The sequence below is a fragment of the Arachis hypogaea genome, chromosome 2, assembly GCF_003086295.3.
Source record: "Arachis hypogaea cultivar Tifrunner chromosome 2, arahy.Tifrunner.gnm2.J5K5, whole genome shotgun sequence".
NCBI classification, from domain to species: Eukaryota; Viridiplantae; Streptophyta; class Magnoliopsida; order Fabales; family Fabaceae; genus Arachis; species Arachis hypogaea.
Window position 1 is genome coordinate 46,444,159 of NC_092037.1, and position 72,089 is coordinate 46,516,247.

At 37.2% G+C, this 72,089-nt stretch overlaps 1 long non-coding RNA gene and 1 pseudogene across 1 annotated transcript; one reads left to right on the forward strand and one right to left on the reverse strand.

Moving 5' to 3' along the window:
• The first annotated feature begins 3,758 nt into the window (after positions 1-3,758).
• On the forward strand, positions 3,759-43,686 carry LOC112724757 (WD-40 repeat-containing protein MSI4-like; annotated as a pseudogene).
• Positions 43,687-59,069: 15,383 nt separating this feature from the next.
• Positions 59,070-60,227, reverse strand: LOC140177872 (uncharacterized). The gene is made up of 3 exons (XR_011869414.1): positions 60,092-60,227; positions 59,944-60,008; positions 59,070-59,570 (listed from the first exon to the last, which is right to left on the reverse strand). It is a non-coding gene; the product is annotated as an uncharacterized lncRNA (long non-coding RNA).
• Between the last annotated feature and the right edge of the window lie 11,862 nt (positions 60,228-72,089).

Here is a 72,089-nt window from a genome sequence, read left to right on the forward strand (position 1 = left end):
GAAAGTAGACATCTTGGGCTTTCCAGCAATATATGATAGTCCATACTTTGCCCAAGATTTGATGGCCCAAACTGGCGTTCAAAGTCACCCTCAGAATTCCCAGCGTTAAACGCCGGAACTGGCACCAAAGTGGGAGTTAAACGCCCAAACTGGCATAAAAGCTGGCGTTTAACTCCAAGAAGAGTCTCTACACGAAAATGCTTCATTGCTCAGCCCAAGCACACACCAAGTGGGCCCGGAAGTAGATTTTTATGTCATTTACTCATCTCTGTACACCCTAGGCTACTAGTTCTCTATAAGTAGGACATTTTTCTATTGTATTGGAATCTTTGGATTATTTTAGATCCTTTGATCATCTTTGGACATCTAGTTCTTAGATCATTGGGAGGCTGGCCATTCGGCCATGCCTAAACCTTGTTCTTATGTATTTTCAACGGTGGAGTTTCTACACACCATAGATTAAGGTGTGGAGCTTTGCTGTACCTCGAGTATTAATGCAATTACTATTGTTCTTCTATTCAATTCCGCTTGTTCTTGTTCCAAGATATCACTTGTTCTTCAACTTGATGAATGTGATGATCCGTGACACTCATCATCATTCTCACCTATGAACGTGTGACTGACAACCACCTCCGTTCTACCTTCGATTGGGTGAATATCTCTTGGATTCCTGATACACGATGCATGGTTGATCGCCTGACAACCGAGCGCTCGCCTGACAACCGAACCAGCCATTCTGTGAGATCAGAGTCTTCGTGGTATAGGCTAGAACTGATGGCGGCATTCAAGAGAATCCGGAAGGTCTAACCTTGTCTGTGGTATTCTGAGTAGGATTCAATGATTGAATGACTGTGACGTGCTTCAAACTCCTGAGGGCGGGGCGTTAGTGACAGACGCAAAAGAATCACTGGATTCTATTCCGGCCTGATCGAGAACCGACAGATGGATAGCCGTGCCGTGACAGGATGCGTTGAACATTTCCACTGAGAGGATGAGAGGTAGCCACTGACAACGGTGAAACCCTTGCTTAAGCTTGCCATGGAAAGGAGTAAGAAGGATGGGATGAAGACAGTAGGAAAGCAGAGAGACGGAAGGGACCAAGCATCTTCATACGCTTATCGGAAATTCCCACCAATGAATTACATAAGTATCTCTATCTTTATCTTTATGTTTTATTCGTATATCACCTATACCCATTTGAGTTTGCCTGACTAAGATTTACAAGGTGACCATAGCTTGCTTCATACCAACAATCTCTGTGGGATCGACCCTTACTCGCGTAAGGTTTATTACTTGGACGACCCAGTACACTTGCTGGTTAGTTGTGCGAAGTTGTGTTTATGCCATGGTATTGAACACCAAGTTTTTGGATTCATTACCGGGGATTATTTGAGTTGTAGTGATCACAATTTCGTGCACCAGTTATTCCCTTAGTAAAATTCTTACGTGTTATTTACTAGGTTTATTCTCAATTTTTATTACATGTATTTATCTATGGTGTTTGTTTTAGTACGATGATAAATTTATACGTACCAGTATGATAAAAATGTGGAACAATTAGAACACCATATGAATTATATTTTCCACGTCAATAATTAATTTTTTTGTTTTAAATATATATCATATCAATACTTTTACTAAATCACCCTTACACTTTAATAAAAATAAAAAATAAATTTTATTTAATTTTATAAAAAAACTTAAATATTTTTTTATATTGGACAAAATTTATCCTAATCCTTTTATTTATTCAAAATTTAATTATCTTTAATTTTATAATTTTAAATATGAATCAATTTAAAATTAAAACCAAAATACATTTCATTATTCATTATTCATATACACTAAAAGATCGCTTCATTTCATGAACCCTAATCTAATATTTTCTATTCCCATTCATACCAAAAGAAGAACACGTCTAAAAAATTATTCTTCATCATTATATATCATTTACTAATAAAGAGGAACCTCACCCCTAATCTTCTACCTGCACTGCAGCAGTCTATCCTCACCCTCTCCATTTCTTGTAGTCGCGCTCTCTCTCCGTTGGTCTTCACGTAGTAACAGCACGCACCAACAGCCACCTTCTCGTTCTCCGTCGTTCTCCTCTCTGTTTGGACAAAGAAGAAAAAGAACCTAGTTCCTCCACATCGTTTTCTCGAATAGCTCACTTGTTATTGATTTTGCCTTGGGAATAATGGTGGACCTGTCACTGATTTCAACTCTGAGCAGGGATTCAGCGTCACAGCAGGTTGAGGTGGAGGAGGAGATTGAGTAGCCGGAGGAGGTTGAGCCACTGGCAGCTGCTGTGCCTTTCTCATTCTCTTTGCCTACGCCGATCGTTTTGACTGGTTCTTTATGATCCTTGGCTTCGTCGCCACTGCAGCTCACGGCACTACTCTCGTCATTTACTTTCATTTCTTTGTCAACATCAGCCAGGTTCTTTAGCGAAGACTTTTTCTCTGTTAATTTATCAAATAATTTCTCATTTTTTTATGCAATTTCTGCAAAATATTGAATTACAAAATAATTTCTCATTTTGTCATTATACTTGAATTATATCCATTTTGGTAATTCACCAATTCAGCTGGTTTGCTGGTAATCTTTCAAATTTTTTTCTCTTTGAAAATATAGAGTACATGCCAGCTAGGCACGTATTTCTATCGAGAGAGAGCGTGTGTATTGTTGTTATTACTTGTGTAGTGTGTTATATATTGATGGTTTGGTACGTAAGAAAGGTATGTGAGATCATAATCTACCTCTACAAACGAAAAATAAATGAAGATATTGGCCTAATGCATAATTGCATATCCATAATTCATCATAATAATAATAAAAATGAAAGGATTGGATTCCATGGACAGCGGTGAGCAGTGACTAATAAGAGCCAATAACTAACCGGCCAGCTTAGTTGGTGGCAGTGACATTATGGTCCCCCCTTCGCTCTTTGTTTATCAGCTACCAAGATCCCTATCTTCTCTCGTCCAATTTAACTTACTCCTCCTTTTGGAATGGTTTGCCAAGTTATATAGGAAGCATTTTATGTCCTACTATTTACATTTTGTAAATAGACAATTAAGCTATTTAAATTGATACCTATGATTTAGCTGATAATTTGAATTAGTTAAATTCAATTTATTATTTAACTGTATGCTAATTTTTTCCTCTTTTAATGTTCATCTCAGGTACAAGATTTACATTTGATTATTCATGATTATTTCCTTTGAGTGGGCTAGTGATACACCTTCTTTTTTATCAGCAGAATAGTATTATATACATTAAGACTGCACTTGTTTTTTTTTCTTTGTAGTTTTATTTATATTTATTAGCTTTGATGTATGCAAGTGTTTTTTCTGCTTAATGAATTTTGGAATTCAATTGATGTTTTGCTGACCTCATCTATTATTTGAAATTTATGTTGATGGTGAGACTTAGTTTAATTTTACTTATTTGACTGATATTTTAATTAATGAATTTATTCGCCGATTAGCATAGGGTTCCCTCCCATCTGAGGAACTGTTATGTTTGATGTGGTATTGTTTAGATATTTTTATGGCACGCCTAGGATTGTCATAGTAGATGTTGATCACCATCGTTTATCTATTGCAAAATCTCTTGGTGCTAATGATTGTCAAATCTGATTTTTGTGCATCAAGGTTTTGGCAGCCTATGAACTATTATGCCCTAATCCTTTGTGGTAAATTTTGAAAAATACTGAAATACATCTTATTATGTAAATTTTATTTTGCATAAATTACATGTTGGTAATTCTGATTCGATATTTCATGGTTTAAATACTATTATGAATATTTCCTATTTAGTATGTGTGACAATGTTGTTGCATTTTTCCTTTTTTCATGTTTCTTTCTTAAACAGGTCAACAAGGCACATGATGGAGATATTAATTGTGTTGATTGGAATCCTCATGATATAAATTTCGTTATGATGGGGTATTAACTAGCTGCATGTGCATTTAAATGAACTTGAATTACAATTTATATGTCCTTTACCTGATTTTTTAATTAATTTTTGCATTTGGGCCTGCTACACATACAGGCAATAAGGCCTTACAAGTGTTACAAGCCCCCAACCCACAAACATTCCACACGCGTACTAATTATATTGAATGGAGCGTAACATTCACGCGCTCCCACTCAAACGGTTACGCTTCTCTTCGCGTAAACCGCCCATTAATGGCAGACTCTTCCACTTCTTCCACTTCTCAAAGCGATTCAGAGAAAACGCAACCCTTCCATTTTCTAGCAACATTCGAAACTCAAGATATACAACTCGTCGCTAACATTTGAAAACTCCATCAACACACCATAAAACTCTCGATCAAGAATCTCCAGAGAAAACAAAGCTATAATACTCAAGGTACGTTACATTACCATTCCTGTATATTTTCCAGATTTCGAACTAGGTTTTACTGTTCTTCTACGTTGTTGTACGTTTTACTGTTCTTCTTGCTCTACGTCTCATTTTACAGTTTATAATGTTTTAGGTTTTACTGTTATTCTTGCTTCTATGTTACACTGTTCTTCTTTGTTCCTGTAAGTGTTACTGTTCTTATTGTTCTAGTTCTTCTGGTAACTGATTTTTGGGGGTATATTCCATAGTTTGGTGGGTGTATATGGAGTAATTTGTTGGGTGTATATGGTATAAAATGTTGGATGTATATTTCTGAACTGATATACTGTAATAGTCAGCACTTGCTTATTTTTGCTTATACACCCATGTATATTGCTTGACCTTGTAATATTGCTTGATATTGATGCATGTTTGAGTGATACCTGACTGATATATATGGGTGTATCTGAATCATATCTATGGGTGTATCTGACTGATATATATGGGTGTATCTGAATCATATCTATGGGTGTATCTTACTGTTATCAATGGGTGTATCTGACTCATATATATGGGTGTATCTTACTAATATCTTTGGGTGTATTTTTCATTTCAGAGAAAATGGCAGCAAGAAACCAACCTGGAAGAAATATAAGAACAAATATATGTCTTACATGAAATCAGTTTTATATAATAGAAATATATCTGACTATAATTTTATTTTTGTTTACAGCAAACCAAAGACCTTAAGTGTGCAACACATCTCTTAAGTGATAAATTCAAAAACATGAGTGAGGAGAAGAAAACAATTGTAGGGATTTGGGATTCGGTGGCTTGATGCACATCCCACCACTAAGGGTGCATCACCAAGTGTTAAGGGAGCTGGCTAACAACTTCAAATTAGGGAAGAACAGACTGGAAACCAGATATGGTTTTTTTAAAATAACACCAAGAAAAATAGGTCATGCGCTTGGCATCAATGCAATAGGTAACTCGCTAAAAATTATAGGTGTATATTAACTGATGCTTGGGTGTATTTAAGTTGATGCTTGGGTGTATTTGAACCGACTCTGATACTTTGTTGTTTTCCTTTTTGTAGGAGATCTATTTCCTCAGAAAGTCGATTATAAGAAACTTTCTGAGGATGACAAAGTAATTTTTAGAAGATTCCAGGGTAAGACCCTCAAAAGTCTTACAGATGAGATGATGGCGTTGGTAACGAAGAGGAACGCCTAATGTTCAAGAGGATTTTCATCCTCTATATATAGATGGCGTTCCTTTTACCAACGATAATAAACAAAATCTCGCCTGTGCACCTGGCCCCAATTTTTGAGATGGACAGCATAACGGAGCGAAACTGGGGGGGCATTGACGATTGGATTTTTGACGGTTTAGAATTTCACAAATGAAATCTCGTTGAAGTATAGTCTCTAAACCAACAATAATCCTCTCATGCAAAAATTTGTTTGTCACAAGTACAAACCCCTAAAATCTATAAACCGAAGTATTTAAACCTCGGGTCGTTCTCCCTAGGATTTACAATAAAGTGTCTTGTTATTGGTTGTGAGTTATTTTGGGGTTTTTGAGATTATGGACAAGAATTATAAATGGCAAGGGAAATAACCTAACAACTAATAAAGCTCTTGGCAAGATATGAGAACTAGAAGTCCTATCCTAGTTATCCTCCTCAATTGTGATAACAAATTATCCATTACTCCCACTTAGTTAACCTCTAACCATGGAGGAAAGTCAAGTGGATGAATCAATTTGATTCCTCAAGTCCTAATCAACTCCTAAAGGAAAGACTAACTTTAGAGGTATTCAAATCAATTAGCAACTTCTAATTATCAATCAACAAAAGGATTAGATAACTCAAGAGTCACTAATTACTCAACCAAAGCCAAGAGGAACAAAAGCTACACTAAAATCCTACCAAGCATTTCATCAAACACTTGGAAGGCACAAAAGAAAGCAAAGCAAATTGACAACAAGAAGAGAATCTAACAACAATTATTGAAAGAAATTAACAACAACAATCAAAAGAAACACAATTATTATGAATTACCTTGAATTGAATTGAAAGAAAGTAGAAGGAACAATACTAGATCTACAACAAAATATAAGAACAACATAAAAGAGATTACACCGAAAGAGTAGGAGAAGAATGAATGTAACTACAAGGAATTGAGAAGATGGAAGTAGAAGAAGATGAATCTAAATCTAGATCTAAGAACTAAACCTAATCCTAATCCTAATTCTAGAGAGAAGTGAGAGCTTCTCTCTCTAGAAACTAGTTCTAACTACTTCTAAAAATAAACTATGACTAATGGTAACTAACTTGTGTTTTCCTCTTCACTCCTTGGGTTAAATAGCATCAGAAATGAGTTGGATTGGGCCCACAAGGCTTCTAAAATCGCTGGCCACGTTTTGCTTCAAGTGGACTAGGTGGCAGCAACGGCGCGTGCGCGTACTATGCGCGTGCGCGCCACCATACGTGTAGCAACTATGACAAATCTTATATCGTTTTGAAGCCCCGGATGTTAGCTTTCTAACCCAACTGGAACCGCATCATTTGGACCTCTGTAGCTCAAGTTATGGTCATTTAAGTGCGAAGAGGTCGGCTTGACAGCTTTCCGGTTCTTTCATTTCTTCATGAGTTCTCCAAGTTTTCATGCTTCTTTCTTCATTCCCTTGATCCAATCTTTGCCTCCTAAACCTTAAATCACTTAACAAACATATCAAGGCATCTAATGGAACCAAGGTGAATTAAACTTATTTACTTTAAGACCTAAAAAGCATGTTTTCACTCTTAAGCACAATTAAAGGAGAATATACAAAACCATGCTATTTCAATGGATAAATGTGGGTAAAAGGTCATAAAATCTCTTAAAATCAATACAAGATAAACCGTCAAAACGGGGTTTGTCAACCTCCCCACACTTAAACCAAGCATGTCCTCATGCTAAAACCAAGAGAAAGCAAAGGGATTAACATTTATTCAAAGCAAAGAAACTATATGCATGCAACTAAATGCAAAATGATTCTACCTACTTGGTTAAAAATAAATCAATCTCCAAGACATACAAGCGCAAGTAGGGCTTAAGATCATATAACGATTCATGAGTCCTACCAATTGAAGTATAAACATGAAGTTCACATAGACTTGTAAGAAGAACGCTCGTGAAAGCCGGGAATCAAGGAATTGAGCATCGAACCCTCACCGGGAGTGTTTGCACTCTAGTCGCTCGGTGTTTGGGGTTGATTCACTCAATTCTCCCCTAATAATGCTTTCCAAGATTTGTTTTTCATCTAACAATCAACAATTATTCAATGCATGCATACATGTATCATGAGGTCTTTTCTTTAGGTTGTAATGGGGTTATGGTCAAGGTAGGATCATATATGGCTAGTGGACTTAGGATTTGAATCTTTGATTAACTTAAACTTTCCCACCTAACCTATATAATGACCTATACAATTAAGTACTAATCTAACTACCCATTCCTCACTTTTTCACATACTCATGCATTTTCTTTTCATTTCACAACATTTATGCATTGATTCTTATTGAGCTTCACTTTGGGGCATTTTGTCCCCTTTATTGCTTTTCTTTTTCTTTCTTTTTCTATATACATTTTTTTCTTTTCTTTTCTCTTTTTTCTTTCACTTTTATTTCTTTTTCTTTTCATTTTTTTTTCTTTCAAACTATATGCAAGAACATCAATGCATAAGGTCTATACATTTAATCAATACATGAGTATGTACCCAATTCCCCAATATAAAAATACAAAACACAAACACCCTTTTATCCCAAGCAGTGTCCCAAAGTTTTCCCACTCTTGCATGACACTCACACTCACTAGCCTAATCCAATCAAAGATCCAAATAAAGGACATTCATTTTGTTCCGCTTTAAGGCTTGTAATGTGCTAAAATAAGAATAAGTGGGTTAAGCGTAGGTTCAAAGTTGGCTAACAAAGGAAGATAAAAGGTAAAGCCATTTGGGTAAGTGAGCTAATGAAATGATGGCCTCAATCATATAAATGCATGTATACACAAAATAATGGACATAAAGAATCAAACAAATCAAAGATTACATTCATAGAAAGAGAATAATGCACACAAGAATGGAAAATAGGTGGTTATAAGATGTAACCACCCAATTAGGCTCAAAACTCACATGCTTGTGTTCTCAGCTCAAAAACCATGTTCCAAAATAAATTCTATCAAGCAAGTTCAACAAAAATTTTTCAAATTGGTAGGTTGCCCTAAAACGGTTTCTTGGGAAAGAAATCATCACTCTAACCAAGTAGTCCTAATAAGAAGAAGGTAGTAAAATATGTACAAATTCTAACTAACATGCAACCTATCATGCAAATGCAACAACTAACTAACATTGGTGTTGAAAAGGAAATTGTTACCCATGGAGATCGGTCGACGACCTCCCCACACTTGAAGATTGCACCGTCCTCGGTGCACGCAAAGGAGAGCAAGGTGGACGGGTTGCTACAATTGATGAGCTCCTTCAAAAGGTTGTGCGGATGACTTGTGTGTCGCCCCATTTAAAAGCTTTTCCTTTCTCCTCTCTTGGTGGCCAACCTAAAAGGAAAGAAAAAGAAAGAAAGTTAAGCCTATAACAAAGATATCACAGCAAATAAAACATAGGCGGGGGCTAATGCCAAATAAAGGTATTGTTCTCTACTACATGGTAGCTACAACATGTAGAGGAGGAAACAATAAGAGAAAATGGCATATCAATGATTCTTGATGCAAGAGTAAAGTTAAAGCATGAAGAGGATATTGAGCATCAAGATCAAATAAGAATTGACACAAACAAGATTAGTGATACGCATGAAAGCATTTAATTCCATCCTAACTCAATGATGAAGCGGTACAAGAAAAAAAACAAAGGGTAATGAATTAGGAAGGACTAAAGCACTAATCTTGTGTGTTGACAAATATTACAATTAATGTAACAAGTCATGAAGCACCAAAACAAATGCAAGAAATTCTCAACAATTGAGTGAGAGAGTTCAACACTATTATTAAAATGAGAAATTTAGAAAATAAAATGAGAACAAATTATAGAAACAAAATTAAAATGCAAAGAATAAAAGTATGCAAATGTAATAGACAAAAGAAAATGGAAGAAATTTTTTTTTTATATTTTTTATTTTTTTTATTTTATTTTTTTAGTATTTTATTTAGTTATTTATTTATTTATTATTATATTTTTTTCTTTTTTTTTATTATTAAAATTTTTTTTATATTAAAAGAGAAAAGAAAAAAAAAATCTTTCAAGAGAGGAAGAAGAAAAAAAAATGAGAAAGAAAGAAGAAGAGAAAAGGAAAGAAGGAGAAAGGAGGAGAGAGAAAAGCAGGGTGCAAATCCGCGCGCACGCGCACAGCGCGCTTATGCGTGGATGCGGCAGGGACAATCCGCGCGCGTGCGCACAGCGCGCTTATGCGTGGATGTGGCAGTGACAATCCGCGCGTGCGCGCACAGCGCGCTTACGCGTGGATGCGGCAAAGACAATCCGCGCGCGCTCGCACAGCGCGCTTACGCGTGGATGAGCTTGTGCTCCCAGCACAATGCTGGCACAACGCGCGCACAACTCTCTGGTTTTTGTACCAGAAGTTGCAGAAGTGCAATGTGCGCGCGCGCGCACAGCGTGCTAGCGCGCCGATGGCCGTTTTTTTTTTTGCCCAAAAAGCAGAAAAAATGCCCAAGAGCTCCCTATAATGTCCAAAACTCTTCTTTATTCAATCAAATATCAAACAATTCACAAAAATACAATTCGATTTTAGAATTTATGCATCTACTACTAATGAATACAACATACTAACAACCAATCTTTACGAACAAATCAATATGAAATGAAAATCTACCTACAATGGCAACTCAAATCACTTATTAAACAAAACTAAAAGAGAATGGAGAGAGTTTACCATGGTGGGGTGTCTCCCACCTAGCACTTTTATTTATTGTCCTTAAGTTGGACATTTTGAGGAGCTCATTGTCATGGTGGCTTATGTTTGTATTCATCCTTGAATCTCCAAGGATCTTTGCCTCTCAATTGGTTGATAGAATTTCCAACCATCTTCACCAAACTTGGGTGAGGTTCTCCCCAAGATATGAGCTCCCAAAATTGGTCTTCATGTTGTGATCCGGGATCCCATATCTTATTTTCACACCCATCTTCTAGTTGATTATCATGATTCAACTTGGGTGGTAGGCATATAGAATTCTCCTTTATGCACCAAATTCTCCTTCTAGACCCATACAATTTAGCATTCCTCCAACCATAGTATTTATGCCTTGAGGGTTTAACCTTAATGAGCCTAACATTCTTTTTCCAACCATTACACCATTCCCTCTTACTCTTAACTCCACAAAGAGCTCTAAGTTGACCATCATTTTCAATCAAACCATATTCAAGTGAGAAAGTGAAGCTTAGGGATAGAAATTTTACCCACTTGAATGTTATGTTAGGTGATGGTGGCTTGGGAAGGGGGGCCTCCCCACACTTAGCCATTGCGATGTCTATGCTCTTGTGCTCTTCCCTTGTAACTTCCACCTCTTGACAACTTATATCAACTTCAACCTCTTCCTCTTGGTAGCTTCCTTCCAATTTAATATTTTCTTCGTGGCTTACCAAGGGTATGGGAGGTGAGGTATCTTCTTCCTTACCCTCTATGTCAAGCTCAATGGGAGAGGATTCAATTGTGGATAGGAACTCATCAATAATTGAATCCATCTCTTGATCAACCTCTTCAAAGTCTTCAACCATGATATGCTTTGGAGGTTGCGCACCCTCCTCAACATCAATGTCAAGCTTCTTGGAAGAGTTTCCCATGATGCTACATTCCCATGGACTCTCAACGTCTCTTAAATCTTCAACCACTTCTTCCTTTTCTTCAATAACCATAAGCTCCTCCAATTGTTCTAATACAAAATAGCCTCCCTCATTTTCCACCGGGTTTTCCAATCCCTCCTTCATGCTATGATCTTCAATGGATTCTTCACATGTGGCCACGGAAGCACCTTGAGTGTTCAAAAATTTGTGGGCTAAGGTAGACACTACCTTGGTCAAGTTAGTCACAAACTCTAGGGTGTTCCTTTGCATATCCGCTTGTCCTTGAAGTAGCAATGTGAGAGAGTCGTCTATTGGGGCTTGGGGTGGATAGGAGGGTTCATTATTTTGGAGAGAGGGTTTATAGTAGGAAGGTGGTTCTTCTTGGTAAGGGTATGGAGATGGTGTGTATTGAGGTGGTTCTTGAGAGTAATTGTGTTGAAATGGTGGTGGTTCCATGTATGGTTCATAGGGCTCATAAGGTGGTGGGTATGGTGGGTAAGGATTGGGGTCATATGGAGGGTTTTGGTGATATGGGGCTTGTGAGTATGGTTGAGCATCATGTTGAGGATAGGATTCATAGGTATATGGTGGTGGTTGATTGTCATAAAAGGAGTCACCACAACCATTAAATTGACATGCATTAGGATGAGAATTATACCTATAAGTGTCCGGAGGTTGATGCCAATGGGAGTGATCAATTCCTTGAGGCTCCTCCCATCTTGGAGTGTTCCATCCTTGGTACATGTTAGCATTGAAGTTCACATTCCCTACAACACAATTAGAGCCAAACTCATAGCCAAAGTGAGAACTCATTATGAAAAAAACAAAATAAAACTAACAAAAATTAAGAAACAAACAAAAGATAAACCTATTCACAATATTCACATATGTACAATAACCAATAACGCAACACCATTGCAACTCCCCGGCAACGGCGCCATTTTGACGATTGGATTTTTGACGGTTTAGAATTTCACAAATGAAATCTCCTTGAAGTATAGTCTCTAAACCAACAATAATCCTCTCATGCAAAAATTTGTTTGTCACAAGTACAAACCCCTAAAATCTATAAACCGAAGTATTTAAACCTCGGGTCGTTCTCCCTAGGATTTACAATAAAGTGTCTTGTTATTGGTTGTGAGTTATTTTGGGGTTTTTGAGATTATGGACAAGAATTATAAATGGCAAGGGAAATAACCTAACAACTAATAAAGCTCTTGGCAAGATATGAGAACTAGAAGTCCTATCCTAGTTATCCTCCTCAATTGTGATAACAAATTATCCATTACTCCCACTTAGTTAACCTCTAACCATGGAGGAAAGTCAAGTGGATGAATCAATTTGATTCCTCAAGTCCTAATCAACTCCTAAAGGAAAGACTAGCTTTAGAGGTATTCAAATCAATTAGCAACTTCTAATTATCAATCAACAAAAGGATTAGATAACTCAAGAGTCACTAATTACTCAACCAAAGCCAAGAGGAACAAAAGCTACACTAAAATCCTACCAAGCATTTCATCAAACACTTGGAAGGCACAAAAGAAAGCAAAGCAAATTGACAACAAGAAGAGAATCTAACAACAATTATTGAAAGAAATTAACAACAACAATCAAAAGAAACACAATTATTATGAATTACCTTGAATTGAATTGAAAGAAAGTAGAACAATACTAGATCTACAACAAAATATAAGAACAACATAAAAGAGATTACACCAAAAGAGTAGGAGAAGAATGAATGTAACTACAAGGAATTGAGAAGATGGAAGTAGAAGAAGATGAATCTAAATCTAGATCTAAGAACTAAACCTAATCCTAATCCTAATTCTAGAGAGAAGTGAGAGCTTCTCTCTCTAGAAACTAGTTCTAACTACTTCTAAAACTAAACTATGACTAATGGTAACTAACTTGTGTTTCCCTCTTCACTCCTTGGGTTAAATAGCATCAGAAATGAGTTGGATTGGGCCCACAAGGCTTCTAAAATCGCTGGCCACGTTTTGCTTCAAGTGGACTAGGTGGCAGCAACGGCGCGTGCGCGTACTATGCGCGTGCACGCCACCATACGTGTAGCAACTATGGCAAATCTTATATCGTTTTGAAGCCCCGGATGTTAGCTTTCTAACCCAACTGGAACCGCATCATTAAGACCTCTGTAGCTCAAGTTATGGTCATTTAAGTGCGAAGAGGTCGGCTTGACAGCTTTCCGGTTCTTTCATTTCTTCATGAGTTCTCCAACTTTTCATGCTTCTTTCTTCATTCCCTTGATCCAATCTTTGCCTCCTAAACCTTAAATCACTTAACAAACATATCAAGGCATCTAATGGAACCAATGTGAATTAAACTTATTTACTTTAAGACCTAAAAAGCATGTTTTCACTCTTAAGCACAATTAAAGGAGAATATACAAAACCATGCTATTTCAATGGATAAATGTGGGTAAAAGGTCATAAAATCTCTTAAAATCAATACAAGATAAACCGTCAAAACGGGGTTTGTCAGGCATGTTTTCACCTTTATCGTCAAGGGCATAACCGACTACAAAGAGAAAAAGAAGAAGGCAATTGATGGCTGCCTCTTTGCCCTGATGATAATTTACTTTCAGCTTTCTAAAAACAAAGGCAAGAAGAGGGCTGAAAGACTGCCAAAACCCTGGATTGCCAACTGGAGTAAGGAGCAGTTGGTTGAAAGAATGAGTGCAGAAACAGAGGAAATTTTGGTAAGTGAACATAATATATTGGGTGTATTTTATTTACCTAAATGCTGCTAACTAAAATATCTAATGTTTAAGGGGATTGTAAAGATGGTGGAAACAAGAGAGAAAATGAAAAAAATAGAGAAAAAAGAAAAAAAAACAAGAAATAAAAAAACAAAAAAAGGAAGGCGAGTTCAATATTGTCTTCGGAGACAGAAACAACTGACAGTGACAGTTCTACCTCTGAGTCTGAGACTCAAGAAGACTCAAAGGATTCACCAAGAAAACAACCCAGCAAAAAAGGAAAAAAGTAAGTACCATACTTGGGTGTAATTTCTTTGTCGAGTTGGGTGTATTTTGTGGAACTATTTGGGTGTATTTTGTTTATCAAGTTGGGTGTATGTTGTTTATTAAGTTGGGTGTATTTCGTTTATTGTGTTGGGTGTATATTGTCCATTCAATTGGTTGTATCTTGTGCATTCATTTGGGTGTATTTTATATCTTTCGTATGTTCTAAATAATGATTGTTTGCCTTCCAGAATGGACTCTAGAAAAAGAAAGAAGAGTCAAGAGGATTCAGATTCTGATTCAGAATCTGAATCAACTGATGAGTAATGTTCTGAAATTATTACTCATTTCTTTTGGCTTCATTATAAAGATTTTGTGTATTAACTGAAGTGTCTCTTATTAACTTATAGAAGCGAAGAATCATCACCGGTGGAGAAGCAAAAGAAAAAGAAAAAGTCACAAAGAACACCAAAAAAGCAAGCACTTCTTTGGATAATATTGTGATAAAATTAATTTTTTATTTCTGATTCATACTTATTTTTTCCACCCAGAACACAATCCAGAAAGAAAAAGGTTGTTGTTGAGCATTCATCTCCTGAAGAAGATCAATACTATGATGGGTACAGTACCTCGTAAGCTATATTACCGTCTATCATCATAATTATTTTTGTTAACATCTTCTTTTATGAATGTACTGACAGATCTGAAATAGGAAGTGAAGATCTAGATGAATTGTTAAGGGAAAATGATGAAAAATCTGTTGCAGAGGGGTATGTCTTGTTGGGGTGTATATTTCAGATTTTAGTGTGTTTTCTTTGCTAATAATTGTTTCTTATTTCGCAGGGAGAACGAAGCTGACCTGCGATCGACAGAAGGTTGCTATGTCTCCTCTGAAACGTAAGAAGCTTTATTTAATAAAATCTTGTTATCATGATTTGGGTGTATTTTGTGGAACCATTTGGGTGTATTTTGTTGATCAAGTTGGGTGTATTTTGTTTGTTGTGTTGGGTTTATATTGTCCATTCAGTTGGTTGTATCTTGTGCATTCATTTGGGTCTATTTTATACCTGTATCATATTTTGTCTGAATAACATGAAATCTGTTTAGAATACCGGATGTGAACTTGGGAAGTGATGATCCTTCCTCTCAAGGACGCACAGAACAAAGTAGTGTAAACAAGCCGGCAGAGAGCATGTAATTTCTCTTTCAAATAACCGTTACTTTTGTTCTTCTATTACCTTCTACTTCTAATTCTGTATATATATTTTTTTAGAAAAAAAGTCCTTTATTATTTTATTCAAGAAAAAAAAGGCAGGAAAAAAAGTAAAAACTGCAAGTATGTAAGTTCTCAAAAAACAAAGCCTGTCTTCTTTTTGAATTGTTCGGGTGTATTTTTTGACTTTCTTTGGGTGCATTTTAGGTTGAGTCCGGTTCAATAGTCAGCCAGTGAGCCGGCTAATTCAAATATGATGGTTGTGAGGGAACAAACACTGTCGAAAGCACTTGCAATGTGAGTTTTTCAAGAATATTTCAACCTTATAACCTTATTATTTTCAAAGGCGTTGTTAACCTTTTATTTTTCTTCTTGTTTAGAGTTCCGATTCAAGTTTTTGTGCCAGTGTCCCAAACAACCACTGTGCCAGAATTTGAAAAAACACCTGAGACAGATTTTGAACCAACTCCTCTGCTACAAATTGAAGGAACTACAAAAACGTAAGAAATAGTATTGGGTGTATATTGGGTTATAGTTCGGGTGTATATTTGATAACAGTTTGGGTGTATATTGTTCCTGAATAGTTGTTTTTATGCCATGATTAATTTTGTGTAACTGTGCAGCACTCCTGAACCCCCCCAACAACTTGAAGAAAGCACACCCACGATTCCCCCAGCTCCAACTAAAATGTAAGTTCATCAAACTAAAATCAATCTTTGCTTATCATCCGTATATTCTTATTCTTATAATACGTTATACATGATGACGCAGTTATCCAGCCGCAGAAGACGCTGCTGCCCTGATGATGATGGCACGGACAGCATCGTATGTTCCCAGAACAGATTCGTTGCCATCATTCAGCCTTGCCCTCACTGATTCAAGCCAAGAAGAAACAGCAACGCAGGAGGGAGCATCAACGCAGGAGGCAGAAAGGGCAAAATCTCCAGAAACTGTAAATTTGATAGAAGAATTAGAGAATTTGGTACAAAAATAGCAAGCAGTGCAGCGAAAGAAGAAAGTAAAAGTCCACAAATTCAAAGGGAGACTGGGGGAAAAAGTTCTGGGAAGTTTGAAACTCCTGCGGGAAAAAATCAGAATACAAATGATATGAAAGAGAAGTGCTACATCTGGGGGACGCGAGTGAAGACACACGCAGATGGCAGCACTAACGAGTATGACAACATGTGCACTCTGATTGCCCAAGATAAATACATTTTGACAAGAATGCACCTTGCATCACTCCAGGCGGGAAGTTATATAGAAGCTGAGGTAATATTAGAATAACATTAATGTTTTTACACCAAAGTTTACTGCAATGTTTATTAATGTAAATTGATTTCGGCATATATTTCTAGATTGTATCTGCCATGTGCCTTATCCTCAACCAAAAAAATGATAAAAGGTTTCAAGAACAAGTATACTGTCTCCCCCCCGATATTGTGGTAAGTGTTACTTCTACGAATTTTGGGTATATTTTCTATATTCGTTTGGGTGTATTTTTTACGTTCAATTGGGTGTAAGTTGTGTACTCATTTGGGTGTATTTAAAGTATTAGATTGGGTGTATTTTCAGTATTTCATTTGTTGTTTCACAATTGTTGCAGAACATGGCCATTTCGAAGCACCCAAACAAGGAATTCATATCACCTAAAACCAATAAAGAATTCAGGGTGGAAGACTACCCAAGTTTTATTCCCTTCATAGATGCAAAAAAATTAACTTCGCATCCATATGTAAGTTTTCATTTGTAAAATTTGTTAGTACCATTCTTTACTTATATGCCAAATAAAATAACACACTGTTGAAATGTGGCAATCCTTCAGATTTTTGTACCTGTTTGCTACTCGGGCCATTGGTGGTTATGGGTGATAGATTTCATATACTTGACTTGCTACACAAGAAAGCTCCAAGCGATGAGAGAAAGCAGCTTAATAAATTTACTGTAAGTTGGCTTTGTGTTCTTTACTTTAATAGATAGGTGTATTTCAATTTAATATAAGGTGTATGTATGTTTTACTTTGGGTGTAAGTATGTTCTCCTTTGGGTGTAATTTCTTTGTCGAGTTGGGTGCATTTTGTGGAACCATTTGGGTGTATTTTGTTTATCAAGTTGGGTGTATGTTGTTTATTAAGTTGGGTGTATTTCGTTTGTTGTGTTGGGTGTATATTGTCCATTCAGTTGGTTGTATCTTATGCATTCATTTGGGTGTATTTTATATCTTTAGTATGTTCTAAATAATGATTGTTTGCATTCATTTGGGTGTATTACTGATTTATTTTTGTATTTAAGGGATATGTAATTTCAAGAATAAGAGCATATGCCGGCGGGGAACCTCTGAAGAAAGACGAGAAGGAGAAGGAAATTAAAGCATCATACGTTAATATATCAGGCCAAAAATCAACGTATAAATTTGTGACTCTGAACATTAAACTTTCCTAAATGAGATTTGTAATTTATTTTCTTCATTTTCAGCTATGACTGCGCTATCTACGTTATGAAGTGGCTTGAGTTAATTGAGTCAGAAAACATTAAAAGGGGAAAGTATGAATGGGATAATTGGAAACAGGTAACTGTCTTTAGAACTATATAACTCTGTATTACTTTACCAAATTAATATTGCTGTTTAAACCGAATATACTTTTTAATTGTAGGACGAGGTGGACCACTATAGAGTGGAGTATGCTTCGTGGATACTATTCAGTGAAATGAATAAAGAGAGAGATCAAGCAATTAGAGCGAGTAATGCAATAAGACTGTCGAAGCCATCCTCCGTATTATTGAGTCTGTTTTGTCAAATAAATTCTACTGATATAGAAACTGAGTAATCCAACTGCTAGCTAGTTTGTAAATTGAACAAATGCTGTAAAAAATTGCCATTTATAAACAACTTCTATTCAATGAAATTTTTTTTCATAGTTAAACTATATGTGCTATTAAATTGTCTGTGCTGTATTCAAAAGCTGTATTACAGGTGGTAAAATATGAAGGAAAACATCAAGACAGATCTAAACACAAATTATAAACTTTTACACCCAACGAGAGTTTAATATACACCCAAACTGTCTGTGCTGTTAAACTGTCTGTGCTGTATTCAAAATGTATGAATTACAGGTACTAAAATATGAAGAAAAACATCAAATCAAATATACACCCATAACCTGCGATTTTTTACACCCAAATAAAGTTGAATATACACCATGAAATCTATCCCCCCTGATGCTTTAAGACTAAAACCCTGAACCCTAAACACTTAAAACCTAAACCCTTACCCCTAACCTGTAAACCCTAAAACCCTAAGCCCTAATATTATATATATGTATCTATATGTAAAATGTGAATTCATAAAAATACACCCAAAAGAACAGTGCTTTTACACCCATATTCTGTAAAACTATACATCCAAAGAGTTATCCCCTGCTGCTGGTACCCTAAACTGATAATTCATAACATGTCCTTGATATTGGCTAGAATTTGAATGCACCACTGATGTAGCATCAAACAGGTTTATCTGAATATAACACTCACATATTAGCTAAACTATTAACGAGAAAAATAAACTCAATCACCACAAATTTAAAGAACATTACTTTTACCTCGCTTAAAACTTTCGTTTTCTTCTTCTTTGTGGCATTTGCAATCCGTTTGTCCAACTTTGAACCTAGCCTATTTTTTGGACGTCCTCTTGTTCGAATCCTTGGCGGGCTTTGAAGCTCGTTAACGGATTCCAAGTTGGCGTCTTCGTGGGATAAAGAAGATGTCCCATTCCTTTTGGCTTTTAATGATTCCATCTTAGCCATGACGATATCGTACGCACGGTGCAAAATTACAGTCAGCTCCTCCAATTCGGATGCAAATTCGCAAATATTTTGCGAACGAAAAACTAATTGGTCAAACCTCTTGCTTCTTGGCTCCATCAGTGGCTCGTCGTGGCTGCTCTTGATGTGTGTGTGTCGCCACTTTACCTTCTTGCTCCATCGTTCCAGTATATATCTAGGTGACACTTGGCTTACTTGTTCAAAGCTTAACACGCTTAGTGCGTGACGACACAGTATCCCTCTCGACTCAAATAATAAGCATTGGCATTTTACCTCGGCTGCAACTGAGTCGTAAGTAACCACAAACTTGTTGAATATTGAACTGGAAACTTGTTCTCCGACTTCGTATACTGAATAACCTAGAGCGGAATTCGTTAATCTGGTGATGCAATTCGCCTTTCCTCTAAATTGCGCTTGGACTTCCCTAAACTTTTGATGAGTGTACACATCTTGAAACTGAGCTTCAATGGAGGATTTGGTTGCACACGGTATGACCGTATGAAAATCTGCAGCATCTGATTCTCTCTCTGCTTGCTCCCTGCTTCTGAGGCAATTATCGTATTGTTTGACGAACTGAATAAGCGAGCTGTTCCGGGTGATAAACTTGTTAAAAAATGAATGCATGCTCTCGCTCCTTTGTGTGCTTCTCATCCCTGCCCAGAAGTGGTGATCTAGATAGATAGGAACCCATATATGACAGTCTTCATACAGATCTGCAGAATACACCCAAACACAGACTATAAATACACCTGAAAAAACATGCAATTTACACCTCTGCTGCAGATTTTAAACAAACATTATCTGAAAGCCACTTGTTGTCCACAAGACCAAAATTCAGCAGAAAATTATTCCAATTCATATCGAATGAGTCTTTGCTATGAGAGTTCCAAACAACTTGGCTCATTTCGTGTTCAATATCTGCATGTCCCTTGTACCCGTTTAATTTGCTTGGAATCTTCTTCATGATGTGCAAATACACCAACGGTGAATTGTTGTTGGCATACAGGCCTCTAAAGCCCTTTTCATTGATGCGCATTGATCGGTGAGAAACCTTTTCGGAGCGTTTCCTCCCATATGTACCCATAGGTGCTATATTGGATTTGAATCAGATTTCGGATCAATCTATAGCAACGAAGCCAACATTGAAATAACCATTTGAATGATTCAATTTCTTCGTTTTTCATCAAAGAGCATCCGAGAAGTGTTGACTGACCGTGGTGATTCACCCCGACAAAAGAACCACAGACCAAATTATATCTGAAACAAATTACCATAGTGCAAAATGCAAAATCATTAGGTACACCGCTTTGTATACACCCAAAAAACAGCCAATATACACCTCTGCTACGGATTCATAAAAATACATTAATTTAGCATCATAAACAGGGGCAGTTTGTTACCTTTTTGTATTGTAGGTGGTGTCAAATGAAATGACGTCTCCGAAATACTCAAAGGCAGCTCTACTTTTTGCATCGGCCCAAAAAGCCAGCTTAATCGATTGGTCCTCCTCGAGTTCAAGCTCAAAAAAGAAATTCTGATTCTTCTCTTTCATTCTTAACAAATATTTCCCGAATTCCTTTGCATCTTCTTGTTCGGAAACATTCCGCACTTCCCTGGTAATGTAATTCCTCACGTCCTTTTCGATAAAATTTAACTCGCGGTGACCCCCGGCAGCCGCAACAAATGATTGGTAGGTTTTGCTTGGTCTGATACCGACCTCCTCGTTATTCTCTATTGTACGACGAATGGACATGCTTAGTTCCCTGTGCTGTTTGAGCGTCTCTGCTTTACTTGGACAGCAGGGGTGTGAATGATCCAGCACAACCTTTGAAATAATCCAAGCACCGACATCCTTCAATGTGTGTATAAATTCTTGCAGGACAGTTTAAACCGGCTTCGGATTAGTCTTCTCGGTCGGAGATATTTTAGATTTCCATTTTCCCTCTCTGCTACATGTAATCAGTTGATTCTTAATCTCGTTTCCCTTCCTATTTGTGCTCTGAACTCTTGTAGAAAAACCTGCAGTCTTGGCGTAGTTCCTGTAAAATTTTTCAGCATCTTCAAGGGTGGTAAAGGTCATTCCAACCTTCGGAACAAATTGGTCATCAACAACCGAGAGAGGCTGCAGAATACACCATGTCAAAAACTATAAATACACCCAATCATGTCTGATATGATACACCCGAACCGCAACAACTCAACTAAAATGACAATAAAAGCCATAAACTGTAAATACACAAGCTGCAGAATACACCATGTCAAAAACTAAAAACACATCCACTCATGTCTGATATAATACACCCGAACAACAACAACTCAGTTAAAATAACAGAAAAAGCAGTAAACTGTAAATACACCCACACTTCTAGCAAAAATACACCCAAAAAAGATATGATCTACACCCGAGCGTCTGCTATAAATTCCAGATAATTAATCAAAACTAATACATTACATTCAATACACAGATTTATCTTCATGCATTATTTTGACAGTCAATGTTCACGGATTATTCACCTACACAATGCTATACAAATTACTGCAACAAAATTCATAGTAATCCTATGTAAATCAAACCTCAGGAACTTCGTTAGATTCAAATTCATAGTCCACTTCGCCTGGATTCAGCTGACAATTTGAGATTGAATCTTCCATTATCTTCAAAACGAGTTCAAACTTTGATTTCAGAAAACAAAAAATCAAATAGAAAACGAAGCTGGAGTTACAGAGAGAGGAACTAACGTAAATGACAAAGAAGAAACGAGTGAGAAAGGAGGGGAAAAGAACGATCGAAGAAACCAGGGGAAGCTTCGCGAGAAGAAGAACGAGCAAATCTACAAATAAGGAAAACGAAGAAGGAAACAAATCTTTTAAATTTGGTAGTTATATATAGCGCGTGTATACGACGTAGCCATTGGAGCGCATTTTAGGTTTTAGGGTGTTAAGTAACTTGTAAAGCATACAAGTGGTTAGCGCTTGTATGCAGAGCTTTTCTGTTTTGCATTTCCGTTCTACATCTTACTGCCATAAATGGAATTAACTTAGAAGTTGGAGCCTTTTCCTTAAATACCAAACAATTTATCAAATTTTTGGATCTTTATTATGATTTTCTGTTGCTTTGTTACTTTGGGTTCAGTTCTGCTGACAACACAGTCAAAATGTTCGATTGCTAGAAGCATAACAGTGAGGGAGTTGGGTCTCCTGTATATAAATTAGAATGTCATGAGGCAACTATCCTTTGTGTACAGGTATCAAGGATATCATGCTTTTGTTGCTTCTTTTAATTTTGGAGTTTTTGTGTACGGTCAGCTATGGAGAATTTTCTACAGTGAATATTAAATGATCTACAATTATGCATATGCTTCAATGGTGTCTTGACAAGTCCTTTGTATTTGGAAGCTCTGCTGAGAATGGCTTTCTAAACATTTGGGACAATGAGAAGGTTGATTCTTTCATACTAATCAGTCTTATGTTTCTATGTTGTACCTCGTTTTCATTTTTTGTTGTCCAAGATTATTCAATGTAACGTTGGAGTTGCTACTTTTAAGTTGGTCAGACATAAGTCAATACGGAAGAAGTGCTCCATCTGATTTATTTTTTCGGCATGCTGGCCATAGGTATGTATATTATAAACACAATCATAATTATTACTTGGGTAATGATATGGTATATTGCTTCTTTTGGTAAAGAAAAAACCCATAAAAGAAATATATTGTGCAATACACATGTTCTTTATAATTTAGTAAAACCTTTGCTCATTATCCAATTCTACTTTTCACCAAAGAAATTCTCTTATTACTCTTCACTCAGTTTGTTAGTTATGTTGAAATAGTTTGACTTCTTATTATGTATTCAGGGACAAGGTCGTTGACTTCCACTGGAATGCATTTGACCGATGGATAATTGTTAGTGTCTTGGATGATTGTGAATGTACTAGTGATGGTGGTACCGTACAGGTGAAAACAAGTTTCTAAAATTCTTGATTTGAATATTGTGAATAAACGAAGTTATAAAAGCATTCTAGCATGTATATAGTATTGGAAATTTATCAGATATGCCATGTACTTTTTTGAAACTTTAATGTTCTTTGTACAATTAAGTTGTCAATAAAGTTTTTGTCTGGTAGTCTCCCATAAAATGACAAATGCAACCCTCTAGTAAAAAAGAAAAAGATAAGAGCTAATTTTAAAAATAGCTCTATAAATAAGTGTTAACATGAAAAGACATGCTAAACAAGCGAGTTTGATAAAGAGCCATTTGATAGGTGTTTTTATATATATATATATTTTGGATAATTAAAGAAAAATACTTGTACAATAAATTTTAGTAGTTAACATTATTTTTATCTTATTTTTAAATTAATTTTAGCTAATTCTTTTATAATAAAAATGTTAGCAACTATCATACTTCATAAGATATTAATAGGTCAATTTTTTTTAGTGAATGGATTAGGTGTAAAAATATTTTTTTAGGATGAAAATTTTTTATAATGAAAAAATTGGTAAAGTGATAAGTGAAGAGTTAATCACTCTTAAATTAAAATAGTTAGATATATTTTATAAAAATTATAAATTTAATAATAATTAATTCTTCACTTTATTAATTTTATCACTTTAGAGAAAATAAATTATTTTTTATTATATATCATATTGTTTAAGAAATTTTACAAGAAAATTCCTCTTATTCGTTGGAATACTTTTATTCGCCAGGACATGCTAAAGAGGTAAAAAGTAAAAACATATACAGTGGTTTGAATATTAATTTTTAATAATTTAAGTCAACTATTAATCTATAATTTAATAAATATATCAATTAATTTATTTTAAAAGATGAACAAATTAAAATGACTGGTAAAAAATAAAAAAAATCATATTTACAATAATATCATAGTAACATTTGCAATAAAGCTCCCTAATTTTTTTTTAATATATTTCTCTTAGTGTAGATAATATATTTACTAATTTATAATTATTAATATTACTATTACTTAATATAAGTGCAAAACACATTAATATATATTATAAAAATACTATATTATATAAAAAATTAGTCATTATATATATTTTTATATATATATATATTATTTTATGTATTTTTAATATATATCTTGTATAGAGTTAATTTAGTGACTAATTTTAAATATGTATATAGTATAATTGTATAATTTATTCATGATTATTAATACAAGTTTGAAAAATACTTAGAAACAATAATTCATAAGGAGGTATATATTGTTGCGGACAATTTACATATATAAAATAATTTTATCTTAAAATGATCTAATTATAATTTTTCGAAAATAGATACATTTTGGTTTTAAACTAATTCTATATAAATTGTGGGAGACTCTATCAATTTCAAAAAATACACATAAAATACAAGAGATTAGCATGATTTACTAGTAAAGAAATTTTAACCTAAAGAAAATAGTAAAATTTACACACAATAGAAACAACACATAAATTTTCAAGCGTAGAGGTAAATATAGAAAAAGTAATTTCTATAACACATAAATCTTATTAGAAGGACATAATGGTTTACATGCAATTCCTATTTCCTAAAATACATAAATTTTGTGAGGGTATTATAATTTGCATGTAATTTAATAATGTAAAAATTTCAATTATAATTCACTTCTCTACTTTTTTAATTAACATGAAATTGCTAATAAGTAGGTAAGCACTAACTCAACACAAATAATTAATTAAGTCCATAATTAAAAATTAATTACTAAAATATTAATTATTAAAAATACTAAATAAAGATTACTTTGTTAAAAATCAATTATTAATTTAATTATTCTAATAAAATGTTATTAATTCTAGTGATTTTTATTTTGTTAAAAGAAAAATAATTAAAAATTCTAACTCATTTTTTTAGTTATCTTCCTACTTTTTAAATAAAGTAAGTTTTGAATTGTTTATCTTTTGTATTCTTTAAAAAACGCATATATTTGAATTTATTATTTTTTTAAGTATTATGAGAATAATTAGGATTTTCAATTATTATATTTGTTAAAAGATATAAAATATATAATAACAATTTTTTGGTGACTATATAATAACTAATTTAATAATTAGTTATTATAATTATATATCAAAAAATAATTATAATAACTCATTTAATAATTTTTTCTGATATTTATAGAACAATTTTTTAAATATATTAACCATAATTTCTATCTAGTGTTTATTTTTATTTCTAAGAAGGAACGGTGATTGATAAACCCCATTTGTAGGGTTTATCTTGTGCTTGATTTAAGGGATTTTATGACCTTTTACCCACATTTATTCAATGAAATAGCATGGTTTTATAACTTCTCCCTTAATTGTGCTTAAGAGTGAAAACATGCTTTTTAGGACTTAAAATAGCTAAATCTAATTCTCCTTGATTCCATTAGATGCCTTGATATGTTTGTTAAGTGATTTAAGGTATAGGAGGCAAATATTGGATCAAGGGAATGAAGAAAGAAGCATGAAAAGTTGGAGAACTCATGAAGAAATGAAAGAACCGGAAAGTTGTCAAGCCGACCTCTTCGCACTTAAACGACCATAACTTGAGCTACAGAGGTCCAAATGATGCGGTTCTAGTTGGGTTAGAAAGCTAACATCTGGGGCTTCGAAACGATATAAGATTTGCCATAGTTACTACACGTATGGTGGCGCGCACGCGCATAGTATGCACATGCGCCATTGCTGCCACCTGGTTCACTTAAAGCAAAACGTGGCAAGCAATTTTAGAAGTCTTGTGAGCCCAATCCAACTCATTTCTGATGCTATTTAAGCCAAGGATTAAAGGGGGAATGAACATACTTTCATGCTTTAGAAGTTAGTTACCATTAGTCATAGTTTAGTTTTAGAAGTAGTTTCTAGAGAGAGAAGCTCTCACTTCTCTCTAGGATTAGGATTAGGATTAGGTTTAGTTCTTAGATCTAGAATTTAATTCATCTTCTTCTACTTCTACCTTTCAATTCCTTGTTGTTAGATTCATCTTCTTCTATTCTTTTGTTGTAATTCCCTTCATGTTGTTCTTGCATTTTGTTGTAGATCTACTATTGTTCCTTCCATTTTCTTTCAATTCAATAAGAGGTAATTCATAATAATTGTTCTTCTTTGCTTTTCTATTGTTGATCTCTTACCTTTGTAGTTAGATCTCTCTTTAATTCTTGCAATTTATGTTGTTTACTTTTATTGTCTTTTATGTGTTTGTTGAAATGCCTCTTCTAGATATAGTATAGATTTTGTTCCTCTTGGCCTAGGTAGAGTAATTAGTGACACTTGAGTTATCTAATTCTTTTGTTGATTGGTAAATTGGAGAGATTGTTAATTGGTTTGGAGTGCACTAAAGCTAGTCTTTCCTTGGAAGTTGGCTAGGACTTGTGGCTCAAGTCAATTCATCCACTTGACTTTCCTTTATTTAGTAAGGGTTAACTAAGTGGTAGCAATGAACAATTCTCATCACAATTGAGAAGGATAACTAGGATAGGACTTCTAATTTTCATACCTTGCCAAGAGCCTTTTATAGTTGTTAGTTTATTTTATTGCCATTTGCTTTTCATGCTTCTTATCCAAAACCCCAAAATAACTCATAACCAATAACAAGACACTTTATTGTAATTTCTAGGGAGAACGACCCGAGGTCCAATACTTCGGTTTATAAATTTTAGGGGTTTGTTTTAGTGACAAACAACTTTTTGTATGAAAGGATTGTTGCTTGGTTTAGAAACTATATTTGCAACGAGAATTCATTTGTGAATTCTAAACCGTCAAAAATCCAATCATCAGTGATAAATAACATATGTTAAAAACTAATACATTATTTAATAATATTGTTTTAATCTAATATAAAATGATAGATACACTGTTCATTGCTAGAGTAAATTAGTTTATATACGTTACGATATATTAATGGCACAGATTTCTCTTCCCTCAATGATATTGTTGTTTTTTTTTGTGTTTAAATATGGAAAAAATAAAGCAAATTCTATCCTATAGCCGAGCGGATAATTTATTAGAGAGCAACACAAGACTCAAATCAAATAACATTATTAGAATTATTCTTGACACTGGTGCACGAATTTGTAATTCGCACAACTAACCAGCAAGTGCACTGGGTCGTCCAAGTAATACCTTACGTGAGTAAGGGTCGATCCCACCGAGATTATTGGTTTGAAGCAATCAATGTTTATTTTATTAATCTTAGTCAGGAGGTCAATAAGGTTATTTGGATTTAATTGTAAGAAGAAAAAGAGAATAATAGCGTTACTTGTTGTGCAGTAATGAGAAATATGTTGGAGTTTTGGAGATGCTTTGTCCTCTGAATTTCTGCAATGTAATATTTAACTCAATTGTTTGTAAAGCACGTCTACGGCAAGCTGCATGTAGGGTGTCACCATTGTCAGTGGCTACTTCCCATCCTCTCAGTGAAAACGTTCCTATGCTCTGTCACAGCACAGCTAATCATCTGTCGGTTCTCAATCAGGTTGGAATAGAATCCATTGATTCTTTTGCGTCTATCACTAACGCCCAGCCTTCAGGAGTTTGAAGCTCGTCATAGTCATTCAATCCCAGAATCCTACTCGGAATACCACAGACAAGGTTTAGACTTTCCGGATTCTCATGAATGCTGCCATCAATCCGGCTTATACCACGAAGATTCTGATTAAGGAATCTAAGAGAAGTTCATTCAGTCTGATGTAGAACGGAGGTGTTTGTCAGGCACACGTTCATAGATTGAGGGAGGTGATGAGTGTCACGGATCATCACCTCTTTCACAATTAAGCGCGAATAAACATCTTAGATCGGACCATACACACGTTTGAGTGAAATAGAAACAATTGCATTAATTCATCGAGACGCTGCAGAGCTCCTCACCCCCAACAATGGAGTTTAGAGACTCATGCCGTCAAAAAGTATGTAATTTAGATCTGAAATGTCATGAGGTACAAGATAAGTCTCTAAAAGTTGTTTAAATAGTAAACTAGTAACCTAGGTTTACAGAATATGAGTAAACTAAGATAATTGGTGCAGAAATCCACTTCTGGGGCCCACTTGGTGTGTGCTGGGGCTGAGACTAAAGCTATCCACGAGTAGAGGCCTTTCTTGGAGTTAAACTCCAAGTTATGACGTGTTTTGGGCGTTCAACTCCGGATCATGACGTTTTTCTGGCGTTTAACTCCAGACAGCAGCATGAACTTGGCGTTCAACGCCAAGTTACGTCGTCTATCTTTGCGCAAAGTATGGACTATTATATATTGCTGGAAAGCCCTGGATGTCTACTTTCCAACGCCGTTAAGAGCGCGCCAATTGGACTCCTGTAGCTCCAAAAATTCCATTCCGAGTGCCGGGAGGTCAGGATCCAACAGCATCAACAGTCCTTTTTCAGCCTAAGTCAGATTTTTGCTCAACTCCCTCAATTTCAGCCAGAAAATACCTGAAATCACAGAAAAATACACACACTCATAGTAAAGTCCAGAAATATGATTTTTGCCTAAAAACTAATAATATTCTACTAAAAACTAATTAAAACATACTAAAATCTACATGAAATTACCCCCAAAAAGCGTATAAAACATCCGCTCATCACAACACCAAACTTAAACTGTTGCTTGTCCTCAAGCAACTAGATGAATAAAAGAGGATAAAAAGAAATCAAGAAGCAATAATATCTCAGAGTTTTAAGTGAAGCTCAGATTCTAATTAGATGAGCGGGGCTAGTAGCTTTTTGCTTCCAAATAGTTTTGGCATCTCACTTTATCCTTTGAAATTCAGAATGATTGGCATCCATAGGAACTCAGAAGTCAGATAGTATTATTGATTTTCCTAGTTAAGTATGTTGATTCTTGAACACAGATACTTTTATGAGTCTTGGCCGTGGCCCTAAGCACTTTGTTTTCCAGTATTACCACCGGATACATAAATGCCACAGACACATAACTGGGTGAACCTTTTCAGATTGTGACTCAGCTTTGCTAGAGTCCCCAGTTAGAGGTGTCCAGAGCTCTTAAGCACACTCTTTTTGCTTTGGATCACGACTTTAACCACTCAGTCTCAAGCTTTTCACTTGGACCTTCATGACACAAGCACATGGTTAGGGACAGCTTGATTTAGCCGCTTAGGCCTGGATTTTATTTCCTTGGGCCCTCCTATCCATTGATGCTCAAAGCCTTGGATCCTTTTTACCCTTGCCTTTTGGTTTTAAGGGCTATTGGCTTTTTCTGCTTGCTTTTTCTTTTTCTTTCTAAATTTTTTTTTCGCCACTTTTTTTTTTCACAAGCTTTTGCTTTTCACTGCTTTTTCTTGCTTCAAGAATCAATTTCATGATTTTTCAGATCATCAATAACATTTCTCTTTGTTCATCATTCTTTCAAGAGCCAACAATTTTAACATTCATAAACAACAAGATCAAAAATATGCACTGTTCAAGCATTCATTCAGAAGACAAAAAGTATTGCCACCACATATAAATAATTAGAATTTTCCTTATTAAGAACTTGAAAAAATTAAATTTCCTCTTTATTCTACAAATCTACTATTTTATTCATGTTTGGTGATGATGGGAAAAATAAATTATAACTTAATTGGAAATAAAACCAAAATAGATATGCTAATTACTACTACTCCTATATAACTTCTATGGTAAAATCCTATAATAATACTATCACAGAGTTAAAGCTAGAATTAGAACTTAACAACCTGTATTTTGGGAAGTGGATGTTCCTCTAGTCTGTGGGGTGCCTTCAAGAATTAATTTCTGACACATCAGCTCCCTTAAGTTCACATCCTTGCTCTTCTTGTTCCCTTAGGTGCCATGATCTTGATGAGTTTTAGCTCAGTGATCATGGCAAATCACACCAAACTTAGAGGTTTGCTTGTCCTCAAGCAAAATAAAGGATAGAAGAGGAATAGAGGGAAAGGCAATTTCGAAATCAAAAGACATGATGAGTTGAAAAAGAATTGAAAAAGATTTTAAAAAAAATAATTGAGTTTTGAAAACAAACTTAAAAGAGTTGGATTGGATTGGAAAACAATTTGGCTGTATGGATTAAGATATATTTGATATTTTTGAAAAAGGGATTTTAGAAATTAAGGTTCTTAGAAAACTAATTTGATTTTGAAGGATGACATTTTGAAACATGTGTATGCAAGAAATCATGAATTGGAACTTAAAAGTTTAGAAAAATTGTAAAGAAAAGTGAATTTTACCTCCTCCCCACCATCCTGGCGTTAAACGCCCACATGATGCATGTTTTGGGCGTTTAACGCCCAATAGTTGCTTCTCCTGGGCGTTCAACGCCCATTTGGTGCTTCTTTCTGGCGTTGAACGCCAGGAAGTCCTTTGTCACTGGGCGTTTTTCTGAACGCCCAGGATGCTAGCAGACTGGCGTTAAACGCCCAGAAGGTGCTTCTTTCTGGCGTTTAACGCCCAGAAGATGCTCCTTTCTGGCGTTTAACGCCCAGATGGCTACCCTTACTGGCGTTAAACGCCCAGTGGGTGCTTCTTTTGGGCGTTCAACGCCCAAAGTATTTCTTACTGGCTTTGTCACGCCAGTGAGCTTCCAATTTTCCTTGTAACTTTGTGACTTCAACCAATTGCTATTTCACCTTTTGAAGATACTGTAGCATCTACCTGTAAAACTTTAAATTATTAGAAAAACGAATAAAATTAAATTTTGTGATTGGCATGGGTTGCCTCCCAGCAAGCGCTTCTTTATTGTCTTTAGCTGGACTACCACTGAGCTCTAATCAAGTCTCAGTTTTGAGCATTCTTGCTCGAAGTTGCCTTCAAGATAATGTTTAACTCTCTGTCCATTAACAATGAACTTTTTGTTAGATTCATTATCCTGAAGCTCTATGTATCCATATGGTGACACACTTGTAATTACATATGGACCTCTCCATCGGGATTTTAATTTCCCAGGGAATAATTTGAGCCTAGAATTGAATAGCAGAACTTTCTGCCCTGGCTCAAAGACTCTGGATGACAATTTCTTATCATGCCATCTTTTTGCTTTCTCCTTGTAAATTTTTGCATTCTCGAAAGCATTGAGTCTAAATTCCTCTAGCTCATTTAACTGGAGCAATCGTTTTTCTCCAGCTAACTTGGCATCAAGGTTTAGGAATCTGGTTGCCCAATAGGCCTTGTGTTCCAGTTCCACTGGCAAGTGACATGCCTTTCCATACACAAGCTGGTATGGAGAGGTCCCTATAGGGTTCTTAAATGCTGTTCTGTATGCCCACAGAGCATCATCCAAGCTTCTTGCCCAATCCTTTCTACGGTTAATTACAGTCCGTTCCAGGATTCTTTTGAGTTCTCTATTTGAGACTTCAGCTTGCCCATTAGTTTGTGGGTGATATGGAGTAGCTACCCTGTGGCTAACTCCATAACGTACCAGAGCAGAGTAAAGCTGTTTATTACAGAAATGAGTGCCCCCATCACTGATTAATACTCTAGGGATACCAAATCTGCTGAAAATATGTTTCTGGAGGAATTTTAACACTGTTTTAGTGTCATTAGTGGGTGTTGCAATAGCCTCCACCCATTTGGATACATAATCCACTGCCACCAGAATATAAGTGTTTGAGTATGATGGTGGGAAAGGTCCCATGAAGTCAATACCCCATACATCAAACAACTCAATCTCCAAGATTCCTTGTTGAGGCATGGCATAACTGTGAGGTAGGTTGCCTGATCTTTGGCAACTGTCACAATTAAGCACAAATGCTCGGAAATCTTTATAGAGAGTGGGCCAGTAGAAGCCACTTTGGAGGACTCTTGTGGCTGTTCGCTCACTTCCAAAATGTCCTCCATACTGTGATCCATGGCAGTGCCATAAAATCTTTTGCGCTTCTTCCTTAGGCACACATCTACGGATTACTCCGTCTGCACATCTCTTAAAGAGATATGGTTCATCCCAAAGATAGTACTTTGCATCTGTGATTAATTTCTTTGATTGCACCCTACTGTACTCTTTGGGTATGAATCTCACTGCCTTGTAGTTTGCAATGTCTGCAAACCATGGCACTTCCTGGATGGCAAAGAGTTGCTCATCCGGAAAAGTTTCAGAGATCTCAGTGAGAGGGAGGGACGCCCCTTCTACTGGTTCTATTCGGGACAGGTGATCTGCTACTTGATTCTCTGTCCCTTTTCTGTCTCTTATTTCTATATCAAACTCTTGCAGAAGCAATACCCATCTTATGAGTCTGGGTTTTGAATCCTGCTTTGTGAGTAGATATTTAAGAGCAGCATGATCAGTGTACACAATCACTTTTGATCCTACTAAATAGGATCTGAATTTATCAATGGCGTAAACCACTGCAGGTAGCTCTTTTTCTGTGGTTGTGTAATTCTTCTGTGCATCATTTAGAACAAGGCTAGCATAATAAATGACGTGCAGAAGCTTGTCATGCCTTTGTCCCAACACTGCACCAATGGCATGGTCACTGGCATCACACATCAATTCAAATGGTAATGTCCAGTCTGGTGCAGAGATGATTGGTGCTGTAACCAATTTAGCTTTCAGAGTCTCAAATGCCTGCAGACACTCTTTATCAAAGATAAATGGCGTGTCAGCAGCTAGCAGGTTGCTCAGAGGTTTGGCGATTTTTGAAAAATCCTTTATAAACCTCCTATAGAATCCTGCATGCCCCAAAAAGCTTCTGATTGCCTTAACATTAGCAGGTGGTGGCAATTTTTCAATTACTTCTACCTTAGCTTGATCCACCTCTATTCCCTTGTTCAAAATTTTGTGCCCAAGGACAATTCCTTCAGTCACCATAAAGTGACATTTTTCCCAGTTTAAAACCAGGTTAGTCTCTTGGCATCTTTTCAGAACAAGTGCTAAATGGTTAAGGCAGGAGCTGAATGAGTCTCCAAATACTGAAAAGTCATCCATGAAGACTTCCAGGAATTTTTCCACCATATCAGAGAAAATTGAGAGCATGCACCTCTGAAAGGTTGCAGGTGCATTGCACAGGCCAAATGGCATCCTTCTGTATGCAAATACTCCAGATGGGCATGTGAATGCCGTTTTCTCCTGATCCTGGGGATCTACTGCAATTTGATTATAACCTGAATATCCATCCAGGAAGCAGTAGTATTCATGACCTGCTAGTCTTTCTAGCATCTGGTCTATGAATGGTAAAGGAAAATGATCCTTCCTGGTGGCTGTATTGAGCCTTCTATAATCAATGCACATACGCCACCTTGTAACTGTTCTTGTAGGAACCAGTTCATTTTTTTCATTATGAACCACTGTCATGCCTCCTTTCTTAGGGACGACTTGGACAGGGCTCACCCAGGGGCTGTCAGAAATAGGATAAATAATCCCAGCCTCTAGTAATTTAGTGACCTCTTTCTGCACCACTTCTTTCATAGCTGGATTCAGCCGCCTTTGTGGTTGAACCACTGGCTTGGCGTCATCCTCCAGTAAGATCTTGTGCATGCATCTGGCTGGGCTAATGCCCTTAAGATCACTGATGGACCACCCAAGAGCTGTCTTGTGTGTCCTTAGCACTTGAATTAGTGCTTCCTCTTCCTGTGGCTCTAAGGTAGAGCTTATAATTACAGGAAAGGTATCACCTTCTCCCAGAAATGCATATTTCAGAGATGGTGGTAATGGTTTGAGTTCGGGTTTTGGAGGTTTCTCCTCTTCTTGAGGGATTTTTAGAGGTTCTATTATTCTCTCTGATTCCTCCATATCAGGCTGAACATCTTTAAAAATGTCCTCTAGCTCTGATTCGAGACTCTCAGCCATATTGACCTCTCTTACCAGAGAGTCAATAATATCAACACTCATGCAGTCATTTGGGGTGTCTGGATGTTGCATGGCTTTGACAACATTCAACTTGAACTCCTCCTCATTGACTCTCAAGGTTACTTCCCCTTTTTGGACGTCAATAAGGGTTCGGCCAGTTGCTAGGAAAGGTCTTCCTAGAATGAGAGTTGCACTCTTGTGCTCCTCCATTTCCAGCACCACAAAGTCAGTAGGAAAGGAAAATGGCACAACCTTGACAATCATGTCTTCAATCACGCCTGATGGGTATTTAATGGAGCCATCAGCAAGTTGAAGACATATCCTGGTTGGTTTGATTTCTTCAGTCAAACCAAGCTTTCTGATAGTAGATGCAGGTATTAGGTTGATACTTGCCCCAAGATCACATAAAGCTTGCTTGGTACACGTACCCTCTAATGTGCATGGTATCATAAAGCTCCCAGGATCTTTAAGCTTCTCAGGTAAGCTTTTCAGAATGACTGCACTGCATTCTTCAGTGAGGTAAACTTTTTCAGTTTCCCTCCAATCCTTCTTTTGACTTAAGATCTCTTTCATGAACTTAGCATAAGAGGGTATTTGCTCAAGTGCTTCTGCAAACGGAATCTTTATTTCAAGAGTTCTAAGATAGTCTGCAAAGCGGGCAAATTGCTTATCCTGTTTTGCTTGGCGGAGTTTTTGAGGATAAGGCATTTTGGCTTTGTATTCCTCAACCTTAGTTGCTGCAGGTTTATTACCTACAGAAGTGGGTTGGGAAGCCTTTTTAGAAGGGTTGTCATCAGCACTTGTATGTGACTGATCCCTCACTGGCATTTGAATGCCAGAGGTGGAAGCTGGAGTGGCGTTAGACGCCACCTCCTTGTTTGTTACTGGCGTTTGAACGCCAGAACCATGTTCCATTTGGGCGTTCAACGCCAGATTCATGCTTGTTTCTGGCGTTGAACGCCAGGAATGAGTATGGTCTGGGCGTTCAGCGCCAGCATCATTCCTCTCTGGGCTCTGATTGTCCTCAGAGGGATTTTGAGTAGACATCTGTTCATTTCTTGGCTTCCTGCTGCTTTGAAGTGAGGTATTTAATGTTTTCCCACTTCTTAATTGAACTGCTTGGCATTCTTCTGCTATTTGTTTTGACAGTTACTTTTCTGTTTGCCTTAACTGTACTTCCATATTCCTGTTAGCCATTCTTGTTTCCTGTAGTATTTCCTTGAATTCGGCTAGCTGCTGAGTTAGAAAGTCTAATTGCTGATTAAATTCATTAGCCTGATCCACCGGACTGAGTTCTGCAGTTATTGTTTTAGCTTCTTCTTTCATGGAAGATTCACTGCTTAGGTACAGATGCTGATTTCTGGCAACTGTATCAATAAGCTCTTGAGCTTCTTCAATTGTTTTTCTCATATGTATAGATCCACCAGCTGAGTGGTCTAGAGAAATCTGAGCTTTTTCTGTAAGCCCATAGTAGAAGATGTCTAATTGCACCCATTCTGAAAACATTTCAGAGGGGCATTTTCTTAGCATCTCTCTGTATCTCTCCCAGGCATCATAAAGGGATTCATTATCTCCTTGTTTGAAGCCTTGGATGCTTAGCCTTAGCTGTGTCATCCGTTTTGGAGGGAAATAGTGATTCAGGAATTTTTCTGACAGCTGTTTCCATATTTTTATGCTGTTCTTAGGCTGGTTATTTAACCACCTTTTAGCTTGATCTTTTACAGCAAATGGAAACAGTAATAATCTGTAGACATCCTGATGCACTTCCTTATCATGTACTGTATCAGCAATTTGCAGAAATTGTGCCAGAAACTCTGTAGGTTCTTCATGTGGAAGACCAGAATACTGGCAGTTTTGCTGCACCATGATAATGAGCTGAGGATTCAGCTCAAAGCTACTAACTCCAATGGAGGGTATACAGATACTACTCCCATATGAAGCAGTAGTGGGGTTAGCATATGACCCCAGAGTCCTCTTGGACTGTTCATTCCTACTTGCTTCCATGATGGATTACAAGAGATAATTTATATGTTGATTTTATTTATTTTATAAAAGTGGAATAAATAAAAACGAAATATATAAAAAGAATTTAAAAATATTTTGTGAAAATTTTTTCGAAAAAATTTTTTTTTTTTGAAATTGAAATCTGAAATTTATATAAAAATTTCGAAAATGTAGTTTTAAAATTAGTTAGAAAAGATATTTTTTTTGAATTTTATGATGAAAGAGAAAAACACACAAAAGGCACAAGACTTAAAATTTTTAGATCTAATGCTCCTTATTTTCGAAAATTTTTGGAAGGAAAACACCAAAGAACACCAAACTTAAAAATTTTAAGATCAAGACACAAGAAAAATCCAAGAACACTTTGAAGATTCATAAGAACACCAAGAACAAAAGGAAGAACACCAAACTTAAAGTTTTTAGAAAACTTTTAATAAAATTTTCGAAAATTATAAAAAGGATTAACAAGAAAACACCAAACTTAAAGTTTGGCACAAGATTCAATCCAAGAAAAATTAATTTTGAAAAAGATTTTCAAAAGTATTGGTACTCCCTTATCAAGAATATAAACCAATATTCTAGCCAAATGGGCAGAAAAGGTAACAATTGTTCTGAATGGGTATATTCCTTTTAGAAGACTAATGCTTTGGATTAGTATAAGAAAAACAAGAAAAGACACAAAACAAGAAAAATTAAAGATCAATCAAGAAAAATAAACAAGAACAACTTGAAGATCAATGAAGAACAAAGAACACAAGTTCGAAAATTTAAAGGAAAATATAAAATATGCAATCAACACCAAACTTAGAACAAGACACTAAACTCACGAAAAATTAACAATTAATTAAGAAAAATAATATTTTGAAAAGAAATTATCCTACCAGAATTTAATGACTCTATAAAAATAAATTATTCCTAATCTAAGAAATAAAATATGCCTTCAATTGTTCAAACTCAACAATCCCCGGCAACGGCGCCAAAAACTTGGTGCACGAATTTGTAATTCGCACAACTAACCAGCAAGTGCACTAGGTCGTCCAAGTAATACCTTACGTGAGTAAGGGTCGATCCCACGGAGATTATTGGTTTGAAGCAATCAATGTTTATTTTATTAATCTTAGTCAGGAGGTCAATAAGGTTATTTGGATTTAATTGTAAGAAGAAAAAGAGAATAATAGCGTTACTTGTTGTGCAGTAATGAGAAATATGTTGGAGTTTTGGAGATGCTTTGTCCTCTGAATTTCTGCAATGTAATATTTAACTCAATTGTTTGTAAAGCACGTCTACGGCAAGCTGCATGTAGGGTGTCACCATTGTCAGTGGCTACTTCCCATCCTCTCAGTGAAAACGTTCCTATGCTCTGTCACAGCACGGCTAATCATCTGTCGGTTCTCAATCAGGTTGGAATAGAATCCATTGATTCTTTTGCGTCTGTCACTAACGCCCAGCCTTCAGGAGTTTGAAGCTCGTCACAGTCATTCAATCCCAGAATCCTACTCGGAATACCACAGACAAGGTTTAGACTTTCCGGATTCTCATGAATGCCGCCATCAATCCGGCTTATACCACGAAGATTCTGATTAAGGAATCTAAGAGAAGTTCATTCAGTCTGATGTAGAACGGAGGTGTTTGTCAGGAACACGTTCATAGATTGAGGGAGGTGATGAGTGTCACGGATCATCACCTCTTTCACAATTAAGCGCGAATAAACATCTTAGATCGGACCATACACACGTTTGAGTGAAATAGAAACAATTGCATTAATTCATCGAGACGCTGCAGAGCTCCTCACCCCCAACAATGGAGTTTAGAGACTCATGCCGTCAAAAAGTATGTAATTCAGATCTGAAATGTCATGAGGTACAAGATAAGTCTCTAAAAGTTGTTTAAATAGTAAACTAGTAACCTAGGTTTACAGAATATGAGTAAACTAAGATAATTGGTGCAGAAATCCACTTCTGGGGCCCACTTGGTGTGTGCTGGGGCTGAGACTAAAGCTATCCACGAGTAGAGGCCTTTCTTGGAGTTAAACTCCAAGTTATGACGTGTTTTGGGCGTTCAACTCCGGATCATGACGTTTTTCTGGCGTTTAACTCCAGACAGCAGCATGAACTTGGCGTTCAACGCCAAGTTACGTCATCTATCTTCGCGCAAAGTATGGACTATTATATATTGCTGGAAAGCCCTGGATGTCTACTTTCCAACGCCGTTGAGAGCGCGCCAATTGGACTCCTGTAGCTCCAAAAATTCCATTCCGAGTGCAGGGAGGTCAGGATCCAACAGCATTAGCAGTCCTTTTTCAGCCTAAGTCAGATTTTTGCTCAACTCCCTCAATTTCAGCCAGAAAATACCTGAAATCACAGAAAAATACACACACTCATAGTAAAGTCCAGAAATATGATTTTTGCCTAAAAACTAATAATATTCTACTAAAAACTAATTAAAACATACTAAAATCTACATGAAATTACCCCCAAAAAGCGTATAAAATATCCGCTCATCAGACACCATACCTAGTCATCCAATCTGCAGGTCTATTTGCTTCAGGAGACACCCACTCAATGTGAACAAGCCAAGGACGAAATAAAAGTTCATAAATCTTGTAAACCAAATCTATTACTTCAGATGAATACCCACTTTTAAGATCATGCATGATGGGTAGAATGTCAAGACAATCCGTTTCACATATAATATCCCTCAAGCCACAATCCTAAGCTAAAACCAGCCCCTCCAAATAGCAAACAATTCACATCTGATAATAGACCAGGAGAAATGCTTGTAGAGCAACTCGAGATCCAGTCTCCCTTAGAATCTTTAATAATACACCCAAATTCCGCTAAATTTGAATCCAGATACAAACTTGCATCACAATTAACTTTAAAATTGTTTCCTGCCGGTGGTTCCCAACACAGGCAATTTTGGAGAGACCTAAAGGCATTGTTTCGATTCCTGTAAACTTGTAAGTCCTTGGCGGTAATTCTGGCCAAGGCAACAACCTTGTGATCTGTCCAAGGGTTGTCAGTATTGAATATGTCATTGTGCTTATGTTTTCATACCCACCAAAGTTCTGCACCAAAAGACGCCTCATTGTAAGTCAAGGCCTTCCGAAACCACTCTTCAAGAGCAATACCAGCCGTCGAGTCCAGGATACTAGGATCCAACATATGCCAAATTGCCTTTGATCGTTCACAGTCTCTAAGACAATGCTCAATAGTTTCCTACGCCTTATTACATCTCTTACACATATCTGAAGAAGATAAATGCCACTTGAATCGAAAGGTCTCAATTGGTAGGGCATCATTAAAGCCAAGTCACATAGTAAATTGAACTTCTCCGGAATGTTTGTATTTCACAACCAGTTCTAGTTACTATTGGCATTCCAATTTAAGGTTTTCTCTAATAACCATCTATAACCCTCCCTTACACTATACCTTTTTGTTGCTGCAGGCCACCACTTCCATTGTGGCTCCAACTCAGTCGAATTAGGATATCTCAAACCACTAACAAACTGCTTAATCTTATGCAGAATAGGCATGGTAAGACTATCAACCTCCCAAGTCACCCCTTTCCACAAGTCAGCCACTATGAAATCTGATTCAGAAATATGCACATAAGGAACAAGGTTGCAAAGCTTACCAAAAGGAGTCCATTCATCATACCAAACTGATTTGTGGACATCCCCAATAATCCAATGAAGCCCTTCCTTGAGATACTCATAGGCACTAACATTGTTCTTCCGGATAGCCGATGAAGAATTTTTACTGTTTCCACTCATATCAGACTGATTCCTGAGATATTTATGCTTTAGAACCTATACCCACAACTTCTCACTATTATTTAGGCAATCCCATACCAACTTTTCCAGAAGCTCCATGTTAGCACAGGAAGTATCCCAAATGTCCAATCCTCCTGCCCTTTTAGAAATTATGGCGACCTCCCACCTAACCAGAGGCAACCCTTTCTTGGTCACTTGGCCTTTCCACAAGAACTATCTCATGAAGGAATCAATTTTATTACATGCATACTTGATGAGAAGAGATATTTGCATTTTATAAATCGGGATAGAGCCTATAACCGATTTAACAAGACAAAGCCTCCCTGCCTTATTTGGCAGGCATCCTTTCCAACTGGAGAGCTTCTTCGAAATATTTTCAATAATCTCCTAAGTCGTCCTCCTGGAAGCTCTGGCATGACCGATGTTAGTTCTCAAGTATTTACCCAAATCATTACAGAACCAGATGTTAGAGACTCCTGAGAGAACCTCTTTTATCCTCTCTAACACCCTCTTAGAACACCGGCCCTTTGACTTATGAAGATTTATCTTTAAACTTGACGCTCTAGAAAATAAGTCCAGGCTATTATTGTTGTTTAAACACCTTTATACCAACTCATGGTTTAGGAATTACTTTCTTTTTACATGTAACCACTGTACCTTCCCAAAATTTATGTATTTTAGAAAGTACATATCTCAAGATGGTATGTTTGGACTTAATTTTATTTTGGTTTTTAAGGGTGTGTTATTTGAATTTAAAAAAGTTTTATTTAGTTTCAATGTAGTCATACAATAATTAATATCACCGTTCCACCAAACTTTAATGTTCTTATTTGAATAAGAGGTTCAAACTCGAGAATCACATGATCAACATTGGATGCATCACCGTGAGCCACTGGTTTTGGTTCAATTACATGGAGAACATCGTCGAAAACTCGGTTTTTGCAGAAAAGTTCGCCAGTGGCGACGAAGACAAGGCTATCGTCACCTCTACCACAGGAAACTCCCCTTGACAACCAAAGAGTTTGGTTATATAAGTTTTTCATATCTGAAAATTGAATTTTGTTAATTATTTAATATTGACTTTACGGCAGGACTATACACTACAAGAATATGGCCGATTAGCTACCAGAAAAAGAGTCGTAAAATCGTCGCTAATCCGACGGAAAATATAATTTGTGACGGATTAGCTACCGCCTAGCAACTAATGCTTTCAATTATCCATCGCAAAATACATTTCAATTCTTCGTGATGGATTAGCTATGAACGTTGTTCCTCACTAATTGGCCATTTCGCACAAAGTTTATTTAGCGACGAACTAGTGTGTGAATTGTTTCTCGCTAATTGTATATCAAACACTTACGACAGAATAGTGACAATAATATCACTCGTTAAATTACTTTTATTCGATTGAACCCCTAAGTGACTGATTTGCTAGAATATTGTCACTCACTAATTAATTTGTGACAAATTAGCGAGAAAAATTTTCCCGCTCTTTTTTTAGCCACAAAAGTCAATCTACGAGAAACAAACTTACTCGTAAATCTCTTGCTAATTAGCCGCTTTTCTCAAGTTCGGATATTTTGTGACTGCTCATTAATTTAGTCGTTAGTGCGTCACTAATTTCTCGCAAGTTAGTGACAGATTAGTGACAAAACATATTTCTCGCAAAAATTCGTCGCTAATTTGTCAAATTCTTGTAGTGATATTGAAGTTAAATAATTTTTTTTATTTAAATAAGACACTTTAAATCTTAAAAACCAAAATAGAATTAAACCTAAATGTAATGGACCAATTTAGTACTTGAAATTACTCTCTCAATATTTATGTGGTGTTTCATATTGCATGTAAATCTTACTATCCTCTTATTGTTTAATTAGGTTAAAATTTAATTTCTTTGTTAGTAAATCGTGATAACCTCCAACTATTTACGTGTATTTTTTAAAATTATTGGAGTCTCTAGCAATTTATATAGAATTAATTTAGGATCAAAATGTAATAATTTTTGAAAAAATATAACTGAATAATTTTGAGATGAAATTATTTTATATATATAAATTGCTCCACTTTTATATACATGTATAATAAGAAAACACTTTTTTTGTGATATAATGTCTTTGTATTGGAAAAGAAACTCTATAATATTTTAGTATTATCAGAAAATTTATAATTTTATGTCTACATCAAGAATGGGTTATTTAATACACTTTATTTTTTTAAAATATTATGTGTATATTAAAAATCAGTTATAATATAAATATATGTATTGTTATATATATTTTAAATATATATTTTATACTTTAATATATATTTATATGATAATGATTGATTAGTGGTTGAATTTTTCTATATAAGTAACATAATTGTTTTGTTTATCTTATCAAAATTATATAGATTTAACTCTCTTTTATTTTAAAAATATATTTTAATACTATAATAATAAAAAAATTATTAATATTTTAATATATTCAATAAATTGAAAATGTAAAAACTTTTCATTAATTTTTAATTAGTAAAATATTTTCTGTTGTGATATTGTTAAAATATGTTCTTAGAACATATGTTAATAACACTGAAATTATATTAGTTTTTCGAGAAAAAATATTTAGAGCACTTTAAAATAATAATGTTAGCTAATTTGATAAAAATACTAGTAACAATGTATTTTACATTAAGATTAATATACTTATTAATATGTATGAATTTGAGAGGGGCATTATCTTTTCTTTTGTGAGCAAGGGACATTATCAATTTAATTAAAAGTGTCAAAATTAACTCAGTTATTTACTTATGTATCATCGATATAAAAATAAAATATTATAATATAGTAACTAAAATCTAATCATCACCATATATAAATTCTTGAATTGCAGGTAAAACTACTTTTATAAATTTAAAATTGCGAGAACATATAAAATGATAGAAATACCTTGTTTGAATTCTTAAAATCATATTGAAAATTAATAGTGTATTTTTTTATAAATTATTATTTGCAAATAATATTTTCACCTACAAAAATAGTATGAAGATTATTTTGTTTTCCAAAGATATAGAGATTTGAATCTGCAATTTTTAGGTGAGTATGAAAATACTATGCCATTTGAACTATTGTGTGAAAACATTTCATTATATAGTTTATATATACCATTATTTTCAATCACAACAAAAATATATATTTTTATGGTTTAATCTAAAATATTTCGGTAAAAAATTTAAATATTAATATTTTTGTGGATATAATCTATTGAGATTATTAGATGATAAATATATATTAAAATGAATATTATAAAATAAACTTATAAAAAAATACTTTTAAATAAAAAGATATAACAAATTACTAAATATTAGATATGTATGTATATATTGTAAATTGATTATATAATAATTGAGTAATATATAAAAATAAGTTGAGTAAATATTAATAAAGTTTAAATATTAAAGCATATATATATATATATATATATATATATATATATATAAAATATTACTAGAATAATAATTATTTTATTGTAAAATTAATGCTTGTTAAAAAAGAGCTCATTCATGGCATATGTGCTAGTCCATGATAACCTTCAGCTCTTTCCAAAATAAATTGGTTGAAGCTGCACATCATAGGATTAGACTACAATTTTATCTCTCACTTTATGGGTGAAAAAAAACACAAGTTGCAGCTTCACCATGCTCTCCAGACAAAATATTTTACATACAAAGTTTTCACTTTTATCTTATCCTTCTATATATTTTATTATAAATCTTAATGGTCGAAAAGATGGGAACAAAAATATTTCAATAAAGTACGGTGGTATCATGAACCGCTTTCCTATAATATTATTACTCAAGAATTATGTTATAATTTGTTATGATGCAAGTATGGCGAATGATTGATTTGATTTATCGACCAGAGAAGGAGGTGTTGGCTGAGCTAGATACAGATATAACCCTTTAGGAAGTACCCCTTGAATCCTTGATTTCTTTGTATGTCAATCACAATCTAGTGTAGAATTTTATTCTGTCTTCAATTATGAGAAGAATGTAGTAACAATGTAAAATTTGATTTACTGCAACATCCTTCATTTTAGAAAAACTTGTAACAAATGAAAAAAAAAAGAAGGAAAACTTGAAACATTTTAAAGCTCCGAAATTTTATTAATTTTTGGTGACTGAAAATAACACAAAGAAAAAGACTTAAGAGAAAGAGTATGACTCCTCTCTAATAATAATGTCTAAACTATTTAGGGGGCAACAACCACTCCACGTACACCTACTTGTTAAAAGAAGCAGTCTTAGCCATTAAATCAGCCACTCTGTTTGTTGTGTTCTGAATGAGTACTACCGTAGCTGTCCAATTAGGCTGGAGCATCTCATTGATTTTGTCAAGCAAATCAAAGTCAGTCCTAATCATACTGGTTGTGTCTCGCGAAACAAGAAGAAACGCATCAAGATTATCAATTTTACATATGACCTCTTTGCACTCGCAATCCCAAGTCATAACAAGCCCTCTCCAAATAGCATGAAGCTCACAATACAGAACACTAAAAAGAGGTATACTGGCAGAACAACCTTTTATCCAAATTCTCATGATGTCTCTAATAATACATCCAAAGCCAGCTAATTGCTCATTTTCAAAAACACTTGCATCGTAGTTCAGTTTACAGACTTTCATCAGAGTTGGTTCCCAGTTATATTGCAAAGAGGAAGGAGTAATATATTTTTGGGTGGTAATGACATTGGAGAAATCTCGAGTAGCATGTTTAGCCAAGTGAACAATTTTTTCTCTACTCCATGGATCATCTTGATGGAAAATGTCATTGTTCTAATCTCTCCAAATCCACCAAAAGACCGCTGCAAAGAAGAACTCATTTTTGTTGAGGCTAGAACGAATCCAAGACACAAAATCTAAACCAAAATCCACAACGGTCATTCCCAAGTTTAAGCTAATCCAAATCCGACGAGCTTTTTGGCAAGTCCTAAAGCAATGGTTAATATCTTCTAGAGAAAGATAACATCTCTAACAAAAATCAGAAGTAGTAAGACCTATTTGAAATTGGTAGCTAGCTGTCGGAACTCTGTTGTTGAGGTAAAGTCAAAGCAAACACTTTATCTTCTCCGGTATTCTCAAGCGCAAAAGCAAAAACCAATTTTCATTATCATTCCAGCCAAATTTCTTCTTCAATAGCCACTCATACCCGCTTTTAGTCGAGAGGCGAGAGTGTTTGAGTTTGTCCAAAACCAACCTGTTTTATCTCTTGCTTGCTTGATAGGATCAAAGAGCATCAAATCAAGTTTAATTTCTTCCGGAATCATTGTGCAAAGAATATCCCACCGCCAATTTCCATGGTGCTAGACATCTTCTAACTTCAAGAGATAATAAGAAATATACACAAAAGGAACCAAAGGAGCGAGCATTCCATATGGTCGCTAAGAATGATACCAAAAGGATTGAGACATCCTGCATATACACTGTTCCGAGGGTTACCTGAAACGGTAGGTCGATCTTGGATGAGATCGTCTGTGTTGGTCGGAATCGACGTGTCTGGCAGGTGGGTATCGGCCGGAGCTGGTGTGTCCGACTTGTTGGACTTGATGGCGGTGCTGATCCTTCGTCCCCGGAGGGTGGGGGGTACCTGCAAGAGACTCCAATGATTAAGTTAGCAAGGGTATTAAGCAGGTATTGAGTAGAATCAGAGTATGAGTTATACCTAGGTGCTCCAGTGTATTTATAATGGTGTGGAGTGACCTTTTGGATAAGATAAGTTAGTTATCTTATCTTATCTTTTGAGTGAGGCCATCTTATCCTCAAGGGAACCACCCTTCTCTTGTAGGCTTGGGTTGCCTTAGGATCTGGGGCGTGCTCCTCTAGTTGGGCCCTTTGTTTGGGCTTTCTCGTGACTTGGCCAAACTCTTTGAGAAGAGGTCGGGTTGTCCTGACCTGAAGAGGTCGGTCGCTTTGTCTGTAGACATCCCGGGTCAGACATTTCGACCCAGGGTATGAACAGTGCCCCTGCTTGAGCTCAGTCTTCTTTTTTGAGGCCGAATCTTTGACTTCAGTCCTTCTTTGGTGAAGCCGATCTCAAGCATTTTGTCGATTCCTTTGTATCAGCTTTTGAATGTAGAACGTTTCCTCTAAAAGCGCGCGCTTTTATATCGGCGCTTTGGGAACGTGCGAGGGTTTAATGCTTTCCTTAATTTTAGCATTAATTGCCCCGTTTCCCTTTGGCTCTTTATTTCGATTTCGAAAGCCCAGAAACGGTTTCTCTCCTTTCGCCCTTTTCATAACTTCTTTTCTCCATTCTCTCCGCTCTTCTGTTTTTTGTTTTGTGCTTCTCCTTTTTCTGTGTTTGCAGCGTCGTTTTGGCATTTCTGGAGCTTCTTGTTTTTGCCTGGAGTTTCGCATTTCTCTCTTCGACATCGCTCTTTGTTCGCGTTCTTTGTGAGAAGGCTTTCCCAGATTTCGTCTTCTATCTTCAGTTTCTTTGAAGCTTGCTGCTCATTCCAGGTTGGTACTAGCTTTCTTGCCTCTTTCGTAGCTTTGATGAGCGGATAATTTATACGCTTTTTGGCATTGTTTTAGGTAGTTTTTAGTAAGTTCAAGCTACTTTTAGGGATGTTTTCATTAGTTTTTATGTTAAATTCACATTTCTGGACTTTACTATGAGTTTGTGTGTTTTTCTGTGATTTCAGGTAATTTCTGGCTGAAATTGAGGGACTTGAGCAAAACTCTGAAAAGGGCTGACAAAAAGGACTACTGATGCTGTTGGAATCTGACCTCCCTGCACTCAAAATGGATTTTCTGGAGCTACAGAACTTCAAATGATGCGCTCTCAACGGCGTTGGAAAGTAGACATTTAGAGCTTTCCAGCAATATATAATAGTCCATACTTTATTCGGAAATTGATGACGTAACTTGGCGTTGAACGCCAAGTACATGCTGCTGTCTGGAGTTAAACGCCAGAAACATGTCATGATCCGGAGTTGAATGCCCAAGACACGTTATAACTTGGAGTTCAACTCCAAGAAAAGCCTCAGCTCGTGGACAGATCAAACTCAGCCCAAACATACACCAAGTGGGCCCTGGAAGTGGATTTATGCATCAATTACTTACTTGTGTAAACCCTAGTAGCTAGTTTATTATAAATAGAACTCTTTACTATCATATTATCATCTTGGTTTTGATTCCTGGATTGTATTTTGATCCAATGACCACGTTTTGGGGGCTGGCCATTCGGCCATGCCTGAACCTTTCACTTATGTATTTTCAATAGTGGAGTTTCTGCACACCATAGATTAAGGGTGTGGAGCTCTGCTGTACCTCAAGTTTCAATACAATTACTATTACTTTCTATTCAATTCTCTTTTATTCTTATTCCAAGATATACGTTGCACTTAACTTTGATGAATGTGATGATATGTGACACTCATCATCATTCTCACCTATGAACACGCGTGACTGACAACCACTTCCGTTCTACTCTAGGCCGGGCGCATATCTCTTAGATTCCCCAACAGAATCTTCGTGGTATAAGCTAGATAGATGGCGGCATTCATGAGGATCCGAAAAGTCTAAACCTTGTCTATGGTATTCCGAGTAGGATTCTGGGATTGAATGACTGTGACGAGCTTCAAACTCCTGAAGCCTGGGCGTGATGACAAGCGCAAAAGAATCAAGGGATTCTATTCCAACCTGATTGAGAACCGACAGATGATTAACCGTGCTGTGACAGAGCATAGGAACGTTTTCACTGAGAGGATGGGATGTAGCCATTGACAACAGTGATGCCCTACATACAGCTTGCCATGGAAAGGAGTAGGAAGGATTGGATGACTGTAATAGGAAAATAGAGATTCAAGAGGAGCACAGCATCTCCATACACTTATCTGAAATTCCCACTATTGATTTACATAAGTATTTCTATCCCTTTTATTTTCTATTAATCATATTTGATTTTTTAAATTCCATAATTTTATCCTCCTGACTGGGATTTACAAGATGACCATAGCTTGCTTCATACCAACAATCTCCGTGGGATTGACCCTTACTCACGTAAGGTATTACTTGGACGACCCAGTACACTTGCTGGTTAGTTGTGCGAAGTTGTGAACCATGGCATTGACACCAAGTTTTTGGAGCCATTACCTGGGATTGTTGAAGTGAAAAGAATGAATCACAACAAAAACTTGGTGGATGAAATTGTGATTCATTCTTTTCACTTCAACAATCCCAGGTAATGGCTCCAAAAACTTGGTGTCAATGCCATGGTTCACAACTTTGCACAACTAACCAGCAAGTGTACTGGGTCGTCCAATGCCAGGATCGATGAAGCTCTCGTCCATCAAGCTCGGACAGTCTGTAGTAGCCCTTCCCCAGTACTTCAATGACTCGGTAGGGTCCTTTCCAGTTTGCTACCAGCTTTCCTTCTCCGGGTCGAGCTGTTCCAATGTCATTTTTGATTAGGATGAGATCATTCTCTGCAAAACTTCTTGGCATTACCTTTAGATTATATCTGGAAGCCATTCGTCGTTTTAGAGCTTCTTCCCTGATCCGAGCTCTTTCTTGGATTTCGGGTAACAAGTCGAGCTCTTCTCTCTGAAGTTGAGAGTTTGCTCGTTCATTGTAGTGGACTACTCGGAGAAATCCTTCTTCGATTTCTATTGGAATCATTGCCTCCACTCCGTATGCCAGTCGGAATGGTGATTCATTTGTAGTAGAATGGGGGTTGTTCGCTACGCCCATAGGACTTGTGGGAGTTCCTCGGCCCAAGCTCCTTTTGCTTCTTGTAGCCTCCGCTTTAGTCCGGCCAATATGACTTTGTTGGCCGCTTCGGCTTGTCCATTGGCTTGGGGATGTTCGACGGAGGTGAACTGGTGTTTTATGTTCAAGTCGGCCACCAATTTTCTGAAGCCTACCTCTGTAAATTGGGTACCGTTGTCCGTGGTGATGGAGTATGGTACCCCGAACCTCGTAATAATGTTCCTATATAGGAATTTTCGACTTCTTTGAGCGGTGGTGTTGGCCAGGGGTTCTGCCTCGATCCATTTTGTGAAATAGTCTACTCCTACTATGAGAAATTTTACTTGTCCCGATCCCTGTGGGAAGGGTCCGAGAAGGTCGAGTCCCCATTTCGCAAATGGCTAGGGTGAGGTCACGCTGATGAGCTTTTCTGGTGGGGCAATGTGAAAGTTGGCATGCTTCTGGCATGGTGGACATGTCCTTAGAAATTCTGTAGCCTCCTTTTATAGAGTTGGCCAATAGAATCCTGTCCGGAGTATCTTTTTGGTGAGAGCTTGCGCTCTGAGATGATTACCACAAATGCCGCTGTGTACTTCCTCCAAGACTTTCTTTGTGTTGGAAGTTGGTACGCATTTTAGTAAAGGTGTTGATATCCCTCTTTTGTACAGTGTGTTGTTTATGATAGTGTAGTACTGTGCCTCCCTTTTCAGCCTCTTTGCCTCCTTTTCATCTGTAGGGAGTTCTTCTGTTTTGAGGTCGTTTATTATGGGGGTCATCCATCCTTGATCCCGACCTATTATGGCTAGGATTCTTTCTTCTTCTGCTATTGACGGGTTCTGTAGTACTTCCTGGATGAGGCTTCTGTTGTTGCCCCCTGGTTTGGTGCTGGCTAATTTTGAAAGGGCGTCAGCTCGGCCATTTTGCTCACGAGGTATGTGGTGGATCCTATATTCCCCGAGTTGTCCGAGCTGTTCTTTGGTTTTATCCAAATATTTTTTCATGGTCAGATCTTTGGCTTGGTAGCTTCCTGTTATTTGTGAGATGATGACTTGTGAGTCACTGTAGATGTTGAGTTTCTGAGCTCCAACCTCCCTAGCTAGCTTCAGACCAGCTAATAGTGCTTCGTATTCTGCCTGGTTGTTTGAGGCCGGGAATCCGAATTTAAGGTAGAGCTCAAGTTGAGTTCCTTGGTTGCTTTCAAGTATTACACCCGCACCGCTTCCTGTTTTATTCGAGGACCCGTCTACGTATATGTTCCATTCTATGGGGATTTCCGGGATGTCTGTAAATTCTGCGATGAAGTCGGCCAGGTGTTGCGATTTGATTGTTGTACGCGCCTCGTATTGAAGGTCGAATTCGGACAACTCGATTGCCCATTGTAGGATTCTTCCTGCTAGATCTATTTTCTGCAATATCCCTTTTATGGGTTGGTTGGTTCGAACTTTAATGGTATGCACTTGGAAATATGGGCGAAGCCGCCGGGATGTGAGGATCAGAGCGTAGGCAAACTTTTCTATTTTCTGGTAGTTCATCTCGGATCCCTGTAGTGCTTTGCTAATGAAGTTGACGGGTTTTTGCCCATGTTCATCTTCTCTGACTAGTGCTGAGGCTATTGCCCGGCTCCCTACTGCGAGATATAATATGAGCGGTTCTCCTTCTCGTGGCCGAGATAGGATAGGTGGCCGTCCTAAGAACGTCTTGAAGTCTAGGAAGGCTTGCTCACATTCTGTCGTCCATTTGAACTGTTATCCCTTTCTTAAAGTAGCATAGAAGGGAAGAGATCTTATCGCAGCTCCTGCTAAGAATCGGGATAGAGCGGCCAACCTCCCGTTGAGTTGTTGTACTTCTTTGATACAGGTTGGGCTCTTCATGTTGAGTATGGCTCGACACTTGTCTGGATTTGCTTCAATCCCCCTTTGTGTGAGCATGAAGCCCAAGAATTTGCCGGCTTCTACTGCGAAGGTGCATTTTGCGGGATTGAGCCGCATGTTGTGTTTCCTGATATTGTAAAACACTTGAGTCAGGTCGGATAACAATGTATCTTTGCTTTGCGTCTTCATCAACATATCGTCTACATAAACTTCCATGATTTTTCCGATGTAATCTGAGAAAACTTTATTCATTAGCCTTTGATAAGTAGCTCCTGCGTTCTTGAGACCAAAGGGCATCACGATGTAACAGTAGTTTGCTTTCGGTGTTAGGAACGAGGTTTTTTCTTGATCTGGTGGATACATGGGAATTTGGTTGTACCCTGAATATGCGTCCATGAATGAGAGATACTTATATCCTGATGAAGCATCCACTAGAGCATCGATGCTTGGGAGTGGTAGGGGTCTTTTGGGCAGGCTTTGTTGAGGTCGGTGTAGTCGGTGCACATTCGCCACTTCCCATTTGACTTTTTCACCAAGACGACGTTTGTTAGCCATAGTGGATATTTGACTTCCCTTATGAACCCGGCCTCAAGTAGCGCTTGTACTTGTTCTTCTACAGCTTGGGCTCGTTCTGGTCCAAGTTTTCTTCGTCTTTGTTCTACCGGCCGGGATCCCGGATAGACTGCCAATTTGTGGCTCATTAGTTCAGGATCAATACCTGGCATGTCAGTAGCTTTCCATGCGAAAAGATCAACATTATCTCATAGGAACCGTATTAGTGATTCCTTTGTGTCTCCTTTCAGGATCGTGCCAATATTAGTTGTTTTATCCGAGGTGTCTCCGATCTGGATTCTTTCTACTTCTCCTTTAGGTTGTGGTCGGAATTCTTCTCGCCTCTGAACTCCACCGAGCTCGATTGTGTGGAACTCTCCTCCTTCACCTTGGAGGTTTAGGCTTTCGTTATAACAGCGACGTGCCATCTTTTGATCTGCCTTTATTGTAGCTATCCCTTCCGCAGTTGGGAATTTCATACATAGATGTGGGGTTGAAACTATTGTGCCTAGTTGATTTAACGTTGTCCGACCTATTAAGGCATTGTAGGCTGAGCTTACGTCGACCACGATGTAGTCTATCTTGAGTGTTCTGGATTGGTTCCCCTTTTCGAAGGTTGTATGCAGCGATACGTATCCCAGTGGTTAAACTGGGGCATCTCCTAGTCCGAACAGGCTGTTCGGGTATGCTCTTAGCTCTTTTTCTTCTAGACCGAGTTTGTCGAAGGCAGTTTTGAATAAGATTTCGGCAGAGCTTCCCTGGTCAATTAATGTACGGTGAAGGTTGGCGTTTGCCAGTATGATTGTAATGACTATGGGGTCGTCGTGTCCCGAGATGATTCCGGATGCGTCTTCCTTGGTAAACGTGATTGCTAGGATGTTTGGGGCTTCCGTTTTTCCTTCGACGTGGTATACTTCTTTGAGGTGTCGCTTTCGGGATGATTTGGAGATTCCTCCTCCGGCAAATCCGCCGTGTATTACGTGAACGTGTCTTTCCGGTGTGCGAGGTGATCATTCAGATTGTCCAACGTCCTCATCCCTTCTTCTTTTTCTTGGCGCGTCATCCCGATTAGCCAAAAACCGATCTAACTTTTCTTCTCTTACTAGTTTTTCTATGACTTTTTTCAAGTCGAAGCATTCGTTGGTGGAATGCCCTCGAAGTCGGTGATACTCACAGTATTCATTCCGATTTCCTCCTCCTCTTTTGCCTTTAAGTGGCCGAGCTGGAGGGATTTTCTCTGTATGGCAGACTTCTTTGTAAACATCTACCAAGGATACCCTAAGAGGAGTATAGTTATGATATTTTTTGATTTTCTCTCCGGAGCGATCTTCCTTTTTCTTGAATTCTTTATCTCGGTAGGCAGAACCGAACCTTGAGGTTTCGCCAAGTCGAGAGTTTTCCTCCATGTTGATGTATTTTTGTGCCCGTTCTTGTACTTCGTCTATGGATGTCGGGTATCTCTTTGATATAGATTGGCTAAATGGTCCTTCTCGTAGGCCATTTATAAGGCCCATAATGGCAGCCTCTGTTGGTAGACTTTGTATGTCCATGCATGTTTTGTTGAATCTTTCCATTTAGTTGTGAAGGCTCTCTCGATCTCCTTGCTTGATCCCTAGTAGGCTAGGAGCGTGTTTGGCTTTGTCCTTTTGTATGGAGAATCAGGCCAGGAACTTCTTGGCCAGGTCGTCGAAACTCGAGATGGATTTTGGGGGTAGGTTGTCAAACCATTTAATGGCTGTCTTGGTGAGAGTTGTTGGAAAGGCTTTGCAGCAAACTGCATCTGAGACATCTGTGAGGTACATTCTACTTCTGAAGTTGCTGAGATGATGGTTGGGGTCCGAGGTACCGTCATATAGAGTCATATCCGGAAGCTTGAAATCTTTTGGAATTTTGGTCTTCATAATTTATCTGGTGAATGGATCTTGATCTTTCTGAGAGCTATCTTCTGCGGATGATCGAGTAGCTTTAGTTTTAAGATCGGCTTCGAGTTTTACAAGCTTATCTTCTAGTTCTCTGCGCCGCCTTATCTCCGGGCGTAGATCTTCTTCATTTTCATGTTGATGTTGGGCTTCTTTCTCGAGTTGCTCCAATCAATTTTGAAGTGCTTCTATTACTCCTGGATTTGATGAATTTTTGTCTCCATTGGTTTCTGGAGTATCTTTGAGTATTGTGTCCGCGTTTTTATGCGGCGTTCTGTCTTCCAAACCTGAATCGTGGTCGTTGTCATGGTCATCTGCCATGTCAATGGGATGACTTTCAGGTTCCCCGGCAACGGCGCCAATGTTCCGAGGGTTACCTGAAACGGTAGGTCGATCTTGGATGAGATCGTCTGTGTTGGTCAGAATCGACGTGTCCGGCAGGTGGGTATCGGCCGGAACTGGTGTGTTCGACTTGTTGGGCTTGATGGCGGTGCTGATCCTTCGTCCCCGGAGGGTGGGGGGTACCTGCAAGAGACTCCGATGCTTAAGTTAGCAAGGGTATTAAGCAGGTATTGAGTAGAATCAGAGTATGAGTTATACCTGGGTGCTCTAGTGTATTTATAATGGTGTGGAGTGACCTTTTGGATAAGATAAGTTAGTTATCTTATCTTATCTTTTGAGTGAGGTCATCTTATCCTCAAGGGAACCGCCCTTCTCTTGTAGGCTTTGGCTGCCTTAGGATCTGGGGCGTGCTCCTCTAGTTGGGCCCTTTGTTTGGGCTTTCTCGTGACTTGGCCGAACTCTTTGAGAAGAGGTCGGGTTGTCCTGACCTGAAGAGGTTGGTCGCTTTGTCTGTAGAACATCCCGGGTCGGACATTTCGACCCAGGGTATGAACATACACCATTCAAAACCATCACGAAGATTTTCTATTGTCTTATAAATTGCTCGCCAAGTTCTTGAAACATTATTAGAAAAATTGGGTGAAAAGCAAGAGCCCCCAAATAAATATTTTGCCAATATAATCCTTACCCAAAGCTTATCTTTATTTTGCAGTAATTGCCAAACAAGCTTTCCTAATAAAGCAAAATTCACACATTGAGTATCTCTAATTCCCAAACCTCCATATTTTCTTGGAGTGACAACTTTGCTCCACTTGACCAAGCTTAAGCAACGCTCCCCCATCTTTTTCTTCCACAAGAATTGTCTAAGCACATAATCAATCGTTTGACAAATCGAAGTAGGAAAAAGAGTCACTTGCATCTGGTAAATAAGAAGAGAAGAAGCAATAGATTTAATTAAGCAAAGCCTACCTGCTCTGTTAAGGAGTCGACCTTTCCAACTAGCCAGCCTATTCTTGATCTTCTCTAAAGAGTCCGAAAAAACAAACCTAACAGCTCGAGGATGATTAAGGTAAGTATTTGTCTAGGTCACTAGTAAAAGGAATATGAGAGACACCAGACAATATTTTTTTCCTTCTATTAGAGATTTTTCTAGAATAAATAGCTTTGGATTTTTCAATGTTAACCTTCATACTTGAAGCTTTGTAGAATAACTCCAAGGTGTGCACGACATTCTGAACATGATTTTTCTTCGCTTTACAAAAAAGGAGGAGGTCATCTGCAAACATCAAGTGAGAAACTCTATGTCCCCCTCTAGAAATAGTCACACCATCCCAAATACCCTCATCAACTTGTTTAGAAATGAAGCACGCCAATCTCTCCATGCACAAAACAAATAAATAAGGAGAAATTAGATCTCTTTGCCTGTGTCCTTTGCGAGGTTGGAAGCTATCCAATCTATTCCCATTCCAGAGGATGGAAAGATTTGAGGCCTGAACATAATGCATTACAAGCCAAATAATTAGAGAAGAAAAGCCAAAAGATTCAAGAGTGTGTTCAAGAAAATTCCAATTAACTCTATCATAAGCCTTTTCTAACTCAATCTTAAAAGCCATAGCTCCTTTTCTAGACTTGTCCGCTTAAGAAAGTGAAGAACTTCTTGGGCGACAATAATATTATCAGGTGCTCCTCTACCATGAATAAATTCTCCCTGAGTTGGGCTAACAATCTCATCTAAAAAAGGTCGTAATCTATTAATCAACACTTTAGTCACAAGCTTATAAATGACATTACAAAGACTTATTGGCTGAAAATCTTTCAATTTAGTTGGAGGATCGCACTTAGGGATAAGAACAATCAAAGTTTCCAACAAAGAATGACCTAACGTCTCCCCTAAGAATATTTTCTGAACAGTACGCCACACCTCATGACCCACCACATCCAAATATTTCTTGAAGAAAAATACTTGAAAACCATCTGACCCAGGAGCTTTGAACGAGCTCATATTATCCAGAGCTTTCTTAACCTCCAACATTGTCACTGGTTTATAAAATTATCACAAGCATCTTGGCTAAGAGTTGGCATAGGAATTTCTCCGATGCAATTAACCTCAACAGGCTCAGTAGAGCAAAAAATATTTTTGAAGAAATGAACAACCTCTCTTTGCAAAACTTCCGGATCATCAGACCAGGATCCATCACTGACAAGCAACCCATGAACTTTGTTAGATTTTCTTCCAATGATGGTTTGCATATGGAAAAAATTGGTATTTCTATCACCATACTAGACCCATTGATCTCTTGACTTCTATTACCAAAGCAACTCTTTCTGAGACAACACTAGATTATACTCAACTCTCAATTCTTCCTCTTTGTGCTTCAAAATCGGATCATCGTCAGCTTCCATTTTCTGTTGGATACAATTCAAATAAGCCTCAAATTCTCTCTTTTTAATAAAAATATTGCCAACGTCCGTAGAGTTGAATTCCAACGAAGCTTCTTGAACCCCTAGCAACTTCTTATGGATGCCAAAATCTGTACTATCCCAAGATTTTTGAACAATGGCCATGTAATCAGGATGCGTTGCCCATGCCGCTTGGAATCTAAAAGTTCGGTTTTCTTTCTTGACAAGAACTCCTTGACATCGGATAAGCAAGGGACAATGATCAGAGTGAAAACGGCTGAGAACATCAACAAATGCTTCTGGAAAAAGAAGGCGCCGTTCTATAGTACAACAAGCTCTATCCAATCTTTTTGCAATTTCTTTGTTTCCTTGAATTTTACGAAACCAAGTAAATCATCTCCCAGAGGTTGTTAGATCAAAAAGACCACAAGAATATAAAGTGCTTGCAAAGATACTACTTCGATTCGAATAGAAATTACTACCTTTTACCTCATAAACACTCAAAATATCATTAAAATCCGTTACCACCACCCATGGGTCCTTAAAGCACAAGCCAATATCAAGCAGATAACTCCATAAATCTACTCTATTAGCGGCTTGAGGGCTACCATAAACCTCACTGCAAATCCATCTTCTCCCACCACCATCAATTTCCAATGTTACACATTGATTCATAGCCCAAAGAATTTTACAAGAAAATTTTAAATTAGCAGAGAAGAACCAAATTTCTCTCTTGTGCCCAACAACATCTACAATTACTACAAGATAATAGCCTAATCTCCCCCAAAAATATTTCATAGTGTCAAACCCAATATGAGTTTCTACCAAAATAAAAAAAGTTGGTTGATATTTTCGTACCAACTACTTACAGTGCACTCGAGACATCTTATTTGACGCCCCCTTACATTCCAACTAATAACATTTAAAAGGTCACAATCCATAAAAATAAATTAAATAATTGGAATGTTTAATCATCCTACCTCACATTGATGGCCCCCTATCTCCAAGCTTCTTCTCTTGAACTTGCGCCACAGAACCATCATTTTTCTGTTGAGGTTGATTCTCCGGGTTTGTTGTTGCACCGGCTTTATCAAACTCTTTTTGTGCTTGAGAATCTATTGACAATGCTTCAATAGGTGAGTTTTGAAGCGAAATAGGATGCTGCCTTTTGTGCCTTGCTTTGAAAAAGGGAGTGCTCTGATCCTTGAAAGCCATCTATGCTGTTCCTAAAGAGTCAAGGGTGGATGAAAAATTCTTCTTTTCCTTAGCTCCCACCTTTGCATTTGATGAGGATCCATCATGCATGTTAGTAGGCCCAAGAGAAAATTTCTTACTCACCAAATTAGAACATATTGCTAGGTTGGCCTTTTTTGGTACCACTTTTGGGCCTTTACCCATTTTTCCTTGTCTTTTCTACTAATTGTAACCTATGCACCCTCTTTTGCATGAGTATCTTTATCCATGTGTGATTCTTGCAAATTATCATGTACAAGATCCGCTGCTTCATGCTTCTCCATAATTGGAATTGATATGGCATTAATTCCGAATTCCAAAGTTGAATTTTTATTTTTTACTGGGATTTGACTACCTTTTGCCGTTTTCTCGTTGTTATCCATCGAAAATAGTGACGGCAAATTTTTCTCCTTCACCGTGCTTTCCTTCTCAATGTCATTGTTGTTCTCTTTCGCACATTCTCTTGTTACATGCCCAAAGCAGCTACATTTTTCACAAATTAAATTCAAGTGCTCATATTCTATATCATACATATGACCATGAACTTGAATTATCTTTATGACTGGAAGTCCCAAGTTGATTTTCACAAATGATCTTGTATATTTTTTCCTCTTTGCAGACTTGGTGGCTAAGTCGATGCGGATTGGTTTTTCAACCATTGACGCAATCATTTTCATGACTTTCTCTTGATAGTAGTTAATGTCTAAACATGTAATCCTTATCCAAACCATGGTAGACCCAAATATGTTACCATAAACCGCAACATAACTACCAGCAATCATCCACGGTCCTCCAAGGAGAACTTTTTCTCGATCCTCCAAAAGATCAAATTTGACTAAGAAATAGCTAAAACCGACATCTAGTACCTGATGTCCTCCTTTGATTCCCCAGACACCTTTAAGCCTGTGCGTGATCGCCATATAGCTAAAATTTTTTTTAAGAACTTTGATCACGATGGCATCTTTGTAGGGCTCTGCCAATATCTCTTTGTCTCTTCCGTGAACGTCACAGTTGGTATCTCCGAGTCATCTTGCTTACCATCTACTGTAGCCATCTGATCTAATCCCTATCAAGAGAATTAGTAACCTCCAAAACTCTCTTTGCTGAAGTACCAACAATTTTATCTATGAACGATACCTTTTTACTTTGAATCTTGTTACTGTCCCCTTTAGTCTCCTCCTTTTCACTTGATGCATGCTTTTTTTGCTCTCCTTTTTATTGTTTCTGCCGACATAGCCAGCTACCTCACTATCTGCCACTCTCAAAGACTTAGACTCTCCCCATTCTCACCGCTCTCTATTTGAAAATTAGGTATTTAGGAGTACAAAAAAAATAATCAATCCAAAATTTTATTAATTTGTTATAAGAGAAATAATACTTTTTTTTCTTTTCGTACATGAAAAATAATACTTTCATCACTTAGTGCAGTTTTTCCTTTTACAAATAATATTTATTTATTGTATTTAATTATGTTCACTTTTTAATCAACAAATAAAAATATAGATAAAGATATACTGAAAAATGGTATAAATGATAAAACTCAACTTTTTTTTTTAAATATACTAACAATATATATGATTATAGTATATATTTATGATTAAAGCATGAAATCATTAAGAAGCAATTCCCATAAAATGTGGCAAACACAGAAACATTGGACCCCTGGGCCCTGGCCATAGTACACATCATTATACGAACTTATCAACTGCCAACCACTGATAAAGTTTATCGATGTCTCTCTCAAATAGTGAGTATTGCATATAATGCTTAGTGATCTAGGAAAATAACATCACTCATGTTCGATAATGTCACTCCATATATATTCACATATGATTTTTTTTTATATTATATATATTTACATAAATTTAAAAAAACTGACATTATCAAAATGAGTGACAATGTCTATTTCGGTGATCTATCAAAATACCGATAGTTCTCCAACTCCAATACCAATATATCATTTTGAAACTCTACCAAAAAACTCAAATGTTTTTTGTATTCATATCTATATCCCACAAAAAAAAAATGGCATAGACAAAGAACCCAAAAGACATTGATCTGACCGTGACAGTACGCTGTTGTAAACTTTGAATTTACATACTAAAATAACTTCGATTGCAGTAGTTAATCATGCCAAAACTGTTATTAGTTTCAGCACAATCTTTATTTCTCAGTTTTTTACGTGACCAAATACACAAAACAATGTTGGGTGAATAAAATGTTCTCATGAACTTAAAAAGCTTAAGAAAAGAAGAATAAGCAAAACAGTAACAAGAAAATTAACTAGAATGAATTCTTCTTTTCTTGTACTAATAATTCTTCAAAAGAAATATCAATAAATTTATTGTCTCTGTTCTCTACCCGTTCACGAGATTTTGCCTTGTCCAGCAAGCCCCAACTTTAAGCATCTTTATTAAATACATAGCATATTAATATAAGAGAGATTTTATAAGTAGAAGCCATGGTAACTAACTAGATAATACAAAATATCTTAGGGAAACTAAAGCATCGTTTGAATAGCATTAACATATTTCTGCAACAAAATTGAAGCAAAGATATTTATCAATTTTCTTATGATAGATTCGAATTAACAGTATACCTTCTGGTATGCTGGTGAGAGTTTAAGCTGCTATTGAAGTGAATTATAAACAAAAGCATCCTCCTTTAATCTCTTTTGCTCCAATTCAAGCTTGTATATCTATAATACTATTAGATACTCATTGATGCCATATATAGACTTGATGTGTTGATGACACAAAGGTTTGCTAGCTTCATCTTAGCCGACCTGTTAACGCAATCAATCAAAAGAAGATCTATCTGTGTTGCATAATAAAGACTTTGTTATTACAAATTTACATTGGATCTCATCAGCTTTATAACAAAAAGAGCATGTAAAAGCAAGTAGAACAATCAACAGAACTTGAAAAGATTTATGCAACTTGAGAAGAATATTATTACTAAAGCCTAATATATAATCTAAGTAAGCATAAGCTGAGTTCTTCATCACAAGAAGCCCCCCATAAATTCCTGCTATAATGTTATTAATTGTTAAGCAAAATTATGCTAAAATATAGTGCCTATACTCCCCTGCTTTTTCATAATAAAACTAATAAAATGCACCCTTTAATACCAAAGCATGAAAGAAACTCTAGAGTTACCGGATAAAATTCAGAATTAGATGTTGCAAGGCCTTCATTTTTTCATTGATCCTTCTCCTTCTTCTCTGCTCAACAAGGAAAACTACCATAAGTTTGAATGAAATCGAAACCAAGTACCACAAAAGCCACTGTAAGAATTCAGAAAAACCTTTTTTGACAAATTATGAACTTCTACTGCTCTGCTCCTCTTTGATGAACGCTTGGAAGGTACAAGATTTGTTGGAACATCTTCTGCCAAGGCTTCCACACCCTTCTACATTTAGAAATTCTCAACCAATTGTGACATTAGGCAGCGTTTGGTTTGAGAGACATAGATACTGAAACATAGACACAGGGGTACACGTTCATTGATTATTTACTGAGACACGGATTTTTAGCAGACACGGATGGACACGCAAATACACAAATACACAATTTGTGTACTGAACCAAGGGGTAAAACACAAATTTTTAGACATAGACACAATTTTTTTTATTTTTTTCAATTATGCCCTTTACAGATCTTCTTTCTTCTTCTTCCATTTTTCACGCTTTACCTCTCTCTGCAGAAGATCTTCTTCCTTTTCTCCCTCACCCCCAAACCACCATCTTCACCTTTCTCCTTTCTTTCTCCAACCAAACAACCGTCGCCTCTCTTCCTTCCCTCCTTCCTCTTTCTCTTTTTTCTTTGTTCTTCGCTTCTATTTCATTACCGCCGCCGTTGCCTTTTGCCATGGTTGCCCCCAGATTTGTTTTTTGCGTTATCTCCAGATTCACTGTTCTTCTTCTCTCTCTTCGAGTCTGGCACTTCCGCTTCTCCCCTGCCACCTCTCCACCGCTGCATCTCTCCTACTCTTTCACTTTGCCCACTCTTTTCCAGATTTGTTTTAATTTTTCTTCTTAAAAAAATTGTTGAATTGATTATTAAAAAGATTCTTGATGCCATTCATGGTTGAATTTATTGTTGAAATTATTAAAATTTGTTGTTATTTATTTTTTGGGGTTGATGAAGAGTCTAGTATGTTGGGCTTTTTTCTCTCCTTTGTGAGGTCCAAGCCCAACTTAATGGGGTGTATTTTTGCACCTTTGTATCTCTACCATAATCAGATTGTTGGGGTCATTGAGAGGTAGAGAGTGTAGGCATCAAGTGAGATAGAAGAGGAAAAATAGAATTCCCATTTTTATGCAAAATAGTAAATTTCAAATAGAAGTTTCTCATTTGTTCACCGTTGGATTGACTTGAAATTTAAACTGCATTTCTCTCATCTTATTCTTCATTCTGGATGGTAGAGATGTTGAAATTGGCTTCGCAAAAGAGAAAATATTTTTCTTCATTTTACATAGAGAAAAAATCTTTGAACAACAGTTTCTCATTCATTCACCGTTGGATCGATGTGAAATTTAGACTGCAGATTCTTCGGTGGAGATTTTGATTAGAGGTTTACATAGGGAGAAATAGGCTTTGAACAATAGCTCTATTTTTGGCTATTTTTCATCTTGTTGCTTCTCATTTGTAAACTTTGGTGCTTTGATGTTTTGGCTGGTTATATGCACGATTTGTGCTTTGTTTGAGACTCTCTTGTACCTCATTTGATTACAGTGGAGCTATTTCATTGGTCTTGACGATTTGTGATTTTTACCTCTCATGTTGAGGGAGTTTTTCATGTCAAAATCTCGGTGTGTTCTTCGATAGATATCAGTGGCTAAGAGAATAGGGGGTTGAATTTTGGCCCCCTTTTCTTTCTCATGTAAACTTGCTTTCTGTTATGTAAATACAAGAGATATTTTGGTTTCGACTTTTAACTCGATAGGAGATACTTTTATTTTGTCTCCTATAGTGTAGAGTAAAAAATAGAAATGAGAGTAGATATTGACACACATATGTATCCTAGTTCAGCTACCTAGTGCAATATAGCCTACATCCAGTTTTCATCACAATAGTGACATAATTTCACTAAGCTTTTAATATATTACAATCACCAATTCTTCCTAGGATTCTACTGGTGCACGAATCCCTATACTTTTGTACAGGTGTACCATCAAGTGCACTGGGTCGTCCAAGTAATACCTGAGCGAGTCAGAGTCGATCCCACGAGGATTGTGGTTTGAAGAAAGCTATGGTTATCTTGCAGGTCTTAGTCAGGTAGATCAGAAGGTTGTTGGTTTGAATGTTTGATAGAGTGAAGGAGGTCTAATATAACAGGGTGCTAATACTTTGTAAATTAAATGGAATCAGTAATAGGAATATGGTTAAGGATTAAAGTTGCTTTGTCTTTCTGAATTAATTCTGGTATTACTGTCTTCTTTGTTTGTGAGTGATTTCTTCAATGGCAGGCTATATGTGATCAATGCCATGGACCGTGGTCATCAATCTTCTCTACTACAGATCAAACGCCATTATCCGTGGTCATCCAATCTAACGGAGGGTGAAGCTCTAACAGTTCATTCTCTTGGTGATCCTACTAAAAATGCCATAGACAAGGTCGAATCTTTCAGATCAGAGAATGCTGCTTCTTTGGGTTCTAGCCTCTATCACAGAGACCCTAATCTCCTCAGAAATTGGCTGAACTGGTGTCTCGAGAAGTCCCCAATGAAGTCATGGATTAGCCATCTGAGAGATGTATAAACATAGCTGGCGGTCCGTGCTTTCCAGTCACGTATTCACACGAACCCAAGTAGACGCAGGTGTTTGTCAGGCTCATTCATCTTAGTATGATGAACAGAGTTGATTGTCACTAATCATCCTATTCACCATGTTGAAGAGCGAGTATACATCTTAGAAATAAATCAAACACAGATAGAAGAAAAATAGTAATACTTTTATTAATTCATAGGACTCAGCAGGGCTCCTCCCCTCAACCTAGGAGGTTTAAAAACTCATACTGAAAGGAAAATACAATGTAAATGGAATAATGTTGTGCATCCTCCTTCATGGAGAATGTAAAAGTACTTTAAATACTAAACTAATAACTAGGGATTACATAGAAAAGGGTAATATAGTCTTTTGGTGCTAAAATCCACTTCTGGAGCACACTTGGTGAGTGTTTGGGCTGAGCTTTGATGAGATCCACATGCTATGAGGCTCCTAGGGCGTTGAACGTTGGCTAGGGGGTCCCCTTTGCGCATTTGGATGTCGGGCTCTACTCTTTGGGCGCTAGACGCCTAGAAGGGGGCAGGAAGCTGGCGTTGAATGCCAATTTTAGGCCTCTAATCTGAAGAAAAGTATAGACTATAATACATTTCTGGAAAGCTCTAGAAGTCAACTTTTCATAGCCATTGAGAAAGCTCCATTTAGACTTCGGTAGCTCCAGAAAAGCTCTTTCGAATGTAAGAAGGTCAAATCCACACAGCATCTGCAGTGCTTTCTCTATCTTTGAATCAGACTTATGCTCTAGCTCCTCAATTTCAGCCAGAAAATAACTGAAATTGCACAAAAAATACAAAAACTCACAGTATAATCCAAAGATATGAATTTAACACTAAAACCTATAAAAACTTAATAAAAACTAAACAAAACACACTAAAAACTATATGAAAATGATGCCAAAACGTGTATAAAATAACTGCTCATTGATGAATCTATATTTGACGATATATTTTGGTTTGATTTGAGTGAATTTCATCATATAAACTCACATTTATTCATCTAAATAGCAAGCTTTTGAGATTTCTTCCTAAAATGTGTTTAAAAGTGAAAACATGCTCTTTTGTGCTTAATTTAGTCAATTTTTATTCACTTTAATCCCATTTGGTACCTTGATATATTTGTTGAGTGATTTCAGGTTTTCAAGGCAAGTATGGATTGACGAAGTGAGGAAAAGAGCATGCAAAAGGGAAGAAACCATGAAGAAATGGAGCTTGGAAGTTGATGCAAAGGTGCGTACGCACAGTGATGCGTGCGTACGCACAACGGTGACTTCGTGCAAGGATGCGTACGCACGCGTATGCACAATGAGAATGTTTATGAGTGCTCATTTGGCATGAATGTCTATGAGTGCTCATTTTGGGTGTCTCATGCTGTTAGGGTATCTTTAAGATACATTTGGCATGAATGTCTGTGAGTGATCATTTTGGGAATGTTCGTGCTTAATTTGAGATATTAAGATTGATCACCTTAATGTTGATTGTTTGGTGTGGATAAGACCTTAATGAGTGTAAATAGGCATGGTTTAATCGAGCTCCGAACGATAAATCGATGTGAGCCACAACTATCTTTATGGCTGTTATGATATCCATGGCTATGGCTATGTGAGACTTGGATGCTGTAAGGAATGGACCGATCTCTTCATCAGGAAGGCTTGAAGGAAATAAATCGCTTGAAGATGGATTTTGCACATGGCTAAAATTTTGAGGGCAAAATTTTCTTTAAGGAGGGTAGAATGTAACAACCCCGATTTTCAAGTACGCGAGATCTTTTCTGAAGATACGGATTTCTCTGAAAGATCCGTAAAGGGATCATTTCTGATGTACATCAAGCATCTCAATCCTCATTGTCATTATGACATCTTTAAGCTAGAACCTCTTTTGAGATAAGCTCGACAATGCAATCACGAAGAACCTAGTTTTTGAACCGTATTGATTAGGAGTTTTTATTCTAGTTTTTGTAAATAGTATTTGTTTGACGAACCAGACTCGATTCATGAGAGGAGAGAGAGTTAATAGTATAATATTATCATTATATTAGTATTAGAAGATGCTTGAATGATATTATAAGTTTAACTGGTCTGTTTTAGTTAAAAACAAGAAATCGGTTTAACCGGATTCACAGTTTACTGGTGCAGCTTCGCGCCAGCACTCTTTGATGACTTTAGCAATGATAAGGCCTCATCATACATGTTTTATTCCCATAATAAATATGTTACTAGTGTTATTTATGCTAGTATCTCAGAAAATAAATTTTAGAGATGTTTTTACAAGTGTTCTGATACATCTAGTTTTAGTAGTTATACACCTGAGATATTTTAATCCACCTTCAAGCCAACCAATCACAACTCACCCTACACCCCCAAGACACTCCAAGGCTGGTCATTTACTCCCTTTGGCCGAAAATGAGAAGAGAGAAAAGAGAGAAATTTTCATGACACTTAAATCTTCAAAACTTGATTTCTTCTGAACTAAAACTCAAATCAAAACCCCGATTTCACCAAAATGATCATCTCTTCTTCCTCTACAAAACCATGTAATTTATCAAGGCTGGAAATAAAGTTAGATGGCTGTCCCTTTCCCCTTTGAATTCGGTTTTCAAGGAAACATGCTTAAACATGTGTTTTCTTGATGTTCTTCCTTAGATCTCTTGCTTAGCTTGACTTGTGAGCCAAGAATATTCAATTCCTAGCACGTCTAAGGTGAGGAATCCCTTTCTAACATGTTGATTAAGGTTTGGTTAGTTGAGGTTTTATGGATTCAAAGTTGTTCTTGATGTGTTTTAGGAGAAAAAAGTGCTTAAGGACCACCTGAAAGTCTAACGGAATTAGGAGCAGCAAAACCAGGTAGGGTTTGACGAAATTAATCTTGATTAATTGTGTTTGAGTTGTGTGATTATGATATGGTTTGGCTGTACTTGAAATTGATGGTTTATATGAGTGATTCTTGTTGAAATTTTGGTGAAAATTTGATGAAATTTGATGATATTCAAGCTATGAATGCATGTTCTTGTGGCTGCTGGAATTTCGTACCCTAACCTTTAAATTGGGGCTCAATTTCTATTAAAATCATGTGGAATAGATGGGGTTTTAGTGGCTGAGAATTTATTATGAATTTTGGTAAAAAATCGGTTGTTGAAAAGAATGAAAAACGGGTAAAAACGAAGAAAGAATCTGAAGAATTTATGAAGAACACAAAGAACACTTTGAGTGTGGTGAAGAACAATGAAGAACACCTTTTTGATCCATAAAAGGGCAAGGAAGTAAATATTTTGGTGTTTGGGGGGTTATTTTGTAATTTCCAAAAGTTAGGGTGGTTAAAGTAGAAATATTAAAAGTTACGGGTGGTAAAAAGTAAATTTTAAAGGTTAAAAGTTAAAGTTGGATAATTTTCGAAAATTTAATGATAAAATAATAAATAATAAAAAAATATTAAATAATAATATTTTAATAAAAATAATAAAATAATGCGGAGCAGGCAGTTTTCTGTAAAAGCTTTAGAAAGACAACTTTAAGCGCAGAATCTCATATTTACCTTCATAAAACACTTAGGGAGTGGTAATAACATGTTAGTAAGGAAAAGATAAAAGAAAGATAAAAGGTTAAAGAAAAGATAAAAACCAAAGAAAAGTCTGTAAAGTTTTAATAACAGGAAAACATACAGCGATTAGTGAACGAACTAGGGCAACATAGTTAGTCCTTGAGTTGCGGCTAGGGTTAGGTATAATATGAAAAGTTAAACTATTTCAGTATAGACTTAATGAACCTATACTTGGGACAGGCTAACTATTCATACCGAAATTTACATAAGCTTTACATACATATGTTAAACAGAGAAATCAGAGCAGAGTAAAGAAACACAGAGAATAGAGTAACCAGAGAAAAGTAAAGAGATACAGAAAAAAGAGTAACCAGAGCAGAGTAAAAAGACAAAGAGAAAAGAGTAATCTGATACAAAGAAATGGTTTGAGTTAAGATGTTGTAAAAGTAAAAGTTGTAGAGTTTGTATAGCATGACTGAACATAGAAAGAAAGAGGTACTGCATAAGAAGGTTAAAGTGATGATGAATAATAAGAATGATAATGAATGATGACAATGAGAATGATTACGTAAGAATCTGCTGCAGAGAGGCAGTCAGATAGATGGTGGTATGACCACTGAGAGCGCTTTCCTGGGATACTTAGCTATAATGCTATTCTGTAAGTCAGAGGACTCTTACAGAGGTATCGAGTAAACACAACTAGCATATACTCATGTAAGTCAAAGGACTCTTACAGTGAGTGTGTTGGGCAGATATAAGTTAACTAGCTCTGCCATGCAAGTCAAAGGACTCTTACAGTGGGTTGCTAGTGCCGCCCTGCAAGTCAAAGGACTCTTGTAGTAGTTTGCCTCACAAGTCAAAGGACTCTTGCGAGGGGCATTGCCAACAGGGAAGCCTTACTTGGTCAAAGGACTCCAGGTAACGTCGGGAGCGGGTATGTAACCGACAAATGAGCTCATTACCTGCACTAGGGCTAGACATGCATCATACTTGGTTGCGCATTTCCTTTGTTATGATTGTTGTTTGAATGTATTCTTTCTTTGTTTGTATTCTATTCACTGTGTCTGTGTTTTGTTTTCTTGTCTTCTTTTATTTGTGTTTTGCTTTCTATTTTCTCTATTTTCTCTATTTATCTGTCTTTTGTTTACTGCTTCTCGGTATTCTACTATTTGTCTGCTAAACAACATGGAATTAATGAACGTAACTAATAACCCCAGCCCTACTAAAAACTCCCCGGTTCTTACCCCTTCTCTCTCCCTTTCCCTTTCAGATGGAAGCATGAGTATCCTTTCGTAGCTCACTGATGACCGTTCGCAAGAAGAATTCCACTCTAGGTAGTCTTCTGGGTCTAGAGTGAATCTTGTGCTCTGTTTATATGTATATACTGTGAGACCAGCCAATGTCTGCATGCCGTTTGTATGTGAACTTTAACCTAAATCTTGTGTACGAGACTCCTATTGTGTGGCTACTTGATGATGTACTAAAGAGACGTCATATGGCAATGTCTGATCGTGTGGAGGAGGAGTAGATGATGTTCCGCCTTTTGATGATGTTCCACCTTACTTGAATTTTGAAGACTTAGAACGTACTTTCCCTCGCTTTAGTAGTTTAGAGGGACTCGGTGAGTATAGAGTCTAGGCTAGCCTGGGTGCCAGCTTAGGGATTTCTTGAACAGGTCAGGGCCTGGGACGTTGTATGTATATATATATATATATATATATATATATGTATATAGTTATTATCTAGCTATATCTAGGGGTGTTCTAACTAAAAGTATATATTCTAATGAAGGCTAAATCACTGAATGTTGTCAACTACTTGTGAGGTATGTATGTGTAGTTGTTTATACCTATTTTATCTTTTATTCTTTGTGAATTGATTATGAATGATTCTCTTTATTAACCCAAACATTTTCAAAAAAAAGTACCTTGCAAAATAACCATGCTCTTAACAATGATTCAGGCTCATATAATAAATAATATATAATAATTAGGATGACAAGTTGGTAGCGCTCAGTTTCCGATATGATCTAGACATACTGAAAATTGGGTCGTTACACACGTGAGGTCATTAATTGCAAATCGCTGGGGGCGAATTTTGGGCCTCCAAAACCCAGTCCAACTTATTTTCTGAAACTATTTGAGGCCAAAGTAAAGAGGAATGAAGGGGGTGTTCATACCCTGGGTCGAGTTGTTCGACCCGGGATGTTCTACAGACAAAGCGACCGACCTCTTCAGGTCAAGATAACACGACCTCTTCTCAAAGAGCTCGGCCAAGACACAGGAAAGCCCAAACAAAGGGCCCAAATAGAGGAACACATCCCAAATCCAAGGGCAGCCCAGGCCCATAGAGATAAAGGCGGTTCCCTTAAAGATGACCTCACTTAAAGATAAGATAAAGATAAAATAAGATAACTAACTTATCTTATCCACAGGAGGCCACATTTCACCATTATAAATACACTGGAGCACCCAAGTATAACTCATACTCTGATTTTACTCAATACCTGCTTAATATCCTTGCTAACTTAAGCATCGAAGTCCCTTGCAGGTACCCCCCACCCTCCGGGGATGAAAGATCAGCACCACCACCAAGTCCAACAAGTCGGACACACCAGCTCCGGCCGCCGTGCACCTGCCGGACACGTCAGCTCCGACCAACACAGAAGATCTCATCCGAGATTGACCTACAGTTTCAGGTAACCCTCAGAACATTGGCGCCGTTGCCGGGGAACCTAGAAGTCATCCCATTAACATGGCGGATGATCATGACAACAACCACGATTCAGGTTTGGAAGACAGAACGCCGCATAAAAATGCGGACACAATACTCAAAGATACTCCAGAAACCAACGGAGACAAAAATTCATCAAATCCAGGAGTAATAGAAACACTTCAAAATCGATTGGAGCAACTTGATAAAGAAGCCCAACATCGACGTGAAAAAGAAGAAGATCTACGCTGGGAGATAAGGCGGCGCCGAGAATAGAAGATAAGCTTATAAAACTCGAAGCTGATCTTAAAACTAAAGCTACTTGACCATCCACAGAGGATAGCTTTCAGAAAGATTAAGATCCATTCACCAGAGAAATTATGAAGACCAAAATTCCAAAAGATTTCAAGCTTCCAGATATGACTCTATATGACGGCACCTCGGGCCCCAACCATCATCTCAGCAACTTCAGAAGTAGAATGTACCTCACTGATGCCTCAGATGCAGTTCGCTGCAAAGCCTTTCCAACAACTATCACCAAGACAACCATTAAATGGTTTGACAACCTACCTCCAAAATCCATCTCGAGCGTTGACGACCTGGCCAAGAAGTTCCTGGCCCGATTCTCCATACAAAAGGAAAAATCCAAACACGCACCTAGCCTACTAGGGATCAAGCAAGGAGATCAGGAGAGCCTTCGCAACTACATGGAGAGATTCAACAAAACATGCATGGACATACAAAGTCTTCCAACAGAAGCTACCATTATAGGCCTCATAAATGGCCTACAAAAAGGACCATTCAGCCAATCTATATCAAAGAGATACCCGACATCCTTAGACGAAGTACAAGAACGGGCACAGAAATACATCAACATGGAGGAAAATTCTCGACTTAGCGAAGCCTCAAGGCTCGGTTCTGCCTACCGAGATAAAAATCCAAGAAAAAGGAGGATCGCTCCGGAGAGAAAATCAAAAAATATCATAACTATACTCCTCTTAGGGTATCCTTGGTAGATGTTTACAAAGAAGTCTGCCATACAGAGAAAATCCCTCCAGCTCGGCCACTTAAAGGCAAAAGAGGAGGAGGAAATCGGAATGAATACTGTGAATATCACCGACTTCGAGTGCATTCCACCAATGAATGCTTCGACTTGAAAAACGTCATAGAAAAACTAGTAAGAGAAGGAAAACTAGATCGGTTTTTGGCTAATCGGGATGACGAACCAAGAAAAAGAAGAAGGGATGAGGATGTCGGACGATCTGAACGATCACCTCGCACACCGGAAAGACACGTTCACGTAATACACGGCGGATTTGCTGGAGGAGGAATCTCCAAATCATCTCGCAAGCGACACCTCAAAGAGGTGTATCATGTCGAAGGAAAAAAGGAAGCCCCAGACACCCCAGCAATCACGTTTACCAAGGAAGATGCATCCGGAATCATCTCAGGACATGACGACCCCATGGTCATTACGATCATACTGGCAAACGCCAACCTTCACTGTACACTAATTGACCAGGGAAGCTCTGCCGACATCTTATTCAAAACTGCCTTCGACAAACTCGGTCTAGAAGAAAAAGAGCTAAGAGCGTACCCGAACAGCCTGTTCGGACTAGGAGATGCCCCAGTTCAACCGCTGGGATACGTATCACTGCATACAACCTTCGGAAAGGGGAACCAATCCAGAACACTCAAGATAGACTACATCGTGGTCGACGTAAGCTCAGCTTACAATGCCTTAATAGGTCGGACAACGTTAAATCAACTCGGCGCAATAGTTTCAACTCCACATCTATGTATGAAATTCCCAACTGCGGAAGGGATAGCTACAATAAAGGCAGATCAAAAGATGGCACGCCGCTGTTATAACGAAAGCCTAAACCTCCGAGGTGAAGGAGGAGAGTTCCACACAATCGAGCTCGGAGGAGTTCAGAGGCGAGAAGAATTCCGACCACGACCCGAAGGAGAAGTAGAAAGAGTCCAGATCGGAGACACCTCAGATAAAACAACTAATATTAGCACGATCCTAAAAGGAGACACAAAGGAATCACTAATACGGTTCTTACAAGATAATGTTGATCTCTTTGCATGGAAAGCTGCCGACATGCCAGGCATTGATCCCGAACTAATGAGCCACAAATTGGCAATCTACCCGGGATCCCGGCCGGTACAACAAAGACGAAGAAAACTCAGACCAGAACGAGCTCAAGCTGTGGAAGAACAAGTACAGGCGCTACTAGAGGCCGGGTTCATAAGGGAAGTCAAATACCTACTATGGCTAGAAACGTCGTCTTGGTGAAAAAGTCAAATGGGAAGTGGTGAATGTGCACCGACTACACTGACCTCAACAAAGCCTGCCCAAAAGACCCTTACCCACTCCCAAGCATCGACGCTCTAGTAGATGCTTCATCAGGATATAAGTATTGCTCGTTCATGGACGCGTATTCAGGGTACAACCAAATCCCCATGTATCCGCCAGATCAAGAAAAGACCTCGTTCTTAACGCCGAAAGCAAACTACTGTTACATTGATATGCCTTTCGGTCTCAAGAGCGCAGGAGCTACTTATCAAAGGCTAATGAATAAAGTCTTCTCAGAACACATCGGGAAAACCATGGAAGTTTATGTAGACGACATGTTGATAAAGACACAAAGCGAAGATACATTATTATCCGACCTGGCTCAAGTGTTTTACACTATGAGGAAACACGACATGCGGCTCAATCCCGCAAAATGCACCTTCGCAGTAGAAACAGGAAATTCTTGGGCTTCATGCTCACACAAAGGGGGATTGAAGTAAATCCAGACAAGTGTCAAGCCATACTCAACATGAAGAGCCCAACTTGTGTCAAAGAAGTACAACAACTCAACGGGAGACTGACCGCTCTATCCCGATTCTTAGCAGGAGCCGCAATAAGATCTCTTCCCTTCTATGCTACTTTAAGAAAGAGAAAACAGTTCGAATGGACGACGGAATGTGAGCAAGCCTTCCGAGACTTCAAAGAGTTCTTAGGACGGCCACCTATCCTATCTCGGCCACAAGAAGGAGAATCGCTCATATTATATCTCGCAGTAGAGAGCCGGGCAATAGCCTCAGCACTAGTCAGAGAAGACGAACATGGGATCTGAGCTGAACTACCAAAAAATAGAAAAGTTTGCCTACGCTTTGATCCTCACATCACGGCGGCTCCGCCCATATTTCCAAGCGCATACCATTAAAGTTCAGACCAACCAAGCCATAAAAGGGATATTGCAGAAAACAGATCTAGTA